This window comes from Telopea speciosissima, chromosome 7 (genome assembly GCF_018873765.1).
Source record: "Telopea speciosissima isolate NSW1024214 ecotype Mountain lineage chromosome 7, Tspe_v1, whole genome shotgun sequence".
Lineage (NCBI taxonomy): Eukaryota > Viridiplantae > Streptophyta > Magnoliopsida > Proteales > Proteaceae > Telopea > Telopea speciosissima.
Genome location: NC_057922.1, coordinates 27,894,555 through 27,955,502, shown reverse-complemented (window position 1 = coordinate 27,955,502; position 60,948 = coordinate 27,894,555). Strand labels below are relative to the sequence as shown.

The 60,948-nt window shown below is 37.8% G+C and overlaps 3 protein-coding genes, 1 long non-coding RNA gene and 1 other non-coding gene across 6 annotated transcripts in view; 2 read left to right on the top strand and 3 right to left on the bottom strand.

The window, feature by feature from the left end:
* Nucleotides 1-406: 406 nt before the first annotated feature.
* On the bottom strand, nucleotides 407-11,054 carry LOC122667339 (serine/threonine-protein kinase MHK-like). Of its 2 annotated transcripts, none has more exons than XM_043863598.1 (17): nucleotides 10,658-11,054; nucleotides 10,484-10,562; nucleotides 9,874-9,942; nucleotides 9,644-9,733; nucleotides 5,604-5,742; nucleotides 5,369-5,471; nucleotides 5,193-5,245; nucleotides 3,957-4,023; nucleotides 3,229-3,337; nucleotides 3,086-3,151; nucleotides 2,904-2,972; nucleotides 2,768-2,828; nucleotides 2,538-2,645; nucleotides 1,770-1,804; nucleotides 1,558-1,603; nucleotides 1,098-1,179; nucleotides 407-580 (listed from the first exon to the last, which is right to left on the bottom strand). In XM_043863598.1, the coding sequence occupies exons 1-17, from the start codon at nucleotides 10,663-10,665 to the stop codon at nucleotides 448-450; spliced, it is 1,317 nt and encodes a 438-aa protein (XP_043719533.1). In that variant the 5' UTR covers nucleotides 10,666-11,054; the 3' UTR covers nucleotides 407-447. The 2 variants fall into 2 exon arrangements, with proteins under 2 accessions (XP_043719533.1, XP_043719534.1); XM_043863599.1 differs by having other exon boundaries at nucleotides 2,538-2,642.
* Nucleotides 11,055-17,187: 6,133 nt separating this feature from the next.
* On the top strand, nucleotides 17,188-17,270 carry TRNAL-UAA. The gene has a single exon. It is a non-coding gene; the product is annotated as a tRNA-Leu (tRNA).
* Nucleotides 17,271-18,521: 1,251 nt separating this feature from the next.
* On the bottom strand, nucleotides 18,522-33,906 carry LOC122668928 (chloroplast envelope quinone oxidoreductase homolog). Its single transcript, XM_043865514.1, has 4 exons — nucleotides 33,784-33,906; nucleotides 26,595-26,736; nucleotides 20,358-20,449; nucleotides 18,522-19,293 (listed from the first exon to the last, which is right to left on the bottom strand). Exons 1-4 carry the CDS (start codon nucleotides 33,847-33,849, stop codon nucleotides 18,604-18,606), a joined length of 990 nt encoding a protein of 329 aa, XP_043721449.1. The 5' UTR covers nucleotides 33,850-33,906; the 3' UTR covers nucleotides 18,522-18,603.
* Nucleotides 33,907-49,915: 16,009 nt separating this feature from the next.
* Nucleotides 49,916-53,225, bottom strand: LOC122669728 (UV-B-induced protein At3g17800, chloroplastic-like). The gene is made up of 3 exons (XM_043866569.1): nucleotides 53,128-53,225; nucleotides 52,690-52,991; nucleotides 49,916-50,952 (listed from the first exon to the last, which is right to left on the bottom strand). Exons 1-3 carry the CDS (start codon nucleotides 53,215-53,217, stop codon nucleotides 50,142-50,144), a joined length of 1,203 nt encoding a protein of 400 aa, XP_043722504.1. The 5' UTR covers nucleotides 53,218-53,225; the 3' UTR covers nucleotides 49,916-50,141.
* A 1,365-nt stretch (nucleotides 53,226-54,590) lies between these two features.
* The window catches only part of LOC122667795, a 17,791-nt gene continuing 11,433 nt past the window's right edge, over nucleotides 54,591-60,948 (top strand). Inside the window, exons 1-2 of the long non-coding RNA XR_006333862.1 lie at nucleotides 54,591-54,603; nucleotides 57,076-57,077. This is a non-coding gene — a long non-coding RNA (uncharacterized LOC122667795). The remainder of the gene's footprint in view (nucleotides 54,604-57,075; nucleotides 57,078-60,948) is intronic.

The following is a 60,948-nucleotide window of genomic DNA, read 5'->3' as shown; positions in this document are numbered from 1 at the left end:
AGTGACTTTTATAAACTCCGTTAATGTTATGAAATTATAAATAGGTCATGTGATCTATGAAATTGGAAAATATCTTCAAAATTTTCATCGTACATATCAAACCCAAAAAATAATATTTACATCATCAGAGACATGAGGACTTAATTAATTTCTTAGTGAAACACAGTTATCCCCCCCCCCCCCCTCCCCCCCCTTCCCCCTTTTTTTTTTGGCATGGCCTCACAAAAAGCACTAAAGTAGTTCAGGGAACTCGGTGCTTGCAAGTTTCAACTCAAGACCTGTAACATGAGTTAGGTGCAGCATGTAACCCTTTTTCAGTGGTGTCGAGCTGAAAAGTTACATTGCTAGAACCTACGAAAGGAGCACTCACAGAAAATATTGTCGAACCATCTTCAACAATTTGAGTTTGAAAGAATGTTTAACCCAAACAACTTTTAGAGAACTTGCTTAAAGGTAGTGAACCTGCTGGAATGGTGAGGAGACAGCGACCAGTGGTGGCCGGTCTAGGATGTTAGGCTGCAGAGACGCCATTGTGAATCCTGTTGGCTGTGGAACCCCAATTGTTGGACAAGAAGCTTGACTGTAACCACAGAAAACAGAGATCATGTCATCACACATTGTAGGAATTAGGCCTCGTATACTACCATATTTCTAAAAGATTTGGCACCAAAATGGACAACTTAATCAGAGGGCCATCTTATGAACGAGCTATAACATTATTTAAAGTTTGTCACCACCAAAGTAATATAACTCAAAATGCAAATCAGCCAACTCCTCTCTTAGGAATGTATTTGGTTAGTTTCTAAGGCCATGTGGGGAAGGAAGAGGGAAGACCACAAAGAAGGGCATTCTGTTGCTCCACAGATTTCCCCTCCCCCTCTGGTTGCACCAAGTTTCAGCTCTTAATTAAAATGTTGAATAAAGGGGTATACAATCAAAGCAAGAGTTCATAATAAGTTCCATAGTATTAATATTCTGGGAAAGTAATTTCAAACAATCTTCATCATCCTAAGAGTCATACTCATGTAATATGTTCACGATAGCCAAGAACTGTGAACAGAACCAAAAAACATCCGAACAGATGGAGTGGTATTTACCTGCTAACCATGTATGATGGTAACGAAGACATCAAAGCTAGATCGTTCCCACTTTGATTCAGAGATAGCAAGGGCCACAACACTAAAGACAAAAAAAAAAAAAAACCCACAACAAATTAGCACAGCAAATTTTTTTGGAGGGGAGGGGGGGGGTTGTGTGTGAAACAAACAAGTTCCTAGAACTGGAATTTAACATTAGCCGCCTTTGCAGTTGGCTGAAAACATACTTAACCTTAAATATGGTAAATATTTTGAATTTCTTTTTTTAAGTTAGGGTGGGGGTGGGGGTGGGGGGGAGGGAAAGAGATAGCACTGGAGTAATAGCATAAAATACCATCTCAATTACTATAGTACATTTCGAGATTTGCTTTAGGGAATTGATGATATGGTATCCTAATACTGCTGGTTATGCAACAACTGTAAAGGAGCAAAAGTAGGGGGTCATGGATAGGAACATTACCTGACTTATCAGAATGATTCTGAAAACCAGAACAAAAAAGAATTTCCTGCATTCAAGAAGTTGTTATCTTCAGTATGTAGCAAAACAACTTCAGTTTTTGCTTCCGAATATATACAGTAGAGAAGATATTTGTGGTGAAAACAATATCTATATTCTATAGAAGTAAACCTACACCCAAGTAGGCATACAGCAATAAGCAACCACAGACTCACCTCCCTAGCATTTTTGGAGGTTTGATGAACGGCTTCTGCATGGAATGAACTGTAATCAGACAACATGAAATATTTTATAGGAAAACTAACATATTTAATATTGACATAGTACTCAAATGTAACTTCCAGCAGATAGCATCACGCTGGACTTGACAAATCAAAACACAAGGACCCATAATGAAGCACTATCAAAGATATTCAAGCACATGGTTACTCTACAGTTGGCATGTGTTAAAGTGCAAAATCTATTTTAAAGAAAAAAGTAAATGAAAGGCCAGGAAAAAAATGTACATCAGTCGGACTACTCAGAGCGTCCGAGCATAATATTGAACATTTAGCAGGCATGCCAAGAGGACGCATACCAAATTTCGGTGAATCTCACCAAATAGACCTGAAGGTTTAGACTATCCATATGATTGTACATATTTAGTTCTTACTATCTCTTTGAAGCAGAAGCTTTTCCCGCAATGATACAAAAAAGGAGTACGCAAAATCAGTATGTGTAGAATGATCCAATATAGAATGGGCTTCCCAGGTTTGGATCCTGGACAACTGTGTATTCACCATAAGGACTGTTCTATGTCAAAGCATACGGACAATAAGAGTTCCCTGATCCTATCATCTTCTGTAGATGCATACTATTATAAGTCTACTTTGAAATTCCTTATTCTGAAATTTTATGCTCATGCTTGATTCAAGGTCAACTCTGAACAAACACCCCAGTTTCCTATGTATCTGAAGCCAGATACTGATTAATTTGATCATTACCTAAGTTCGAGACACTGGGCTTCACTGCTAGGGTCAAGCCAAGGAAGCAATCATCTGGTTCAGTGCTGAAGTCCCACAGACTCAACTCAAGCTTTGGCTCTGATCCTACTGCGGTCCAAAAATAATAAAAAAGAAAATGGATAAATTAGTTCCGCTGAGCAAAGAACAATTTGAAAGCATACTGAATCATAGAAATGTAGGGATTCCTGATGAATTCAAAAGCAACTCACCCATGTGATTTGAATTTGGTTGAAAATGGTCCCGAAGCGGGTAAGGAACCCACATTCCCACCTATTCCAACAATACAAGTCAGGTAGAGCATTTGACATAAAGAATGCTGAGAACAAACTTGGAAAAGCATTTTACATGGAAAAATGGATGCTGAAGTGCTTGCTCTGCAGTCGGTCTCCTTTGTGGATCCCACGAGCATAGTTGCTATTGAAAATATGGTAAATATGCATTAGAATTTACCCAAATGTAAATGGTCAGAAAAAGAATCAACCATGACCATTAAACTAATTGAAGCAGACTGTATTGACAACACTCACCGTGATCAAATCAATTGCTTCCAAGCTAGCATTAGGAATGATATCTGAAAGGTTGGCAGGCTCAATCTACAGAAAAGGGAAGTTGTTAAAAGAGACAAAAAATACCATAGGAAGCTCCATAATCTATCGGAAAGAAACCTCACCTTGGAAAAACAAAAATTGATTAAGCGTGAAACATTCATCCCTTCAGGCAAAGTATTCCAATCTGGGGTACCGCGAACACAGCATATTTTGTAAAGCTGATCTGTTTCACTGCTCAATGAAGAAACAAGAAACCTAAACATCAAACTAAAAGTAAAAATATATGTTACTTAATCAATGGAAATTATCATAAAGGGACGACAACATACATTTACAGATCCTTGGCTCCATAATTTTATAAGGTGTTTAGGTATTTAAAACATTAAAGATGTTATTGTCTACCAGAAAGGGACTAACTAAATGCATCAATAATTAAGGAGATAATATTTTCTCCCTTCTAAAAAAATTCCCAAATCGGCAAGAGTGCCATCACAAACTGATCCAGACAGAACAGTATGCTGAGAAGCCAGACAACTCTGTTTGAACTGCTTTAGGTCAATAGCCAAAATAGCCTGGAATTCCTCCTCCTATTAATATCAATTTACTAAGCTTTATTCAGAGAGAGCCAAACTGACATGAAAGCTTGCCAGAGATGGGTTTCAAGACACTGCAGTGGCTAAGCTTCCTTCATCCATCGAATTCTATTTAGTATGGAATTTCATGTGATAAGTGCACGTGCAGCTGTCTGTGTTGAAGTATGCATGGGATGCAGGAGAGGAAGTCTTCAACCATCATTTTCTCTTTTTCGATCGGGAACTAGAAGTTCTAGACTTGGGTTGATTAATATTACCTTTCCCCAGGAAAAATAGGGCACAAGGTGAAAAGCTCAGCTAATATTGCGCCAATGGCCCACATGTCTGCAAAAAGTTGCAGTAGTTAGTCATCAAAAGGAAAGCAATCTTACAATAAATTGTCAGAATGAATTAGTGATAAAAGAAATCCAAATTAATTCATCCTACCAGCTTTATATATAAGCATTTGAGCACAGAAGTACTATTTTTCCTTGAGTTGACTAGGTGTAATTTTTTTTTATTTTTATGGGTGGATGACTGGGTGTAAATATTTATTAAGCTTTATATATCATGTCCCACCATTTCTACCAATTACATCTCTCAATTTCAATGATAAAAATCACCAAGAAAAAAAGATAGTCCTCCTTCCCTTTTTGGCTGTCCTGAACTCTTTGTCCATCTCAAAGATCAAGTTATGAGATTTCATGAAATTCACTGCTTTGACCCCTTGCATTGACTACTATAATTACACCCCAACTTGAAGAGAGAAAACTCATGGAAGGGCAATATTGACTAATGAGGGGGGCTTTAATCCTTCAACCACCCCTCAACATTACGCTTTTTCACGGGATGGTCATTGTTGAATGGAGGGAGTATCAAATAGAGCCAGTTATTGCAAACTAAATGTCTCTCTATACTGGGAGATGTTTACTGCATTTTGTTTGTGAATTGCACTACACATACTGTTTTGCTACTCTTTCATGATATATGTGTTGCAGAAGCCCCATTAATCAAAAGAAAGCCAGCCAAGACAAAGATTGCCTTGACTGCATCTCAATGTAGATGTGAGCAATTTGATGGTCTGGATTCTTAACCATATTCTTTCTCAACCATTTGGTTGCCTTACACAAACAGTGGAACAAGCATGGTCTAACAGGACCTAAATTTCATAGAAGCATGAATGTTAGAACAAATTGCAGAGAATTCATAGTTTCTGATATGAGGAATGGTATGGTTCTCAAACAACTCCAAAAAAATGATCATGCCGATGGTTATGTACTTAAGACAGGAATAAGGAGAGTTTTAAGCATGTGAATTTTGTGGAATAAAGAAATACTCTCAACTCCCAATAATATTTCTTTTCTAGCTAAAAATCTTTCCATAGCTTGCAAACTCTTTTTTTTAAAATAAATTTCCCTGATGAAAAGTAAAAAAAAAGAAAGCATCACTATTTCTTAAATGTCATGATAACTAAGCACCTTGTGCATTTCAGACACTTGAAAGAAAACGCTTACCAATCGCAGGAGTGTATGATGATGACTGCAACAAAACCTCTGGTGCCCGGTACCTTGCGTATGTATGCAACACATTTTAAAAGATGTTTAGTCACTAATTAAAACTGCAAAATTCATCTGAAATAGCAGTTGAGGACATAAAGCAGATTAAGGTGATGCAGTTGAATGGAACTCACCACCGTGTAGAAACATAATCAGTATATGGAGGCCTTGATGTAACTTCTCTTGCTAGTCCAAAATCAGCAATCTTTATAACATCACTTGTCACCAGCAGATTCTCTTGACAGAAGGAAAAATGTTTAATCAAATATCATTACAACGTACACAAAGTATCCTTTATAAATAAGTGAAATCAGATTTTCTGCATAAATCAAAGAATACAATAATGTATTATAGAAGGGATCTCAATACCAGGTTTTAGGTCCCGATGAAAATATCCATTTCTATGCATATATGCAAGCCCCTGTAACACTTGAGAAATAAGGCTCCGTACCTCTGCCTCTGAAAATGCACTTTCCCGGTCTCTCATGATTTGATATAGGTTATATTCCTGGATACATGAGAGACAATCAAGCATAGGTTAACTAAATCATGAATAAAATTGAATTTTTGTTTTATAAGCCATAAAATTATATTCATCCTCATCCATGCTGTTTTAGATATTTACATTTTGATGGTTTCCCTATCACTGATCCAGAAAACAAATAAATAGCATGTACAAGACACATCCACAACTGAAGAAATTAGTCCGTAATATGACAGTATCAGTCTCAGATGCTTCAAGGAAGCATTGTGCTGCATATTCTAATTCGCTCTCTCTTTACTAACAAGTTCAGAGGAGGGAGTTTAAGGAGTTTGATTTCTGTTGGATAATGCTTGTGGACATCCCAAGTTTGTTGTGAAACTGGAAGGAACACAGTTTGAGTCAAAAGAAGAAAAGACTGCGGGCTTTAATCCCAGTAGGAGCAACTCGTAGAATCTGGGAAGAAAGGAAAAACTGGGACTTTTATGCTTAGACTATGCCTTACATGGTGTCGAAACAGCCACATAAAATTTTTTTGCGCTTCAACATGGATAGTATCAGGGGTTAAAAATGAAGCTTAAGATCTTTTTTTTGGAAGTGAGAAGATTACAAACCACGTAAAACATATTAGGCCTTTCATAGTTTCAAGGAATCTTTTAACCAAAAAAAGAAAGGGATGGTATTGATGCAGGATCTCTGAGACATATTCCAGCAGGAACAGAAGCCTCGGTTAAGGAAGTCCTGAATAAACATTTACTAAGCATTTGGGTTTAACAATGTCTGCACTAGGCTTCAAGGGAACGGACAGAAAGGGAAGGGGTAGTTTGGCTACACACCCTATGTTGCTAGTGTATATCAAGTATTGTGTCCTTCCACCTATATAAGTTATTGTGCACATTGTTAAAATATTGATATCAAGTTATTCATATTAATTTACATACACTTTCATGAGCAATCAGAGCCTAATGAGGTTAACATGCATATGGGCCTAACAAAGCATATTCAACCTAATTTTCCGAGGGAAATGGATTGAATTTCAAAAAAGATGGAGGTTTGAGATTGGAAAACTCCAACAACCTTTCATAGTATGATTTGCATCTCATGTACTCAGAAAAAACTGCTCAGAAAAAAAAAATTCAGATGGTAAGTTTTTAGTGACATACATTTTTCTTGATGTTTTAACCCAAACATGTGTGCAAAGATCATCAAGACTTCTTCCAATTTTGTCATGGGATCTTAGATGAGTTTAAGAGGTTTGAATCTCCCAAAAGTTGTAAATTCGGGAACAAATTTGAAGCATTTAGCAATTATGACTCATATCCCCAATTTCGACCATTTTGACTTGAACTTTGGAATTTTAAAGGGGAAATTTCTACCACTCCCCGACACTTGCCCTATATTTTTGCTCGAACTCCCCTATCCCAAATTTGTTTTTTTATGATTCCCCTAGAAAAGCAGACTTCCTCCCCTTTCTCCCTTGGTAATTCAAAATCCAAATATTCCCCTGGTTCCCTCCCCTCTCCTCCCCTCCAGAAGCCCCTCCCACTGCACCTCTCCAACAACACCTCCCGTGCCTTCTGCATCTCTAAGTTCCCCTCCAGCTCGTGATCGGCGACCCCTTGCCCTCTTTTTTTTTGGACAAGGGGTTGCTGTGAGAGAGAGAGAGATATGAGATGGCAATTTCAGACCTACAGGGTGTCAACTGAGTTTGCATGTCATGGGGTGTATGACCATGAACAAAGGTGGAACAAGCGAATGCTTTGCAACTTGTTCTTCATTTCTGAATAAAGGAATTCGGTGGAGAGGTTTCTCACCTCTGAATTTTGTCAAAATCTCTCTCTTTTGAGCTGCTGCTCTGCAACTTGTTCTTCATTGCTGAAGATTGTTTTCTGCATGATCAAGACTGGTGGGATTGGTGTTTGACCCAATCGACACCTTGCGGTGTGAAGCCCGAGTGGTTCTTTTGAAGCTCTCCTTCAAGTTACTTGAAGATTTCTTTGAAGTTCTAGTTAAAGATCCAATTTTTATTCAAGTTTCATCCTCAAACAAGCTGCTGCCAAGAGTAATCTGCAACTACAGTAAGTTTGAGACATCCCCATTCCCATCCCCATCCTTCTTCTTCTAATCCTCCACAACCCCAACCCTAGCTTTCCCCCTTGTTATTTTCAAGTTTTCCATACCCTAAATTCCCCACAGACCTAACCAGCCATCAAAACTTCATCAAACTTCAACCACAACACCCCTGCCCATAAGGAGAACTCAATCTCCCTTGCTGCCCTTTCCAACCACTGAAACCCTAATTCCCCCCATTTCAAATCAATTCCCAAAAACCCTAAAACTCCCACAGACCAAACCCACCATCAAAACCACACCAAACTAGGACCGAATCTCCTTCTCACCCCTAGGGAAGCTCGATCCAAGCCCCATCCCTAAATTCACATCCTAAACCCTAGATTCCCCTCTTTTCTTCTTTTCCAAAACCCGAAACCCTAAACCTAAGATGCTGCCCATTCAAGTTTACACACTTCTACCCATCAAAACATCTCAGGATCTTCACTGATAGACTCCTCTACCTTGACTTGACATAACCCATACATCAAACCCTAACCCTAACCAAACTCTAACCCTAATTTCACCAAAAACCCTATTTTTGACCTAGCTGATTCACCTGTTCATAACAGATCTTGGGTGATTGGCTCCTAGTTGGTCTCCTACCAATCTAGGACTACATTACCATTGTTCCTCTTTGTTCTCAACACCTGTGTCATTGAGGGAGAGCTACGTTTGCCAAAGCAGTGCTTAAGTAATCAATTGGGTTGTTGCCTGGTAATACCCTTGTTGGGTTCACCTCGTTTGGTTTGCAAGTTTAGGTTCATGAGCATGATTCTCAGATCTGACTAAGTTTATGTCTTCTGAGGCACAAAAGATGCCTCCAAGGATCAGGTTTTGTTGAGATAAGTGGCGGAGAAGGAGAGTTGTGGTCCTCAACTGCGGGAGGTGTTTGAGAAAAAATGTGTTCCTGGCGATGAAAATGCGGTTGTCATCTATGCTACCACCTTGAGAGGAATCAAAAAATTTTCAAAAACTGCAACAGTGGCAGATCCGTAATAGAAACTCATCACATCCACCTGATTGAGTGTGACACTTCCATGGATTCTGGGTTTAGGGAGGAATTGAGGCACTTGATGGCAAAAGGGAGGTTAGGAGTACCTATAGTGTTCGTTAAAGGAATGTTGATTTAAGGAGCATATGAGGTGGTGAAAATGGAAGAAGAGGGGAAGTTGGGAAGGAGATGTGGGTGGGAGATGCAGAGGGCACGAGAGGGGGGCTGCCATAGAGGGGTTGTGGGAAGAAGAGGAGGGGAGGGGACCAGGGGCACTTTAGGGATTTTGAATGACCAGGGTAGAAAGACAGGTGAAAGTTTGCTTTTCAGGGGAAATCATAAAGAAGTTTGGGGTAGAGGAGTTTGAGTAAATATAGAATAGGAGAGTGATAGAAATTAACCAAATCGTATACGAAGGATTGGAACATTTCTATTATTTCAACCGAAATTCTGACATGTCACTCATTCCGCTTTGCTTATTTTTAGAATATATTGTATCTTTTGTATTTCTCATTTGATGTCATTTTGAGGTCCAGGGAAACAAAAATATTTCGCAAGTTTCGACAGACTTCGATTGAAGTTCTGAACCTTGCTTGCAGGCCCTTCTGTATGCCGATTATCATGTAAATAAGCTCATACTAAATACAATATTTTTCTATTGTACATTGCAGAAATTAAATTGAATTAGAATTTCAACCTTTGAAGTCTGTGTCAAACCTGGGATTGATCAAAACTAAGATAACACATGATCAGAGCATAGAACCAACAACTATGAACACATCCCACAGAGGAAGTTGAAAAAAAAATCCTTCGCTCAAACCTTACCATGTATTCAAAGATGAAGAAAAGGTCATGATTTTCCCAAACAATCTCCTTCAACTTGACAATATTTGGGTGATTCAATTTGCGGAGGGACTGCAAAAGCCAAAGTTATTCCTTAACATGATAACATGGGCAATGCCCTGTGCATGAGTAAAGTTTGTATTGCTTTGCTTTGAAAAAGATAAATGAATGTGATACATTTCAATCGAGAGAAGAGTAACTTATTATCATACCTTAACTTCGCGTAAACTCCTACACTCCTCCCAGAAGTAGAATTTTCTCTTCATTTTCTTTACAGCAACCTTCGACAAAGTGCATGTCATCAGTTGAAAAGTGAATTCATAGATTAAAAGTACAATTTATATTCTGCACAAAAGAATATTAAAGGGAAAGGTAGCAAAAAAGAAAACCACCAGCACATAAAACTAGGGATGTTTTGAGGTTTAGGAAATGCACTAAAATTAGCAGTTAGCAGTGAAAGAGTATGATATATTTCTTCATCTTTTATAGTCATGAATGTGTTTGTGAGTGTGTTAATGAATCACAGTCATGCAAGTGTTCAACAATGGAAGGGTGAAGAAATCTTCTATAAGTATATAATTATTAGTAATTGCCAACTATACATCCATTAAAGTTAAATCTAGTCCATATTTTCAAACATTTTCCTCTTTATGTAGGTGGATGGTTACATGTCAAGCAAAAAGTATAACAGTTCATCATGGAATGCAATCTGACTAAAGCCTCTTGTGCTTAAAAACATCCTATTAGAGATAGTTTTAATTTGAACTTCAATGTTGCATATAAACCATGATTTGTTTCTCCTTTGGGATGCCCAATACTTACAATTTCATTTGTCTCTAGATTGAGGGCCTTATATACAGTTCCACATGTCCCATCTCCAAGCTCTTTCATAAGTTTATATCTGAAACCCATTGAGAGCAATTTAGACTGTAAACCCACCAAAGACAAACTGCACAAAATCCAATTCAAAGAAATCTCAGGAAAATAACAATTCACCTTTCCATTATAGATCTGTATCCAGTGATAACTAGCAACGCGTCAGTGAACTTCTAGTGACCTCCAGACACAAGGGTCTACACTGGCAATGCAGTGCCTTTCTATTGATTTTAAGTAGAGATTACGGCTAAACTGTAACATGAAATATAAGATGTTCTGAAAAGCAAAATGTTCATAGTGTGAATGATTACACGTCACACAGAAGATCGACATGCTTAGGTGCAGCCTCAATATGTTGCCATAAACTGATATCATCTACAAGAAGACGGCGGTATCCACAACACATCCGGAAGAACTCTAGTAGAGGAAGTGTTCAATTTCATCCGCAGAAAATCCCAAACAGTGATGTATATCTGATCCATCTACTTTGAGGAGTGCCGACCTCTCAAAAAATTCGGATGACTGAGCTGTGAAGAGTGAGACAATGCGTAAATAAAACTCTAAAAATGAAAATTACAAAAACATAATGATCAAAACAGTCCTATGAAGACACCAACATTAACATGACACCTACCCAGTTAGAATTATCTTTTCCAGAACAGTAATAAGAAAACCGCTCAAAACGAAAGGTAAAACTATATCCAACCACCAAAAACTCCACCAATATTGGATTCCTTTATATTGGAACGTCCATTGCAAGAGAATTACGAAACATACCTCAACCATTAAGACCAGGAATTCTTGATTCTAACAATTATTACTTCACACTATCATAAAACAATTGATTCATTCTCTGAAACAGAATTTCCTCTAAAAGCCCAAAATTCTGAACGCGAGATCCTCAAAACAAACTAAAACATTTTACTTAAAAAACCAATCATTCTAACCAAATCGAATTCTTTCTCAATTTATCTACATTCAATGTATAATTACCAATTCAAAATAAAAAGGAAAAAAATCAACAGAAGCTAAAACCCACATAAAACCGTAAGCAGAAAGGGAACAAGAAGAAAACTCTGCCTGCATTCCGACTCGATGAAGAATCCCCGGACAAACTGGAACAAATCAAAACTCTTCCCACACAAAAAAATCCATATCTAATGAAACAGAAACAGATAGTATATTAAGCTCACCCCATCTACGCTGAGGAACGTGAATAGAATCAATAGATACAGCAAAACGATAAGGATCAGAGAAAATTGAAACAAATACGAATCTTCTGATTAGCAATGTAGATAAAGAATTATCATTTTGGTTAAATAACGAAACGCAGACGAGAATTAGATTTCTGCTGTCGCCATTATAGCAAATCCAAATTCCGCAGAAGAGATGAAGAAGAAGCCAACAAGAGAATATATAATAGAAAATTAAAATCTTCCAAAAGATAACGAATAAAAAGGTGTATGGGTCCCCCCCCCCCCCTACCCTTTGAAAATGCAATATTTTCCAGATCAAATTACTATAAACCCCTTTTTTCCAAAATGAAAATTACTATAACCCCCCTGAACAAGGTTATATCTAATTCTAACCAAATGATTAATATTATAATGACGGTATTACCCCAAATGACAAATGTAATATGCTTAAGAGTGTTCGTTTTGCTATTATGTTGTGGTTGGGGAGATAGGAACTCAGTGGTGTAAGCGTGATTTTGCAAATTTGGAGGGATGTTTTTGAAATTTACGACGCCACAGGGAGCGCGTGACGAGTGGTTGGTAATGATAATCGGGAGTCGGGATTCATGGTTTTAAATCTCGGAAGTCGGATCGTGATCGTTCTTGGCCCAAATCGAGTTGGATCTGACAGATTTACCTCTGTTTTTTCATAACAAATCGATTTATATTATCTTTTTACCCTTTATTCCTGCCAGTGGATCATCGGTATCGGATCGGTCGAGATTCAGGATCAGCCTCGGCCATACCAATCCGAACTAACCAATATTGGCCGATCTGATCCTAGATTACGAACCATGCTCGAGGGTGATATGTTAACATAGATTAGGTATCAACGTCGATGGAGGAACTCGATATGCATTGGTGGTGTAAGTATTTTTGTGGTGGGGCTGTAAAATGGTATGATCATACTCAACACGACTTGTCAATATAGAGAATAATACTGATATTGACATCAATATTGACAGGCCGTGTTGAGTATGATCAGACCATTTTACAGTCCCACCATAAAAATATCTATATAACACACATGATTGTACTAAAATTTAGGAAACACGTTCTCTATCCGGGGGGTGAGACATCTACACTAGCTGAGGGCCAATGTGAGCGTGTGGAAGCATCAATAGGGATGAGATTTTTGCTTTTCATCAGGGGGTACGGCGGTCATTTCGCCCCATATTGTGTTTAGCGCAGGGGCCACACTTCCGGAAAAAATCCTTTTCTCTTAAAATTTAAATGGGTTTACATGTACTACAATAATATAAAAAAGGGATTTTCTTTTTCGTCAATATGCCTAATGATGTATCTCGTCCATTTTTGGTAATTTTACTTACAAATTTGAATCATAGTTTGAGCAACTTTTCTTGCTTATTTTGGACTAAAATTTGGCCATTGAGATGAATGTGTAATCCTTTATCATTTCGACAAACCAATTTATTGTCGAGTGGGAAATAGTGAAGCGTTTCACTAGGCATAGTGACACGTATAAGGCGTCTTTAAAAAATGAATGTTTTTTGTTGTCACCAAAGTAAAGTGACAAATAATAACTATATTTTTTTTTTTATTATTAGTAGTTGTAACCTTATTTTGAATGCTCCTTTGTTCTATTCCCAAAAAATTTATTAAGGTAAGTATAAAATAGAGTTTTCAAAATAATTTAATAAAAAAAACCATTATTACATTATCAAACCTATTCATTGTTTTGCATTATAAGATTTACAATTGAAAAAAAAAAGTGTGTTATAGTACTTAAAGAGCAAAATAATAATAATAATAATATTAGTATTACATATTTTTTTTTACTAAATTCAGTTACAACAAATTTTTTTCCTTTAAAAATTATGAAAATTTGCACATTGTAAGAACATGATGTGTGTTTAATACGTTAACGTGTGAAAATTCAAGAACAAAAAATATGAGCATATATTCAATATGCAAGTAAAAGAAGATCGGCATATATTCAACATAATACTAGCTTATTAAAAGACTCTCAACTAGAATATACACAATATAATAACTAAATAGTTGAAAATGTATACTTTTTTTTTTTTTTTTAATGATAAAAGTCTTCCAATGGATGTAGGAACTAGGAAGTTGCCCATAATTCAATGTCCCAAATTGTCCCACACGCACGGTCAAGGGGGAATCCTTTGACCAATAAGTGTGGATGGTGCTGAGAGGGTATTTATTACACACGGGTTGAGGGGAATTATCGATTTTGTCCTATAAAAGGTCAGACATTAATAACCCTAGAATGTTGATTGACCTTTTGCCATAGGGTGAAGGAAAACTTGTCCTTAATTTGATTATCAACTTCAAATATATTTTGAGACAAATCGACAACAAAAAAAAAAAAATCATGTGTGAAAGAGCATCATGGGAAGAAAAAAAAAATTATTGTTGACATAAACATTTGTGTTTCAATATGCAAATTTTGTTATATATGATCTTGTCCTTTCATGGATTGGAGAAAACCATACCAAAAAATCACTTCAAAGAGGAATGATTTCAGTAAGAGAGAGAGAGAGAGAGAGAGAGAGAGAGAGTTTTGAGTCTTTTCACATGCGTGAAATTGTGTTAGAAAATTAAAAGGACCAAATTGAAGAGGCATGGATAGTGCATAGAATGTCTTAGGGGCACGCCTAATATGTCATTTGCCTCATGTTCCAAGCAAGCACAAGTGGATGATGATGGTGATGATGATGTTGATGATGATGATGATTTGCACATCTCATGGATGGGCTAAATGGGCTGCGGCCCATCAAATGATAAATTCAAGCTTCTCCAAATTAAGACAATACGTACTATGTTAGGAGCAGCTACTAATTAGGGCTAAACAACATCATATTACTCATTCCATGCGTATTAATGACTCACATTCAATAACAAATCCTAGTGGTCTCCATCACATATTGATATCTTTATTGCTTGCCAGTTAAGGGTACCTTCAAATCCTTTAAACCAACAAATGTTAGAAAGTAGTTTCCCTTCACCCATGGCCAATGAGGAATTTATTGACCGATGAGTTTCAGTGTGATCTGATGGGGATCGGGAACAATGGTGAGAGTATTATTAACTTCGTAAAATAGGGAGAATAATAATTACCCATAGGAATATAGGATGATGAGTGAATCCTACTTCATGGGTGGAGATAAACTTTTCCCTAAATGTTATATATTCCTTGCTAGATTAGCCGTAGGTAGCCCTAAAATGGTGGTTTTCATATTGTGAAACATCGAATTTTCTTAAGACCATAGTACAAACTTATTCTTATAACTTTAACAATTGTTACATGATGGTTTGGTTAAAGTTATATTTGATGAATATGTTGTCCACATCATTATATATGTATCGTTATAATTTTAGATGAATTAACATCTTTATGTATCATCATAAAGATTTAAAATTTTTGAATAATCTGAAAATTGATCAAATAATTAGTCAAACCTTTGAAAAAATCAATAACTCTGGAAAAAATCAAGAAAGAAAACTCATATATTGTAAACCATAGGATTGAAATAGGCCATCAAAGAGGGCCTTGGATCGTTTGGAGCAAGCATTTTTGGCCGGTGGATCAAACGGTTAGGACCCAATTCAGCCATCTGATCCAATGGTCCTTTAGGACACTACATATGTGGCATGCATCCACATGGTTTAAGGAATCAGTATTGGATCGGTCATATCGACAAATTGGATCATTGTTACAAAACTTTAGGAGATAAAATAATTTAAAAAATGGTATCAGAATCTTGGAGGTAAAAGCATCCGATTCGGCCCAATATTGTTGATACATATCGATATCGGTATCGATTTCAAGATCAACCGATACCTGATCCAATACCATAAATTAAATCCTTGGGCATGGGTAGAGAAGATAAAATACTATGGACCATTGTCAGTTCATTAATTTTGTTTTAATTAAGATTGGAATCCTCGTGATTAGGAAGACATTTGCAGTTTTGCACTTGAAGCATATTCTAAGATAATTCTCAAAGCATATTCTATCTATTTTTATTATTATATATACATTTTTTTTGGTGAAAGTTTATATATACATTGCCCACAGACACAAAAAGTTGGAAACCCAAAAAAGACCAATTACAGCTCTCCATTTGAAATGTATTCCAATCTTGTCCTCCCCGGGATACTAGGCCCCATTGGGGTCAGATAGGGACCCACAAGGAGCCTGTAGAAGGGGCACATTGGGGTCACATTTATTACTACTACTATTTCAAGAAAGGTGGGGACTAAAAAGGTAGAACTCGACCTTCTCTAAAATTAGTTTGGACTCAACTGTTCGGTTAATGCCACATTAATCTACTCTGTTCGAAGAAGGAATAAATCGGTGAAAAGCATCAAACGAGTTGAGTTTATGAAACAAGCTCAGATGATTGAAGTTTACGAAACGCCGTCTAGCGGAGTGGTTGATAAACAAACATCTCAACTAGACCTATCAAACCTGCGCCTTTAGCTGCTTATCACTAAACTAGAAGCTCATCGCCCTCCCAATTTGATAGAACCAAAGGGTTTACAAGATATTGGAGATAGGATTGAACTAACAATCCTTAACTTTGATCACTATTATGAAGTATCAGCGAAAACTGAATAGATAGATTAGATGGAGGTTGGGATTATCCATGGTTTTAGTGCACGGTATCGGAACAGGTATTGGCAACACGCAAAACCAATAAACCCCTGAAATTTCTTAAAAAGAGTTTTTTGATCATTTTATCTCTTGTTCGTACCGTGCTACCGATACGATATCGACACAGTATTGGTATCGGTGATTAGCAAAACCGATACGTATCGCCCGATACGGGCGATATGATACCAATACTTAGAACCATGGGATTATCTGATCCACCCGAACTGATCCCAATATTTTATTTTGTGTGTGTGTGTGTGTGTGTGTTTTAAGAAGAAAATTTTGGTCGAATCAGTCCTTGTAACTAAGTCTTTGTTAGTTGCCTTCTTTTGCCATGTATTAGATTAGATTAGACAAAAATTTTGCAGATTGGTAGACTCAAGGGTTACCTGCTCACATGTTAAGATTCAGTTTAAACAGAGTTTACAATGTAGCAAATTAAAATACCAAAAAAATGAGAAAAGATTCGATGGTGATCAAAGTATCGGTATGTGTACATGGACATACATGGGAATGCAGGCCAATGTCATGAGGATAAATAGTTGAAATTGAGTCCAAAATTTGACATGTAGTTTGTCTAGATGATTTCCTAGGCAGAATTACGTGTCCAAATAAGAGACATTCTTACCTTTTTTCTTAATTTTATTTTAAGCAAATAATTGATGCTTGAAAGTTGGAACCTTGGCCGTAGCCTACAGGCTTGTTAGTATGTAGTAGCTTGCATACCAAAAAGTTTTTGTTAAATAATACAATTGATTTTATACATCATACGAGCTGGTTTGCCCGAGAGGTTAAGGGGGAAGACTTAAGATCTTCTGCACATAAGTGCGCATGGGTTCGAACCCCATAGCCAGCATAATTAATTTGATTATTTTGGGACGGATGCTGTTTTGTTATAGTTTTATTTATTTTGGATAATTCGGTAAACCAAAATCCAATTTTGATTAATCTTATAATTTTCGCTAAAAATAATACACTACAGTAGAAACCATATAGTTAAATTGATTATTAAATTTGACATTTGGTCAATCAAAGGGATACCCAGAGCATCCTCCATTTGGCTGAAAATAATCGAACCTATTGGTCTCGGCTTTTTGCTTTTTGATAGATGGACATTTTGTGCTAACAGATGCAGGTCCCCGCTCATCCACAAATCAAATGGAAGCAAAACTCACTGGGGTTTTGGAAGGTTGGAAGGCAGCAACACAATATGGACTCTTACCTATACAAGGGTGGTGCACCACAAGAGATACTGTTTCTCTCCTAAATACACCGGGCAATGTTACTATTCCATGGATTTGTTTATCTGTTTTTTTAGAGCTAGTAGAAGTCACTTCTAATTTCTCACTAGCAAAGTTTCAAGTTCTATTATAATGACATTTTAGCTACCTCTTTAGGGAACTTGGCTATGCAAGCCACCAGAGACATTGATGCTACCCCATCCACCGTAAGGACTTCTTAATTTTATTTATATATATTTTCCTTTGCATAAAAAAAAAAAAAACCCAATGGTTTTTAAAACTCTCTTTCCAGAAAAGAGAGATAACACATGACAAACCTTTGTTTTGCAAAGCACTTTAAAAGGTTCTCTGCACAACCCATATAAGAATAGGGAGAAAAAAAGCCACTTGGTCGCGCCAAACACGCTACTTTTGTGCCACCCAGTCGTGCCAGACACGCTGCTTTTGCCCCCTGACACAAGCACGCAAAATGACCACTGCATCCCTCATCATTTCCGGGGTTCCAGGGGGTGCATCAATCATTTATGAAACCACTCAAAATTATTTCCAGCCAATGTCATCTATGTCAGAGCCTTTAGAGAGCAAACCAAACCAGTGAAAGTTTTCATATGATACAATGTTTTACTTGCCAGATCCTTCACACAGCATGCCAAACTGGGGAAAGCTTTTGATGTAATATATAATACATGCCTACATGTAATATTTGTAACTAGAAGAGACTAGAACCAATAGCTGCACATACAAGAGAAATGAGAGAGAAGAAGAGAAGAGAAAAGAAAGGAATGAGGAGGAGAAGAAAGCCACAAAGCAACTTCTATTATTAAGATGGAACTTACATGACAAAAATACTCCTACAGTACCATTATAACATCAACACAATATTCTCTATGTAACTCACTGAACAACCATAATTTAGTTAACCAACCCAAACATAATATTCACCTTAACTCAAGGCTCCACAATGATTTTTCCTGTAGCATGCCCATCCATGCTCTTTGCCCAGGCATCTTCAGCATTGCTCAGCGGGTGTTTCGAGTCCACCACGGTCTTCAGTTTCCCTTCTTTCACCAACCTAACCAGAAACTCCAGGTCCTCACGCTTGGGAATTAAAAGTAAAGGCACCAACTGCTTCTTGGAGAAGGTTAGCTTCTTTATTGCAAAGGTGAGCATGGCACTAGGACCAGGAGTGATATCTATCACCTTCCCACTCTCACATAAATTAGGCTCAAAAGTAGACCAAGGGACACCTGTTGAACAGTGGATTATTGCATCATACTTCTGACCTGATGGACTCTTCAAGGCTGCGCCATCTGGGGTTTTATAGTCGAGAACCTCATCTGCTCCTAAGCTCTTGACAAACTCAATATTCCGAGCTCCACAAGTTGCAGTAACATGTGTGTTCCCAAGCTTTGCCAGTTGAACAGCATAGTGACCCACACCACCTGATGCGGCAGTTATTAAAATGTTTGCTGGCTTCCCGCTGCTGTCAAGTTTGATACCAGCAGACTGGGTGAGAGCCTGAAGTGCAGTGAGGCCAGCTACAGGTAAGCCTGCTCCCTCAGCTGCTGATACTTCAGCAGGCCTATTGACAGTCAAACTCTCCTTTGCCACAGCAAACTCAGCAAGCCCACCTCCCGTCTGCCAGTTGAAAAGATTCACAAGAATTATCATATTTATGAAAAACATAAAGGGAATGTTACTCCTATTTGTTGTGAGCACCATCAGAGATTCTACTCTCTTCCATGTGGAACATGTCCTCTGCAAGAAAATTAGCTCTTAAGTGGACCTATTTTCCACATTTACTCCAAAAATACAATTTTTTTTACCTACTCATGAGCATAATGTGTGAAAAGGCCCGTACATCATATACTATTACATGGTAAAACGGTGAAGTATCGTTACAAGATCAGGACCCCAGCATTTTTTTTTGAGAAAATTACATGATTAGCTACTTTTGGGTTTTCATTTACAAAACTGTGCACCCTATGTTTGAGTTAACAAAAATAGACAAAAACAAGTTTAGTTTTACAAAACTAGACAAAACAGTGACTCTCCTTCCTTCCTCGGCAGTTCCCCTCTTAAAAAATCTCTGTTTTTTTCCTCTGTTACTTGGGGTAGCAGAGAATGGCGGTGGCTGGGACAATGGTAGGGTTGTAGGGAACGGAGGATGCCTAGGCGAGAAGACAATGATAGGGGTAAAAATGTCTCAAAAAGTAAGTGTGGGAGGGAGAGACACTATTTTGTCCAGTTTTGTAAACCTTAACTTGTTTTTGTCTATTTTTGTTAACTCAAACACAGGGTGGACAATTTTGTAAATGAAAACCCAAAAGTAGCTAATCATGTAATTTTCCCTTTTTTTTTTTGGGTATGACCAAAACATGTGCAAATAAGAGTACCATAAGCACGTGATCCGTTGTTTACTGCAGAAATCACCAAAACAAAGATAAGAGGGATCAAGGCCCACACCCTTCCCCCCTCCAGTATAGGACATTCCAAAAGATCTTGTTGTAACAAGTCTAATTTGAATCATTCTCAATGTTGGGGGTAGCGGTCATAGTTTGGACGCTGAACCTAAGTAATCACTTTCCTATTTCAGCTGATAATTCTGAAATGGTTGCATTAAATGCTGGATTTCCACCTGGTCAATAATTCCCTAAAAATGAATGAAGACTTTGTATAACCAAATGTTAGTGAATACTCACAGTATGGCTAAGCATAGCTACAACTTTGTCACCAGCTTTGAAGTTCTTGACACCAAAACCAACTTCTACCACCTCACCTGCTACATCAGTAGCTGTTTCATCAAGCAAGGATATCAGGACACAGTTTCTGATGCTGCTCATTTTGAGATTTCAGAATGTGAATGACAAGAAGTTAGAAAAAAAAAGGTAGTATGAGGTCTCAAAGAGAACTCTGAACACAAGCAACTTCTTCAGGACCACGAGTAACTAACAATGATAATAATATCTCTTTGCGCAGACAAACATGATTTACATGATTTAGGATCTGGTTCGACAAAAATGGGCTGAAGTAAAAATAATGATAATAGTAATAAGAAAGAAACACAAAGTATCTACTTATAGAGCTTGTTTCATATGGAGTAAAAAGAAGGAACATAAAGTTTTACAGTAGCACCCACTATTTTATGTCCAAAATCTGTAAAATAATGTACGGGAGGAAAATATTTCCCCCACTTATTTTAATCCCAGGCATTTTATGCCATAAAAAATGGAGCCTTAATTCAAACTATTTTCTTGTTTGCCAATTAAATAGTACTTCTCAGCCTAAATTGATATTTGGATTAAGTATCAGCTATAAGTTAAAATTTCCTTCTTTAGTTCATTAAGAAAATTCAAGCTCTAATTTGATATGATAACTGACGATAAACAATTCTCCCACATAATCCTGTCTTGCTGAGCTCTTCTAAGCTTGCTCCTGTTCTCGTATTTTACAGGCGTTAACAAGCAACTCCATTTCTAGAAATATGCCAAATTGCCAACTCATCAACTGCCAATCTTAACATATCACACTTCCCTCATTTTTCAAATATCATTTTCTTATTGTAGAATTTGGTGTATTCAAGGCCATTCAGAGGACACTAAGAACGTGTTTGGTTGTGTAAATCCCTGGATGTTGAATCAACAGAATCTTGATTCTCAACTTCATGTAGTGTTTGGTTGATTTAAGAGATGACATCTAGAGATACACAAAAATCTAGAGATCCACCATTTACACTAAAAATCGTGAATCTTCAGATTTCACCTCTTAAGGTGAAATCTGAAGATTCACCCCTTTCTATAAAAGCCTCGGCATCTGGAGATTCAAAAAAATCGAGATTTTCCAAGTTCATGGTAACCGTCGTCGCTGCTGCTCATCCTCGTCGCTGCTGCTCTTTCTTGTTGCCGCTGCTCCTCCTTTTCGCCGCTGCTCCTCCTCGTCGCCATCGTCATTGTTACCATTTGCAGCTCTGCTCCTCTCTCTCTCTGTCTCCTCTCTCTCTCTCGTTCTCTCTTTGTCTCTCTCTCTCTCTCTCTCTCTCTCGTTCTGCAAATAGCCAACATCAGTGTTTTAGGGTTTTGATTGTCTGAAATGTTCGAATTATAAATTCTCGTTTTTTTTTTCTTTCCCCTTTTCGGTTTAATTTTAGGGTTTTGATTGTCTGAAATGTTCGAATTGATCTTCAAGTAATAAACTGAAGATGTGTGATGGTGTGGTGTGCTGGAAATGATTCCAAAATTTGTGCAAGCCGTCTTTTAGCAGCTGAGAACACCACGATTACCAGCAACTGCATATCAGGCAGCACTAATTATAGAGTATGCAAAGCTCGATAGAAAATTGAATTGAGAACCTAATGACAGAAAATAACTTGGAATGGTTGCAGAGGTGAAGTAACCAAACAGTTATTCTTGTAGATTCAGGTTCAGAATCAGGGTAACCAAACAGAGAACTAAAGCAGGCATCCAGAAATTCTAAATCCACAGATACTCTGATCTATGGATGTTACATCTGAATGTTGAAGACATCCAGAAATTTATGCAACCAAACGCATCCTAAATGAGTCTGCAGATGTAGGTCAGATTCTCTCTAAATTAGCAGTATTGACAGTATGTTAGATGATTAGGCTGATGCACTACCGGATTCATGTTGGCTGAAATATTAATAACATCGATTATTAAAATGAAAAAAAATAATCATATGTTTTACTTAGCATGACCAATTGAACAGTTATTCCCTCTGTCCAGAGAAGTTGTCTCATGTACTAAAATGACAAGACAAACAGATGAAGTTGTTGCACGTACTAAATGACATAAAACCTAACCTAAGCATCAAGCAAATTATGGGAATTATCAGTTGTCTGTGCCTCAGCCAACAAAATGACCAGACAACCATGATAGGTTTCACTGAGTCTTCCACATCATAGGCCTAGTTACTAGCACCTGTATATCATGGCAAAAGTGAATCAGATATAGTTCAGCCACTGAATACAAATAAATGTGCAGCAAATATAAAGTCCTATTAGCACACGAGTTTGAAAAACCTTCAAGCTTTATAGCAAGAATCTTGCTAGAAATTCAATCACAGTGATTATATTGCAGGGGACAATAGCCCTTCTTGCAGATGATAGAACTTTTAGTTTTAGTCATCATCACAGACGCTTAATGTGCAATGTCACCTATTAAGATAAACATAGCTTTAATATTGAGATATAGCAGTGGCAAATAAACACACATTTCTGTTGTCATACTGATGTATTGCAAAAGAACAAGAAGGCCAGCAGCAAACCATGCCATCAAACTGGACCAAGAATGGATTAATAGGCTTAATTTGAGTGCTCAATGGGTTGTATGGGCCATAGGATTTATATTTTAGGGTGTAGTATAGTATTGGGCCAATTCTATAAGCACAAATATTAGGGATCGAGTATGGGATTAAGTAGTTAGTTTCTATTTTGTAATGTTCTTTTTTTTTTTTGGTAAGACTTTGTAATGTTCTAGAATAGCTTCTATTTTGAAGAGAGACTTGAGTTGTAAGGGGTTCTTCCTACCATACATAGGGATTTTCTATTTTGTTTGTTTCCATGAAATTATAAATAAATAGTGCACTATCATTGATTTGAGAAATAATTTAGCCTTGAACTTGTGAGTTCTATGAGAGATGGAGCATGATTTTGTGGATTCTGATGTAGATCGAAATACGAAGAAAAAAAGACCAAAACTCTGTTCACCTGAACAGTGTCACAGCCTATTTGCCTTGTGTGGGGATGCTTTTTAGAAGATTTTGTGGGCCCATCAAGTGGAGAAAGATTCTATCCTAATGATGCCATAGTTTAGTTTCTATTTTCAGTTTTAGAAAGTATATTTTATTTCATTGCAATAGAATCTTAGGTAGTTTCTAATTTCAGTTTTTTACTATTTATATTTTGTTCTCTAAAATAGAAGTTTCTATTCTGATGTATGGCAGCTAGATTTTACAAGTTTGCATTTTGGTTGTACGCTACTTGTTAGCAAATACTTTCTATATTGTATAATCCATTCTTCTATATAAATAAGGAGCAAGGCTGAATACAGGGGACGATTGAAGATTGAAGAAAATAGAGAGCTATGGCTTGAAGCTGTGAGAAGCACTGGCTGTGGGATGCAGCAATGGTGAGAGGCCATGGGTCAGAGACCCTAGACTGAGAGAGTTCCCTATCCCCCTTCCATATCCCCTTCTTCTTCCATACCTTTTTATGTTCTTCTTTCATATGTAATCAGAAAAGAGAAATAAAAAATTGGGTTTTTTTCAAATGCCCTCCTCAAAATGCCCATTTGTCCAAATGCGCCCCTACAACTTTACAAATTGCAAACTCCCCCCCTACTTTCAAAACACTGTAACAATTTGGTCCAATCCGTTAGTCTGAGATGTTAGTGGTTAGTTTCAGGGAATTTAATACCAAAATGCCCTTATGATAAAAACCAACCAAAATTAAAGAGTAAAGTGACCAAATTGCCCTCATCTTCCCCAAATAGTTTAGGTTTGAAACTGAAAATCGAAAAATTCCAGACCTCTCTGAAATCCATAAAAAGCAATCAAAATCACAATCCCCTTTCGCCCCTGCCGTAATTTGATGGTTTATGTTTATTGTACGAGAAGGAACCCAGTTCCACCAATCTGAGTTTCCTTCATATTACATCAATTTGTCAATGTTACCAGTGAACCCTAACACAACAGCAGAAGCCATGAAGCTGATTGATTGGCAACGAGAAGAGAAATGGGGAGCTTGACCTGAAGCCAAAGCCTCAACCGCATCTGGAGAGGGAGGGGAGTGGGGGGAGCAGATGCAGAAGTGAATTTACAAAATTTTCCCTTCTATTTCAATTCAAAAAATCAATTTAAGAGGGTAAGTAAAAAGATTGTGAACTGCTTCACTCTGACGCATAGGACCCCAAAACATATCCCATTTTCCAGAAATTCAACAGGTATAACGTCTTACAACGAACTGCCCCAATGGCAGTGTCCAATAGAATTTCTAAGTCCTTAAAATCCACACCCCAAGCTGGCCCAGGATCGTAAATCAAGAGTCCATCAAAATCAACTGGGTAAAAGATACATGAGTAGGGGTGAATTCATGACACAAGAAAACGCTGTTCTGTTGGGCAGCAAGAGCAGAGATGGGGTGCTGGCTTGGAAACCAAACATCTGTTCTTTACCAGTTTTTAGGTATGAATTAAGTTGTGAAGGTCACAATTTTTTTTTCAGAGCAGAAGGTAAAGAAAATTTTAGCAACTGGTTCTGATGGAGCACCATAGCACCAATAATGGCTCAGGGAAGTAGAATCCAACTGCTTTATAATGGTTACAAACTGGGACTCCATTTGATTTTGATTGCTTTTTATGGATTTCAGAGAGGTCTGGAATTTTTCGATTTTCAGTTTCAAACGTAAACTATTTGGGGAAGATGAGGGCAATTTGGTCACTTTACTCTTTAGTTTTGGTTGGTTTTTATCATAAGGACATTTTGGTCATTAGATTCCCTGAAACTAACCACTAATGTCCCAGACTAATGGATTGGACCAAAGTGTTACAGTGTTTTGAAAGTAGGGGGAAGTTTGCAATTTGTAAAGTTGTAGGGGTGCATTTGGACAAATGGGCATTTTGAGGGAGGCATTTGAAAAAAAACCTAAAAAAAATTCAATTATTCAATTTTGTTCTCCCTATTTAATTGATCCTGCTGCAATCGATCTCCCACTGGTTCTTCCCTGGTTGAGGTCGAGTTTGCATTGGATTCAAAACTGCTCTACTGTGGGATGCAGTAGGCAAAACCTTGGTGGAATGCCAAGACTGGAGTTGGTGGGATGGCCTTCTCTGCAGTAGGTGAGATACCTTACCTACATATCTTTCTTCCTTCTTTAAAATCTGAGGTACTGTTCCTTGCACCAAGGAGGATACTCGACTAGAGTACTGGCCCAACCTGACTCACCTATTGAGAGATATTAGAATTCTCCAGTTCTGTTTCTTAAGCCATGCGATTCTAGTCATTTCTGGGATCTCTATTTCACCCTTATGTGACTTAGGATTCCACATCACATAACTGGAGAAAAGGTGCTTTACATGTGAGTCATATGAACATTATCATCCTTCAGGCTCTCAAAATTCTAGATATTACGAGACAAGTGCATGCCTAAACATGAGAAAAGATCAGAGCTGCTATAAAAGGTATGGAAACAGAATAAGCATAAAACAAGTATGCCCTCTGCCACTTCAGAGATGCATCAACAATAAGGCTTCTTGGAATGGAGATTGCATGTTATTTTTCAAGGTTGATGTCTCAATGTAGGAGCACTGAATCAGAGATGAACTTTTATTAGCTAGAGGCCAGGGGAAGGGCAGAATTTTTAGTTAGGCATTAAATACTGAGTTTCCTATCAAATTTTTAATTGGCAAAATAAAAAAAAGTTCATTTATGTTCGTCTTCAGAACTTTTCATATACATTGTCTATCCCTGTCTACTGAATACTTGACATATGATAAGTTGCCAAGTGATTTTACAATTTTATTCTCCATACAAGTAAGGGTTCAATAGTTTCCACGGTATAACTTCAAATATAATTACGAAAGTCGTCTTTCATGATCAACTGAACTCTTGGAACTTGTGCCTTTCTACTTGACGTGGAACATGATTCTCTCACAATAGTGAATTTGCTAAGAAAAGTAAGCAGCTCCATGGCCTTTGTGATAATAGAAAACTATAGAAAGTTATGGATTGATGAATTAAACTTTTTTATTAAAATGGTCCTCTGCAAGACCTACTCTGTTACAATCTAATCAAGGAAATCAAAATCTGATTTGCATGACCAAGTGAATACAATATACTACAGTTGCAAAATTTTCAGTAATCTTTGTCATTGTAAAGCCTCAAGAAAATTCAGTATAGCACAAACAAACATCCTCTGGATTTACCTGGTATGTATGGGAATTTTCCAGGTAAAAGTAGTCGTAGCATGCCTTCTTGAATCTTCCAATCAATCGGATTTAGACTTCTTGCTTCCAGCTTCAGCAAGACTTCATCTTTCTTTGGAGCAGGAACTGGAACTTCCACATGCTATAAAAGGAGGAAACAAAAGTTACAAAGCATAAGCAAGTACCAAACTTGAAAAAAGTGTCCACACTCTGCTAAAGCAAGTCAGGTGGTATCAATCATGATTCATGAAATCTAAATGTGAACAATTGCATGAAAAGATAAAAGGAAACTAGAATGAATGAGGTCAGGGAAAATCTAAAGCTCAACATGACCAAAAATTTATTTGGGGGCAGGGTTGGAGAAACAAGACTACAGACAAGCAGCCTGTGTTTTCTTCACTCTAACCTTTCCACTGCTTAGTTTTCATAATTTAAAAAAAATTGTAATGGTCTGCAAACAAATATAAGAATTCAAAAGAAATGTATCAACGAAATTAGTAGGTAACACTCAGAGGTTGCTCTTCTTGGACAAAATCAAACTTACTTTCTGCTCATAGTCTCAGGAAACCTACCAAATGCCAAAAAAACGCATGCCAGTGTTTAGAGAACTTTTTAATATTAATAAATAAACACAAACCCTGATGCAGTACAAGGCCAACATATGAGGAGAAAGAACCAAAAGGGCCAGACCAATCAGGCTCCTATTTAGGCTCATTGCCTTAAGTTATAACCAGCCCACATTAGGCCATTACTTAAGCTATAGTCAGGCCCATACTTCAGCCCATATGTGGTTACAATTAAGCCCATATTGTGATCCATATTCTGGCCCAGTGTACCCCATGACAGCATTGTTTTGAGAAGATTTTGAAGATCATTTCCTAGAAGATCTTGTGTGAGCTCCAGCAATGATGGCATGCATTGAGTAAAGATCTTGATGCGGGAATACTCGCTTAGTAGTTTCCAATACCATAGTTTCTAATTTTGTAACCAGATACTTAGTAGTAAAGTTAATACTAAGAAATGACTTCTAATTTAGCTATTTTCTATTTTGAGTAATAGCTATTGGATCCTTTTTAGGATCATGGTTCAAAATTTCGCGATATATCACCAAAATTTTGAAATATTTCGGTAATTTCAACACTACCGAGACGAGATGGGCTTCCAAAATGAAAAATGTTCAAATTTCGGAATATTTTGGTATATTTCATCGAATATATTTCGTTAAACAATGTGTATTTAACAATTTATACATCAGGGTCCGACCGTATACTGTCAATCAAGGGTGCAAACCCAAAACGCCACTTTGAGTTCATTTTGTTGCAATATGAAGGTTTAAATGTGTTTATTTAGCTTAAATAAGGGTATATATAAAAAATCAGGCCTTAATATGGCCAAAAACCCACCGAGATGGAGCGCCGAAATATGGCAGAAAAAATACCATATTTTGGCGAAATTTCGATATATTTCGGATATCTCGACCAGCCCGAAATGGCAAGACGAGACGAGATTTTAAACCTTGCTTAGGAAAGGATTCTATTTTGGTTTTTTTCTTGGCAGCTAAGTAGCCCCCACGCAGGGAAAGTTACTAATTCTGTATTTCAGAAATTGCTTATTATAAATAAACAAGAAGTGGGGCTACAGAGTACAGCCCACAATTTTTGCTGCTCGTTCAATATTTCTTCTTCAGTACTGAAACTGAAAGCTCCTCTACTGAAACTTTATTCCTTGGCTGGAGGGTGGTGAATCCTGCCAGTGGTGGTGAGGCCCTGGTTGTATCTTCTATTCCTTTGTTCTTCTTCTTCATTCCTCTAATCTGGTGTCCTTTTCCATTACAGCAACTATCCATCTTAGCATGGGGTCCTTGGAGGTAATTTAAGACTCAGTCAGTGGTTTGAATCTAATCTTATTCTTTCATTAGTATTGTCTTAATCTCCAGTTCTAACCACTTGTATCCTGTCAAACTTATTCTTGAGTACAGCACCCTGAGATTCCAGCAAGGTCCCTATTTTGTTTTCAGACCAGTCTCTTTTTCCAACTCATCCAACCATCGGATGGACCTCACCTTTTGAGGGTTTATTCCCCCTTAAATAACCGTCATTCGACCTGAATTTGTGATCCATCTGAAATTTGGATCTGAGGTTATCACAGTTCTCCTCTACTTTCTATTTTTCTGTCTCCTTAGTTTCTAATTCTGTTCTGTGAATTTTCTACAGATCTGATCCATTGGATTATTCTCATCTTTGGAGACCTTATTCAGCAGGACATAAACCCTACTCAACTTGATTTCCAGCCCTATCCCATTGCTGGATATTAAGTTATTTGGCTATTTAGTTTCTGATTTGTTCTTCTCCCATCACTGTGACTCTGTTCTATGGGTTGTTGTCCATAAATCGGTCCTACAGGTTATTGGTCTTCATCAAATCCCCATCAAGAAAAGAGGGGGAAAAAGATGGGGAAAAGCATGGAGAGCAAGCAAGATAACATAAAAAGATACATCATCTTTCAGAAAATTATGATTTACATCAAAGCATATGTTGCCACCTATAGAACATAACTGTGAAGCACATGAATACTTGACAGCCCATATATCTGCCACCTGCCAGCTTATTTTGGAATTAAATTTTCTCTTAACCATGTATTGTCCATATCATCACATATCCCTATCACTCTGTTAAGATTCAGCTTGATCTGATTCTGTTAGGCAACTTCAAGGAAACTTTGGTTCAACTGTTGGCATACAAGGATATAATGTTAACATAATTGGCCATATGGGGGTGATGGAATCCAAAACTTGACGTATGTCGAAACCAAAGAAGGTGTTAAGTTGTCTCGGGTTGGTATTGTGGGTTAGTTAGTTTATTGTTTTTACTTAGTATTAGTGAGGGTGTTTTGGGTATTATTGTCTAAGTGTTGCTATGTCGGTTTGTACTTTGTATCTTTAATTATAAATACAATCTGGTAGCCCATGGTTGAGTATTCTCACAACTCAACCGTAGGTAGTTCTCTCTTCTCTCTTGGTTTCTTTTCCTCTTCTTCTCTCTCCTTTGTCTCCATTACTGCTGGTTTGATGCTTTGATATTGTCACATGGTATCAGAGCATTAGATCTACTGGTTCTCATCTTCTTTCCATATTGAGAGTCGTCTCTGGGATTCGCTTCTATGGTCCACAGCAACCAATGCTGTATCAGTATTTTGAGTGAAACCCTAGTTGCTAATGTAATGAAAAACAAGGGTTTCTTATTGGTATGAAGTTCCCCTCTCTCTTCCATTGCTAATGATCATCAAGGAATGCTGGCAGCACTCTGTTTTTTTTATGGAATTTGATACTTTTTGATTGGTTGATTACTCCCAATCTATCCATCATATCTCTCTATTTTTCCAAGGCATTAAAGCCTTCATTATATGTCATTCGACCTTGGCTGGAGGCTGATCAGAGTTTCGATTGTAAAGTAATTGGTTTTCTCTCTTGGCTGTGGTGTTTGATACCTACAATTTCAGGCAGCATCGATTTTTCTAATTACTTCTGATCAAGTTCCTGGATTTCCTTGCTTATTGAGTGCTTTTGAAAATCATCTCAGATAGGTCCTTTGTTCTCAAATTGGGCCTGATCTGAGCCCTGATTGGTTGTTGCATTGGGAAATCTCCTATCACCCTGTGGTACTCTGTTTTTGCTATTTCAGTGGCAGAATTACTTATCCAAGTATACTTCACTTTGGTTCTTCAACTTCAGTGTTGATTTAGGGCAGTATTGGCCCTCGGTTTGCCTCCTAACTTGTGCCTTGTTTGGTTCTTCAATTGTATTGTTGATTTAGGGCAGCATTGGCCCTTGGTTTATCTAATCTCAGGTGCATTCTATTGCTGGTTGTCCTTTTTGCATACTAATGGCAGAATCCAAGCCTTCTGTCGACAATGTTAATGTTCAAATAACTTCTATTAAGTTGAATGGTGCTTCCAATTACCTTCTTTGGGCACAAGCCGTGGAAGTCTACATCACAGCCAAACGGAAAATGTAGTACTTAACACTTAAACCTATGAAGTCAACTATTTTGAGACTTTTTTGCCTGTAGCTTGGTTGAATTCTGTGCAAGTCTAGATTTCTTTGGCTGCTAATCTTGAATGGCCTCTTTACCAGTTAGACATGAAGAATGTCTTCTTGTATGGTGATCTTCAGGAGGAGGTTTATATGGAGCAACATCCTCGTTATATTGCTCAGGGGGAGGACACTCAGAAAGTTTGTAGGCTGCACAAAGCCATCTATAGACTCAAACAGTCCCCACGAGCGTGGTTTGATAAGTTTAGCAAAGTTGTTGCTACATGTGGGTTTTCTCAATGTTACTCATATCAATTTGTTTTTGTTCGTCAACAGGACTCTAAAGTCATTATTCTGGTTGTCTATGTTGATGATATAATTGTTTTTGGTAATGAAATGGCTGGGATTGCACAGGTTAAGACTTATTTGCAGCAGCATTTTCAGATGAAAGATTTGGGTGCTCTCAGCCACTTTCTTGGTATTGAGGTTGTCCGTAGCTGTAAAGGCATCAGTTTGTCCCAACGAAAGTATGTCCTTGATCTTCTGAACGAGACAGGGATGTTAGGTTGTAAGCCTATAGATACTTCTATGGATCCTCATGTCAAACTTGGCGCATCAAATGACAAAGATTTACAGATAGGCATCAGTAACAAAGACTTGTTGGCAAGCTCATATATCTTACTGTGACCCGTCTTGATATCTCTTCTGTTGTTGGTGTGATCAGTCAGTTCATCCAGATACCTAAGTAAGTTCATTGGGAGGCAACCTGTTGAATATTGCGATACCTCAAAGGTGCTCCTGGGAAGGGACTTATTTATTTTCGTCATGGTTACACTTGTATTACTATTTATTCTGATGTTGATTGTGATAAGACACTAAACTACAGGATATTGTACCTTCTTTGGAGGGAATCTTGTTACATGACGTAGTAAGAAACAGACTATTGTTGCTCGTTCTAGTGTAGAAAAAGAGTATAGAGCTATGGCTCACATTCCCCTAGAGTTGATGAGGCTTCAATCCTTTTTCCAAGAATTTGGTTTCTTTACCAATGGAAAGGTTCTGTGACAACCAAGCGGTCATTTATATTGCTAACAATCTTGTTTTTCTTGAGAGGATGAAGCACATCGAAGTCGACTGTCATTTTGTTCGGGATGCATTAATGAAGAAGTTGGTCCCCGCTCCATTTGTTAATTCCCATAATCAGCTTAGGGATTTGTTTACCAAAGCCTTGTTCCGGAATGTTTTCTTTAGTGGTTGTTCCAAGCTGAGCATGGGTGATGTCTATGCTCCAGCTTGAGGGGGAGTGTTAAGTTGTCTCGGCTTGGTATCGTTGGTTAGTTAGTCTATTGTTTTTACTTAGTATTAGGGAGGGGTGTTTTGGGTATAATTGCCTAAGTGTTGCTATGTCAGTTTGTACTTTGGATCTTTAATTATAAGTACTATCTGGTAGCCCACGGTTGAGTATTCTGCTCACAACTCAACCGTGGGTAGTTCTCTCTTCTCTATCAGTTTCTCTTCCTCTTCTTCTCTCTCCTTTGTCTCCATTACTGCTGGTTTGATGCTTTAATATTGTCACAGAAGGTACTTTCCATCTAAGTGTCAGTTTGACCAACGAAATCTTCCATCCGGCTCCAAAGAGACAAACTGTCAAGATAAGTTTATATTGACTGGACCATTAATATGCCCTTTCACCATTGTACAAATAATGTATGTTAAATTCATCAGTGCTTTTCAAACATTCTATTTTAATTCAAGACGGTCTGGGAAACCGTCATGCATCCCGAGTGTTCCAAATGCCTGCCTCGAAGAAAAAAACACCAAAAGAATGTAAGATGGCTATCACGGACAGCCATCCAAGATGTCCCTTCCAAACACTGATATGGATAACATTGAACAATTTTAGCATAAAGAATTTCAAGATGTAAGTGATACAATGCATTTGTATATTCCTCAATCTCCAAAATTCACAATGTATCAGAGGTACATTATGTAAGTGTATTTTCAAATATCCCATAGCTCCCACTGTGGTCTACAAAATCTATTGGATGGAGCTTAAAAATTGAACATATTGAAGTGGGGAGGTGGGATTGTATCTATCAAGTATGCAACCCTAGGCCCCCTTCATACTACAAATACTATATTCAAAATCTTGAAAATTTCAGGGGGAAGGGGTAATTGGCCCCCTTCAGGCACAGCCACTGTGCATGGTTGTTTAAGCTTTCCTTGTCAGCTCCTAATCACTGGTTAAATCTTGATTTTCTTGAAGGAGCGGCAGCAGCAAAGAAAATGTGGTGTTACTAAGGTAGAGAAAAATGTGGCAGTTGCCTGACGAAGGAGAAAGTTGTCTAAAGCTTTAGGTTAATGGGAATTATTCTACTTTCCTTCTTGTTACTAGGTTAATTAGATAATTACTAAGAGTTTATCTTTGCACCAAAATATTGTCACTCCTTTATATATCTGCATGAAGGGGACTAGGGAGTGTGAAGATGATAGTAATGGTTTTCGAGTTTGGAGGATAAGTTAATTTTTGTTTTTGAATTTGGAAAAGGAAAACCAGTTTGGAGGAGGAAACTCATTCAAGCTAAGAAAACACTGTTTGAGCACCCACATATGACATAATCTTAACCAGTGTAGATTGGTGTTTTCTCCATTGTTTTGTTTTCCTTCACATTAGGAATTAGAAAATCTATGTCAAAAATTATACTATTCTTCAAAAGTGATCTGCTTATCCTTTCACACACACACACACACACTCTCCGATTTCTTCTACACTCCAATCATGGCGTTTACTAGTCTCTGGTTATTTTTCAAAATAAAAACCATAGCGATTACCAATTTCAGGTTCTTCAAAATTTCTCCATATTTTGCCCCATCTATTTATTCTTTCCCTCGTTTAATGCAGCCAAACAAAATGGGGAAATTAAAAAAGAGGCCATGTTACAGTTCGATCCAAGTTTCATTACAAGCCTTAAAATCATTCACTCTTATAACATTCCACACTTACGACTCTCTTACAACAAGGGGGATTACTCTACAAAATACCACTCCATGCAACTACAGATGGATTAGTCGTGAGAGAAACAGATTGAACCAAGAACAATATAAGGAAAAAAAAAAACAGAGGAATGAACAGAACGAAATCAAGAAAACGGAAATCACCTTTAAACCTGCAGCTCCACCACCAAAACCATCGAACTGCACGGCGTTCATGACCTTCCCGGCCATGGTTTTCTCAGAAGGGCAGAAAGTGAGAATGCAGATGCCACGACGACACTATATATGAAGTTTTTTTTTTTCGAACACATATATGAAGATTTCACCATGGAAGGCATGGCCTTTAAATCGTGCATGAACCGCCATTCGTCTGTTACTAACCCCGGGGTATTTTTGTCTTCTCCATACGGTGGGAAAAATTAATAGGACAGCTTTGCCTTCTCATGAATCATGACTCATGACGGCCCAAATATTTGCCATGTGGCAGATAAGGTGGGACCTAACTTTTGTGGATGGATAGATCATAGTTCCTATATGTGAATGCCTCTTCTTTTGTCAGTGCAGCATTAGAGTTTTAATTCGGCTCCTCTCCTGCGACCTCAGCGTCAAGGGAGGTATCCAACAACACCGGCATTGGTGTGTGGGGATGTGTGCCTGCATGGGTCCGGTGTGCATCTTGGCGTGCTCAACAGGCCAGCAGCCCAACACCATTGAATGCCTCCTTAAATACTTCTTTGGGCGTTGAGGTTGCAGGAGAGGAGTCTGATCCTTAGAGTTTTCTTTAATATTGGTGACGGGCTCCTCTCCAATTAGGAATCCGCCCAATGATTGCTCAATGAGGCTTTTGACAGTTGGGCTAGCTGACACATATTCCCAAACCCATGAGGTATTTGGCGACCTTCAGGAATGTGTGCTAGGCAGCCCAACTGTCAAATGCTTCATTCGGCACTCTCTGGTGGAAAATTATCTCTTGCAATTTCTTGTCCGATCCAATTCTTTAGTGCCTATAATAAGAGGGGATGGACCCCAACCACGCAGAGTGTTCGAGCAAGAGTGGAATGATTAGGAGCACTAGGGGAATTGAACGAATTACAAGGGAAAAAGATCCTTCCCTAGGTGACGGGCTCATTGAATAGGAGTTGGATCCTAAATATTGGGATTGGGGTTCAAGTATAAAGTGACTCATGTTGCTTTTTAATATTGTTTATACAGAACCCTGGAGGATCGAAAGCCTTCCTCCACAGCCTTATTATCTAGTCATGTGTCAAATCAAGTGGTGCCAAAATTGATTGACAAATACAACTTGAGGCCATCTAACTCATGTGTGATATTTTACCTAATATAGAGTTAACCATACGGTAAAACATAAATTTAAAATCAATTTGAAAATATGGCTGAAAATGGGAAAGCACAGGAAAAATGATTGAAAACAAATCACCTCGCGGTTCTTGCCATATGGAAAAAGTAGATGAACCATGTGTGAAGGCCTTCATTCTTAGGTGAGCTGTATAAAAGGAACTTTTTTTTTAACCCCTCTCAAGAAGACCATTTCATTTCAATACACAATCTAAAGGCATACAAAAGAGAAGGCATATCAGGTTCTCATATAAGAATCATTCCTATACGACCTCAGCCGCATAGAAGATGGAATTCCCTCGCTCTTTTGGATTCCATCTGTGCAGCTCATGCCATAAGAGAATGATTCTCGTACATGAATTTGACATGGCCTCTACAAAATACGGAACCCCCTCAACCTTTTCTTGTTTTTTTTTTTTTTTTTTTTTGTATTTTTTTTGTGGTAAGAAGATCATCCTCAACCTGATCATGGTTTGCTTGTTTAATGATTGAACCTATTTTAAGGCGAAGTGTCCCCATCTGATTTGATTTTTTATCAAAAGAAAAAAAAAGTTGTTTTGATTTGATTTGATTTGATTTGACTTGACTTGATCCATGTTTATTAGGTAAGAATCTTAATAATTAAGGAAATGAATGGTGATCCATGTTTATTAGGTAAAAATCTTAATAATTAAGGAAATGAATAGGCTTCAGATATTTATAAAGGGGAGGGTTTCGCACAACGCTAGTGTATACGAACCTCTAGTGTGTTCGAACCTCCATGCCACACTAATGGTAATATTGAGAATAGTCTCATCCACGTTTATTGTTTTTTGGGTAAACCAAAATTTATTCATAGGTGCGGGAAAAACCCAATATATCAGATTTACATAGATTCAATAACCAAGGAATGGAATAGGCTAGTCAATCTTACCTACAAGAGAGACAACCTTCCTCGGTTTATCAAGTTTTCTTTCAGTTTTATGCATTGTGCTTTTTTTTGTTTGATGTTAGGCGCACATGAGTGAATACCCTTTCTCTCTACCCAAAAATAAAAGAGAGGGACAACCTTGTGATTTCCAAGACAATGAGTCAGACTTTCGAGAATGGTTTCATCCACATGCGATCCTACTTAGTTAGGGCATGAGAGAGAAAATAATACAAAAACCCCATGTGAAAGGATGATACTACACTGACGTGCTGGGATACTTTTCCCCCAAAAAGAGTGGTCTTCCATAGTGAGAGAGTACATTGTTTACCCCCTCCTTTCCCCCTCTATGTTTGTTCAACCGCAAAGGCCCAAATCCAGGATTTTCTTCCATTTAGAGAGCCATAGAGACCGGTAAAGACCAGAGATAGAGAGCTACGTTTTGACACGGTTGTTTCCACTCCCCTTGATTAACTATATACCATTAATGATTTCCCTCTCACTTTTTTTAGGTGCTAAGTGGGCTCCCGAAACGGGGTCTCCCATGGTCTTTGCTCAAGGGCAACTCAATGCCCATTTTGCAATAGAGTGGCTACGGATATTTTGTCACCTATTAACAAAATAGAGAAGACTCAAAACTATGTTAAAATACCTCAGATTCATTAAAACGGCAACTGTATTGCACATAAATTTAAGGGATAAAGTTCTTTGCACTGGGGCTGTAGGGTGCGCCTAGACACATGGGGTGGATGAAATGACCGATCCGCCTCCCTAAATGACCCAAACTCTGCCCATGTCCCGTCCCATATGTCTGGGCATAGGCGCTCGGGGTTAGAGAATGTTGCCCCTAAATTTAAATAAAACCTGCATAATCTATCATCCTCAATAGGATAGAATTATGTCCTACAAGACATAATGAGAGTACAAAATCCTGTACTCCCATGTAGCCAATATGGCAATATGTTTGTTCTCCCACTAAACAGGATTAGTGGGGGAGGACAAAATTATGTCCTCCCAAGTGACAGCATAGAAGTCTAAAGATTAGAACCAGAACCGGTTCATAATTGAACTGCATCAAAAACCAGTTTGAACCCAAACCAAACCAAAAGCAAATAGTCAATGGCATTTTAATATGACAGTGGGTCAATGGGTCAAGTTGTTGGGTCAACTCTACCTGCAACACACGTTAGCAATCTATTACAACACGCACAATAGCATAACCTACATATGCGCACCCAAGTCAACCTAACTAGAGGCAATTACTATCACTCACTCAATGTCACCTGAGTCTGGCTTGGTACCTAATCACCACCCTATATGGAATCCTCTGCCCTCTTTGGATTCCATGTGGGTGGTGCTAGGTCCCAAGGACCGTCTTTGTACGAGGACCTGAGCCACACATAAGTCCTTTACACTCAACTTTTTTTTTTTTTCCTTTTTTTTGATACTCCCCTAAAAAGTGAGGTTCCACCTCTTCTTTTACCTTGATATTTTAAAATTCCTACATTGCTCTTCTGGCTAGGCTACGCCCTCTCTCCTAACCAGCTTGCCCCATCACCCGTCTGGTTCACCATCTCTTCCCCACCCCCTCACTGCAATTGTAGCCCTAAACCCTCCTCCGTAGCCTCCTCCTTCAACTCATCCCCAACCCGCCACTGCCTCTTGCACCATCTCCATAACTCCACCTCGCCCTCCCCTGTCACCCACCCACCCACTGCATCTGCATCCCAACCCATCCTTCACATGTGAATTCGAAAAATATGCGTGATAATGATAATTTGTTATATGTTTAATGACATAATGATAGGTCATTTCAAAGTCTTTTTGAAAACTTTTTTATGGCCCAACTTAAATAACTTTTGGAAAAAACGAAGAACAATTCAAAGGAGTCAAATTTCAAATGCACCTTAGCGGTGTCATTTAGACACTCTTATTAATTAATCTCATGAAAGGCAAAAGAGTGATGGACATAGGTATATATTTTTTATTTTCAATTCACACACGTCATACTGGATCTTTTGGCATCATGAACTCTATAAAATATGTGGCCCATTTAATTGAGATAAGACTCAGTTGTAGTTGTAGTTGTTGTTGAACTATGAAAAATCTTTACTTCTTGTTGTTGAACCATATAAAATCTTTACCAGAAAAAAAAAAAAATCCATAAAATAACGATGGAAAAAAGAATGCTGTCTAGTCACATGGCCGTTGGACTCAGACATTGTAATGTGTGGAATTTTCTTTTTGTTGCTTGTGAAATAAGAAATCTCATTCATGTTTATGCCCTTGTGCGCACTATCATTGACCCCATGCTGGTGTAGGAGTTTCACGATTAGACAACGATCTCTCACCCAAGGATAGTGAAATAAAACTTATTTCCCTAACAGCTAATAGGTTGCGCATAAGAGAGGAACAATCTCGTGAGGTTAGCATTTTCCTTAAAACCTTGCTTTACACGTCTTGAAAAGGCGAAAATTCCTTCTTCTTTTATTTTTTCTCTTATGAAGAAAAGATTTATTTATTTATTTTTTTTCATTTTCGTGTTGGAAAGAAAAATAAACACATTTTTACCAAATTGTCCCTCACACTCCATGCGTCTCTAAGCCAACCCTTTTACGCAATAAATCTCTTGTTTAATTACGCTACACCTCTTGTAAATGGTGTGATCGTGAGCCGGCCCCATGAAGTACCTTTGTCCTTCAAATATAATTATGCCAAGCTGGGCTTATTTAGAACCTGTTTAACCTAGCTAGCACCCCCCCCTCCTCTCCCGAGTCCAGCTCACGTTTACGTTTGTGAGCGTACGAGAATGGCTCCCAGTTATTCAGATGGAATCCATTTTGTGGGACCTACATGGATGGATTTCATTTGAACAGCTGAAAGCCGTTCTTGTACGCTCACATAAGTGAACGTGAGCCCAACTCTCCTCTCCTACGCCAATACAGATTTTGGGTTTTAATATTACTTTATTGCCTTTTTAGTATAACATTTTTTTTTTTATAATAACATAATGTGAAGTTATTTTTAAATTATCTTTGAAAATATTTTTCTATCTTTGAATTAAAAACTTTTGGGAGTAAAGACAATGGACAACAATCAATAAAAGATGTCAAGCTCTAAATGCACCCATAGAGGTGCCTTATATGTATATGATGGATTGAATTAAGGGTGTCAAAATCAAACAAAATTGATTAATAGATGGTTCAGTTTTGGTTTTAAAATTGAGACCGTTAATAGATGGTTCAGTTTTGATTTTAAAATTGAGATCGTTTAGTTAAATAGTTTAACCCGAATCAAATTATTAAAATCGAAACAGATTTTAGTAAAATGTAATGAAAATAATTAGGCATTAATGATAACCATAAATAATTATTAAATATATAATGATACAAATAAATAACTATTTAAAGAAAACATATAAGAATTCAATTCATACTTTCATTTCAATAAAAAAAAATTAAAAGACATGTAATGGAAAGTAGCGGGTTGAACTTTGCATAAAATAATAAAGGGAATTTCACGGACACCCCCTAAAAGTATCCAATATATCCGAAACTTACCATATTTTGTCAAAATAGCAAACTTCCCCCAAAAGTTAAGCAAATTGACACCCCCAAAGATAAAATGTCGATTTTACCCTTCTAAGTGTCACCCAAAGTAGAAAGTCGATTGTCGATTTTACCCTCTTAGTTATTTAAATAAAAAAAAAACACCCAGGGTACCTAACGTTTTGAGATTTGTAACACAGGTACCCATTCTTCATCTTCTTCTTCTTTTTTCTTCCCGTTGGAGCGCAAAGAACAGAACCATCTCCGGCAATTTCTTCCAATAAAGTCTTGCGATTTCTTCTTCGGCGACCATTACCAGCGGCATCTCCCTATCCCTTTCTTTCTCCATCTCCGAGTTATAGGTTCAGATTTGGATATAGTGAGTTACATCACAACAGGATTGGGTTTAGGGCTTGAGAAACTAGGGCTATTCGTGGGTCCATTCGGTGCTCTTGCTCTCTTGAATAAACCAATTGACTTGGTAAACTAGGACTGTGGGCACACCATTCTCTCTTCCAACGTTTTCGCTGGGCTGAAGGAGGAACACGCAAGAACAGGGACATCCAAGAATTAAAAGCCTTTGATAGAAGAAACATGTTTGTCCTGTATATTAATTAACCCCAAGCAAATCTGATAACATTCACCTGATCTACAACCAAGCAGCAATATGGATTAATTTTTACTCAGTGTACAACACATCCAGAAAAGAAGTACAATCAATGTCCAGGAGGGAGATTTTTCCCGGGTATAAATGACTTGTGTGATCAAAACAGAGTGGGAGGCACTTCCGGTATAGACTCTCATGAATGGCTCCCATTCCAGGAATCCACTTCTCTTCATTCAATGGATTGACATCAAGACGGTTTTGCAGTAATCGGATCCGATAAACGCCAACATTTGTTCGATTTATTGTAGAATAAAGGGGGGAAAGAAATTGAGAAAAATAAAAAACGTCATCTTGTCTCTCTTGCAATGCGCATCTGTTATGTATTTATATTTCTCATATCTTTGCCTCTTCGTTTCTTCGTTCTCTCTGTGTCGCTGGACGAAATCTATCTTCAAAAGCTTTTGCCTGCAAAAGTTAGGGCTTTCTTGTTTCAATTAATTTGTTGTTTGTTGTATTAAGGAAGGGAAAGCGGTGGGCTTTAGAGGTATGTCCGTTTCATCCTTTGATCTCGGTTGCCCTAGAAGTTGGGATCTGTTCGTTGTTCGGAATATTTGATCTTTCTCTGCTTTTCTTCGTTCTCAGATTGATCGTAACGGCTGTTGCGTTTCATTTCTTCGTTATTGATAAATTGGGTTGAACAATCCGTTCAGAAAGATTATTATCACCCATCACCTTGATCTCCTTCTCTGTTGGGGAGTGCACTTCTTCCAAACTAGTTGCATCGAAAACTTTCAGATCCTTGGCGTGATGCCTAAATGGTCTCATATTTGGTTTACTCATGCTTTTCTGCTAGTGTCAATAAACAGGAGAACCGGTAAGAATAGGGAAGATGATGGATTCCGATGTTGGATGCCGCCAGTGATGGATTAGGCTTTTCAAAATGCCGGTTCTCTGCCATAGATTGGTAAAAGAGGGTTTTACCCTTAAGGGGTATTATGGTACATTTAATCCTTCTAAGGGTAATTTGGCCATTATGAGAAAACTAACAGCAACTTAACCCCAAAAGCCTAACGGAGTGGACTAAGTTCATATTTCTTCATAAAATAAGGGTAGTCTATGCCTTTTTGACGAAATATGGCGAGTTTTGGATATATTGGATACTTTTAGGGGGTGTCCGTGAAATTTTCCCAAGAATAAATAAAAACCTTATAAAACCGTTAAAAATCGATTAAACCGAAACCGTTTGCTAAATGGTTCGATTTTGATTTCACCAAAAAAACTTGCTCCGAATTGCTTAACACCCTTATACGTTCTTTGACGTTGACTATAAACCATGTAGATTATGTGTGATTATATATATAAATATGAGCCCTATGTATAGATAGGGGGGGTTTGAAATGATTGCCCTGCCCCTCTTGAAAGATGGTAATGACTGTCTTGTTGATGCCTCCATGCGTGCATCCATTGGCCCCCCATGCACACACAGGGTCCACGCTCCCCAACAAAGAACTCTTCCCTTACATATAATATATATATCATATATAATTTTAAAGTCTGAAGTCGAAGACATGCTCCTACCAAAAAAAATAGCAGAAGTCGAAGACATACCATTGACTAAAAAGCATGTTGATCAAGTTGCCATTATTCTTTAGTATTTATTATTATGTTGTCCCCTAATGTCATATATGGAGAGGGTGGCATGCGACGCGTGAGTGCAATTTTCAACCAATAGGAGGGCAGAATGACGAATCATCCAATAGGGGGTGGACATTTATTGAGGAGAGAAGGAGTAAAACCCATGGGTGGGATGTGAGAGGGTGTACGTAAGAATATCCACATTGGCGTTGTATGCTTCCTTTTCCCATATTATATATGATAATTACATTAGGTAATAATGTATATGTAAATAAATATATAATCTAATGTTAATAGATTAAATGCAGGCTCGGCCGAGCTAGGCTAGGAATTGCCATCCCTAGTATCACCCACACCCAAAGCATAATCACTGCTCTCCAAGGAAAAGCAATTGAGAAACTAAGGCTGTGCTTGGTATGCATTCTTTGAATGCATTAATTCTAGATAGATTTCACATTCTTGGACAATAAACGCAGCTATTTTTATCATCCGAGAATGCAAAATTGACCTAGAATGCATTCCAAGAATGCATACCAAACACAGCCTAAGTGAAACTTGCATTCATAAACTCGAACAATTAATTGGTGTAGAGATTAGTTTAGTTTCTCCAACAATAAGAAGAAGAGATCTTTCTCGATCAAACCCTTTTCCCCTCATTCTTCGAGAATCAAAAAAGATCCTTTTCGAGTTTGAATTAGTTCTCATTCCATGAACTACTTCATCTATACTACTAATAAGAAGATAGAGAGATTGTTAATTCTACCAATTTATGGACAATGAAACAATGAATAACTTCTAACTATACAAACCACTAGTTTTATCTACAAATCATAAATTCTCCATAACATATCCAACAGCATTCCTGTAGTTGTTCCACAAATCCTTAACAATAGTCCCAATCATCTCCGACAAGCCTTCGAAAATCGCCTCCGGCAAATCCTTAGCTAACTGATCCAGTGACTCCCCTGTCTTCCTTATCACTTCTCCAACTACAGAGCTTGTAAGGCCAACTGAACTGGTAATGGCTTCTTTAAGAGAATCAAAAGCAGAAGAGATGCTTGATGAGATTGTATCTATTAGAAGCTCTGCAAGATACTCGATTATCCACCTGATTATCCCTAACATACCATTAATGGCTTGTGTTGGGAAGTTTAGCCCCTGAATCACCAAGACTAGAAGACGACTTATTGCACTAAATAACAAAGCAGATATCAAGTTCATTAATGAACTCAATGCGAAGAACACGAATTTTAGCAGAAAAACTACCATTTTTGATTTGGGTAGGTGGAGAGTGAAGTTCTTACAAAGGAATGAGAAGAGTTTCTTGGGATAAATAGCTTGAATTAAGCTCTTCAATTCAAACCGTGCAAGTCTCAATTTAGTATTTAATTATAGGCTTTAATTAGATTAGTTTATTTAGTTAAACCGTTTAAAAACTTATTAAAAGTCATCACCATTAAGAAGAATTATTTTGGTCTATTTTAGAGGTGTGGCGTCTTCTGAGAAGTATTCTTGATTCTTAAATCAAATCAAAATACAAATTGTAAAGATATTTCAATAATTAATATATGTCTCATCTATGATGAATACGTAATTAGTGAGGCTAGAATCTAGACCAGACTGGCCGGTCCGGTTAATCGGTTGTAGGCTGGTTTAATTTGACCTGTAAAATAGGGTTGTCTTGCTCTCTTTTCCTCCAATCAATTTAAAACCATAGACAAAATAATAATCTTCTTGGGTTAATCTTCTTTTTTGGCCTTGATTGGTTTGACTCGGGTCAGTTACTACTCTTCCGGTTCGACATTAATTTGTTGGGTCTAATGATCATTGATGAATTAAGCAAATTACAAGTGGCTCCCTCAAAGAGGGTGGGCCGTGGTACAACTGTAAGGTTGTTCCACTGGGATCAAGTGATCACAGATTCGAATATGGAAACAGTTTCTCTGAAAACAAGGGTAAGATTGTATACGGTGGGACTCGAGAGACTCTACACTGGATACGCTCTCTTTTACAAATGGCTCCCTTCAAGTTCTTTTAATCCATTTTTGGCTTGATGTGATAGGAGAGCTAAACGTAATGGAGATGCTCTTCAATGCCTGATCAGCTAGCATTAATAAATAAAATTCTGTGGTTCCCTCGAATAGGGTCATCTTTGCTGTTGGTAACTTGTTATCAAATGGTGTCACAAACCTTTGGATTACCAAACCTTAACAGATAAGTCAACAAAACTTCTTAGTTTAAACCCATCTTGAGTCTCTTTTAATTTGTTATATTTTGTCTTAAACCCATATTGAGTCTCTTTCCCTTTGTTATATATTGTCTCAACTAATTGTCATTAAATGGAGTTTATTTTTAATTCATTTTAAAAGGACAAATTTCATGGACACCCCCTCTAAATATTCAATATGTCACGGACTTGTCAAACTTGATCAAAATTGCAACCTTTCCCCTGACGTTAAGCAAGGTTACCATCCAAAGTTAAAATGTCAATTTTACCCTCTTAGTAATTTAAATAAAAAATTACTAAGATTCCATCATCTTCCCAAATCGAACTTCCTCATCACCACCACTTTCTCTCTAACCGCCACTGATTTCACACAGTACAGAAGCCCATAAACATGAAACTACGGCACGGTGAGCAGTAGCACCACCGGCGACGCTCTCGGCGATGCTCCGTCACCACTGATTTCACTCTATCCGAATGGACTTATTCAAGCACAAAGGTGAGAAAGGGCTTACTGTAGAAGATTATACTGCACCCAAAAATGGCACAAATTTGCAGTAAAAGGTATACTTTTTCCCCCAATTTTATAAGGGACCCCAAACACATTATCTAGAATATTCCGTACTGCCAACCTAATTACCAAGGAAAAAGTAATGTCTCTGCAGAGAATGTATCAAATGCCATTTCCGTTCCAAGTAGCAGTTGAAGCATTACGACAATAATATGATAATAACTTATTTTGCTTCAAATCAGATCCACCATGAACCGTCTACATTACATTATAATAGCCTACATTTCCAACAATTATTTAATGAAACAGAATTTCAGTGATTGGAATCAAGGCCCGCCAAGAGAGTAGCATCGTTGGTGAGCAGTAGCACCGCCGACGACACTTCTGTACTTTGTGAAATCAATGGCGGTAGGAGAGACAGTGGTGGTGATGAGGAAGTTCGATTTGGGGAAGATGAGGAGGGCGATTGAGAAGTTTAAGATCACACATATGGCGGTCGCACCACTCGTACTGATTGCTATGGTTAGAGACAACATTGTGAAGAACGGCTGTAATATGAGCGAAGAAGATGAAGATAATGATTTGTGTTTGGGGTTTTAACCTTAAGGATATTATGGGAAGTTCACATGTGGTAAGGGTAATTTCATCATTATAAAAGAGTTAACAACAACTTAACTAACAGAGTGGACTAAGTTGAAATATAATCATAAAATAAGGGCAGTCTGTGATATTTTTTCAAAATTTGGGGTGTCTGTGACATATTGAATACTTAGAGGGGGTGTCCATGAAATTTGCCCATTTTAAAAAGGGTCCTTTTGGGTGTCACTATGCTTAGTGAAGTATAACGCTGAATAATAGCCCCAAGGAGGCCATGGGATCGACTCTCTTGGTCACATTATTGCCATTAAATTAATCCCCTTCCTCCTCCCCCCTCCCCCTTAGGCCTTAGTAGGGAAAAGGATTTCCTTCGGCCATGGTGGAAGTTGGAGCATCTAGCCCCGCTAAACGATAGGAAAAACAAGGGTGGGGTTGTCATTTCACATGGTGGGGCTGGACGCTCAAGCTCTCGCCACAACTAGACAAGAGCCAAGTCCCGTAGTAGTGAGGTTTTGTCAGCAAAAAAATAACGCTTCATCATTTGTCTCCTAGTGACACATGAGTTATAAGTCTGAGTGATATAAGACCCTACATACATCTTAATAGCAAAATTTTAGTCCAAAATAAGCAAGGAAAGTTGTTTAAACTCTGATTTCAAAGTTTTAGTAAAATACTAAAAGTATCAAATTGTTATCAAATGGAGATGAACATAAAATATAAAATGACATCTTTTGTAATTTAGCTATGTCGTCTTCTCATTTTAACAATGAGATGCTTAATTAGTCCTATATCACATGGACTAATTCATATACATTCTAAATAGTGAAGTGTTTCACTTCACTAGGCATAATGACGGGAAAGAAAACCTTTTTCAAAGTCAGAATATTTGCTGAGTCCATCTTGCGATTATGAAAGCGATTAATCAACCATTAGGAAATTTATAAAAAAAACTACACCTTACAATATTAGTTGGGAAGCTGACCAAACATTTAGTGGGGCCCAATTGGGGGTTACAAAGACAATAGTTGACTTGATTTGTAGATCTTAGCCGTTCAATCTAATCATACTTTCTGATGATCATGTTCCGGTTTTAAGTTTGGATGTTCTTTTCAAGTGCATTCCTCTCTTATATTGTTTAGATGAACATAGCTAATTTGGACTTGGGAACACTCTCTCTCATTTATTTATTTTTAATCTTCTAGTGTATATCTTCTCAAGTCTCAGCTCCTTGGTCTCTTTCTATTATTGTTGACTAGAGGGAAGCAAAAAAAATTCTGACAAAAACGATGCAAAAATAAATTAAAATTAATTAAGATAGAAAGATAGAGTGGATGCAATTGGGAGGGCTTGTTAGAAAAATAACAAGATGGGCAGAAACATAAGACTTATTTCTTTGTATGACAGTTTGTATGTCAACGAAATATCCTTGTAGAAGTTGGAGAGTGGATTGATAGCACAAATATCATCCTTTTGTATCATTTGAATCAATTGAGTTGAATCGTATTGAATGTCCCGAATATGTGTAGACCGGGCTGACTTTATGTTCTCACCTCTAAGATAAAACAACTCCAGTCACAGATGGCACCACTCCAAGTTTGATTACAAGTAGGCAGTATTCGAAGGTAATACTCACTAGTTCATTGATACAAATTCTCTACGATAGAAAAGAAAACAAAATATAAGATTGTTTCAAAATAATGTTCGAGAAATAGGCAAGACTTCTTCTCTTTATATAGGAGAAGAAGAGATACTATTAAGAGATGTTTTCAAAAGATTTGCCCCCTAAAACATGTCTTTTCCCACAAGTCTTGTATGTTAGCTATTCAAACAAGACTTTCAATAGGCACACTCATTGGCTATTTAGGTGTCTATTATGAAAGGACTCAACCCTCTAACAAACCTTTTATAAAATAAAAAAATATTTTGAATCTTTAATTTTAAAATCATTTAAAATTTCAATAGGGCTTCATTGTCTTTTAAGTGTCACCGTGGTTTGAGGAATAGGGATACGATCATTCATTGGCTATTTAGGTATCTATTAGGAAAGGACTCAATCCTCTAATACCTTTTATAAAATAAAATAATATTTTTAATTTTTAATTTTAAAATCGTTTAAAATTCCAACAGGGCTTCATTGTCTTTAAGTGTCACCATCGTTTGAAGAATAGGGATACGATCAACATAATTGATTTATTTGAATCGGAATCTGATAGCCTTAAGTCCGATCCACCTTGCTTCGAATCTCCCTTGTCCTTTTTTAGTGAAGCAAGGTACTTATGGCAATTCCTTGTCCAGTACTCAGGCTTGTTGTAGTAGAAACAATTTTCCTTTACAGTTTTGGTCTTCTTCTTCTTTTGTACCCCTCCTTCTTTGACTAGTGAGGCCTTGGTTTCAAAATTTTCCTTCTTACTCTTAGAGGAAAGAGAACTCTTTTTTGTGACGAGAGCTTGTGGCTTTAACATTTGGTTTTATTAGTTATTTGATGAAATTCAAAATTGACACATTTTCCTTTGGGCATGTCTTTTCCCATTTCAAGTTGTTTTCAAAAGGTGTGTCTATTGAGACTATTTTAAGAGGGTGTCTTAGGACAATTTGGATCCTCTACTGCCGCCAGCCCATCTTGCTTGTGTGAGGAAGAGACTATTTTGAGAGGGTGTCTTGAGACAATTTGGTTCCTCTACTGCCGCCAGCCCATCTTTCCTGTGTGCTTCCTCACACAGGCAAGGCGCAATGATTGCCCTACCCACTGCCTAAGCAAGGCGCTCGGGCATTGGGTAGGGAGGTCATTGCACCCTACCTGTGTGAGGAAGCACACCAGTAGGTCAGGCAAGCGGCAATAGAGGATCAAAATCCGTCTTGAGGAGGTACCACTCCTATATTTATAGGGGTTGTCCCCTCTTGTGTTGAACTTCTTTTTGCTTTTGTGTAAAAGCCATATGTGGCCTCTTTTACTCTCAAAGCTACTTGTCTCTTGTTTAACCTTTTATGAGTTTCAATTTGTTGAGTGTTGAGTAGTACCTTGTCTACCAATATGGTCCTCAAGTCAAGTGCAAGAACTCTTGTGTGGGCTTGTAAAAGCTATTGTATCTTGGGAGCTTGATTTGCAGGTAAATCTGGTTTGCACTTATAAGGGACAAATACAATCTTAGGAGAGTGACATATTGGCACGCCTCAGTCTTGTTTGTTTCTACTGTAGATGTTCGTAATCATGATCCGAAGACCGACTCTCTTAAGTATGACATTGTTTGAAGAATTGCTTGCAAGAACATACATCTTACTTTATCCTTATAGTAGTGGTTATTTCCTACAAAGCTATTGCCTAGTTCTTCTTAAATGTGCCTTTTGCTTCAGTAAACATATTTGTCAACTCAGATACGTTGCCTTTCTCCACCTTATTCATGTGGAAGTTCATAATGAATGAACTATAGACATCCGACAGTGAAGCATAGATAATTTCAGTTCTGAACTATAGATTCGACAAAGTACCGAAAGATTCATGTTCTTGGAAGTACTTATCCATTTCATCATATGATTCATGATTGTGGTTCCTTAGACATCTTTGCTGAAAAACAATGCTAAGGAGATTTTCTGACAAGCAAGACGATCTTGCTTGTCAAAGGTTTCTTCAATGTGTTTCATCACCTCCTTCGTAGTTTCAAAGTAAACACATGAGCTTTGCAGACTTTGTCAATAGAACTAAGAATATAATTGATCGTTAAAGCATCCTTCTCTTTGAAAGTCTCTCAAGCCTTATAATCTTCATCATCAGTAGTGTAAGGTACGGGATGCAAGGGAAGTGAGCACAAAGTGAATCTTTTTTATTCTTAGGATGAGTAAAAGCTTTCGCTTCCACTCAAATTATTTGGTTTTGGTCAATCTATTGTTAATCAACAATGAGCTAAGGCAATGTTGTTCGTCATGATGGAAGAAGTAGGTCAAACTACAACTAACCAAAAATAATAATACTAACCATTTGATTCTATGATAAGGAACCTGTACAACATAATTCAATGGTCCCACATATTTCTGGAATCCCTCTCAATTAGAAATGAATACCGGAATCTACTAAGCCCTTGACATGGACAACTTAGCCTGTCGGAGTTCATTGCACACGTCCTTTGCTATCAAAACTTCATATAAAGAAATGACCTCTGATATATTTTAGCCACTTAGCCTGTCGAAGTTTGTTGAACACTCAAGTTGAATACTTACTTATCCCCTAAAAGCACACATGCAAGGGCATGGCCTACCCACGATGTCCACATCTTAAGTTTAAGTGCACACGCCAACTCACACCCACCCACACACATTGATTGTTCAGGCCTGGCCATCAATGTGCTGGATAATGCTGATCTCAAGAGGAAAATTATCTCCTCCAGTTCCCTACCCGGCCCAGTTCCCTAGTTCCTCTAATAGGGGGTGGTGGATCCCACCCAGGTAGAGTGTTCGGGCAAGGGTAAGGTGGTCATTCCAGCCCCCCACCCCCCCCCCCCCCCGAATTTTTATTACCTCAAGTACACCAAAAAGGTATTTCTGACGGTGCACCTTGAAGTGATTTTGTTTAAAACATTCCCGAAGTGCATGTGCACCGTCAAATGTACCTTTTTGGTGCACTTGAGGTTATACTGTACTTGAGGGGCTAAAGGTCCCCACCTTCCCCCCCCCCCCCTCCCCCCTCCCTTTTGTTAGAGGAACTGGGGAACTGGACCGGGCAAAGAACCGGAGGAGATAAAGATCCAATCCCAAAAACCTCAAAGAGACTGCTAATATCAATTCAAGGATAAAAGATTCACTAATTGCTGCCAACGGCCATCTAATGAAGGTTTTCCTGAGGCAAATTCTTTTCCCAAATAAACATTTATTTGCATGTACGTTGCTACAACCCTAAAAACCCTAAACAAATACAGATTCATCACTTGAGCAAAATGATCATAAAGGGACAATGAAGGCATCCAAGTGGTTCCTCACTAAATTTTAGTGGCATTGCTCTGTATATGCATTTGACTGTAAGTTGGCTGAGAGGCATACACCTTGAAGCCAGCAGCTCAAGAAATTTATTTCAATAATTTTATATTGGGTATTCCAGTCACCTGCAAGCACCACCTCAGTTCCTAAATTTATGAAACTGTTCTCTTTGATCAATTCTCCTTGAGCCTATACACACTGTCAACATATCCTTCCACCTCCCAAAGGAATGAACCAAAAGCGACAGCTTCCAATGCTAACCTCTTGAGGCTAGCAAAGGTAACTTCGATCACCTCATCACTCTCAAGGGCACCCATCCCATCCCCAAAAAGTGCACAGCTTTGCTTCTTGATTAGATTCACTGTCTCTTGAGATCTTAATTTTCCACATCTGTGCAACATCTCTGTGTCAAACCCCGTGACATAACTACACAGCTTCTCCTGCTTCCTAGAAAGCTTCCCTGACACTTGACACAATGAGGTGGCCCAAGTATTAGTTGAGGAGTGGCTGAGAGCATTAAGGCTCTCCAATCCATGGTGGTGGAACTCTGAATGTGGAACTTGGATCCCATGGCCATGAGAAGGGTCATGGTTGGTCAGAGCTAGACGCTGATCCAGGTTGTGTCTCAAGCATGCAGACTTCAAGAAATATCCATACATAATGGAGGCAGCATAGACTTGGCCAAGCTGAAGTCTTTGCGACTGGGTTGTCCTAATGACCCAATTTTCAGTGACATTAGGTTTCCCTCTCCCACCAAGGATGGTGGCAACATGTTCCCTTACCATCTTCAGGACTTCAACGCTGTAAATGGACTCGAGCTCCTTGTCCTTTGATGGCCATCCCTCTAATCTCCCATGATTGATGCATCTAGAGAGCCTTGGAACCATAGTGACTTGGATCTCAGAGAATTTGTGAACAATAAGCATGTACATGACATCTTCAACAATAACTTGGCACTCGTTCTCTTTCAATTCAGCAATCCTCCTGGTGTCCAAAATAATAACATTAGTGCACCAATATGACTAAGGAAGATTTACTTGGGAGGATAAGATATCAGAAGATCAGACAGCTCCGAATCATTATCAAAAAAAATATTTTAGCACAAAACTGCAGCAGTAAATTAAAAAAATTTTGCATAATGGATCACAATGAATAGCAGTTCCAGCAAGACGGCTACATTGTATAAGTTTGAGACATCTACACACAGAGTATACATCTGATTAATTCAGAAAGATTAGTCCCACTTTTCCACAGAATCAAGAAACCTATGGTTGGAATTACTCATAAAAAGAATTTGCTGTAGGTCAAGTTATGTTTTAACAAAAGGCATAAACAACCATTTAAAATCAGAAAACAATAGCATAAGGTAGCTACAGACAATGCTAATGATTACCACAACACAAATGATTTAAAGTTGATCCTCAAACAAAATGTTTTAACCTCCATCTTCACTGTGTAGGAGGTCAACTTTTCTTCTCCTCTTATTACTATTTCAAATCAGTCAAAAAAAAAAGGGGGGGGGGGGGGCTTTGTTGGAACAATACCATATTCTTTGGTGCAGTACACACCATGAATAAATAGCAACTAATAGAAAGTTTTAACTTACCTCCTAGCTGCATTTGTACCTGTTTTTAACCAATTTACCACTCAGACCATCACATGGACTGGTTCAAAAACAGTTTCAGAGACAGCTCTTGAACTTTCCCAAAATCTATACCAAAGATTATAGGAAACCACCATCACTAGAGTATACAGAAACTATATAACATAGTTGTCATGGCGTCTAGCTAGGCGATCCAAGGCATTGGAGGGGAGCTGGACGCAAGGCGACCAAGGCGACACTAGTTTTCTCTAAATTCCTACTCAACCTAGAATTTACATGTTACATGTTTTATGAGATTAAACAATCCAACCGTTAGAATCATCTCGAGTTTTGACCTAATGTTGTTGAACATACTTCATGAACTCGATTTCAATTTCAGCATATTCTGACCCTGTTGATTTTGAATTATTACAGTTTTCTCATTCTTTTCCCTTTTCTCCATTGAAGTTTTGATTCATGCTTGAATTGATTCTGGAATTCTGCATTATGTTTTATTCTTATTACCTATAATTAATACAGAGTTGAATGTTTGGTCTTAACCTAATTTCTGTTTACCGAAATTACCTGGTTAATGACAAATTTACCCCTGATCTAGGTTACTATTTTAGTTGTTGATTTCTTGTCAGTTTCATTTCTATTTCAGAATTTGTTAACTCATATTTCGGACCTGATTTGGTATAAGTCGATTTCTCCTATTGCTGTTTTGAAATTCTGTTTTCTGACTTAAATACCCTTAGTCCTATTTTTTATCCTGAATTATACTTTGATTTAAAATCTTGCTTTGGGTACTGTTTTGAGTCTTTCAAATTATAGTACTATATTTCTTAGTCAATTAGTACAATCCAAAATTATCACAAGTAATTTAACTTGATAAACTAACTGATAATTAGCACAAGTTGAAGAAGGATTTGAAGATCAGAGGACATAGGAAATTAAAATTGGGTTTTGCTTTTCCATTTATCCTAACAGATATCACTAAAATGAAGCCCCCATGAGCAGTTGGGTTTTAGGTGAAAATTAGAGCAAACTGTTAAACTAAAAGTCAAACCATCGAAACGAACTTTATCGATTGAATGATTCAATTGCAGAAGGGAAAGAAAAGAAAGGATTGAACTTACTTGTGAAGACAGGATTCTAGAGAACCCTCACTGTGTTGCTTGCGGGCAATGGCTCCATCCCTCTCTAAAGCTAACTCACTCAATTGCTCGGTCACGGCAAGATCGAAAAGGAACCGCTGGTTCTGCAATACAATGCTGAGGAATTTCCCAGCAGAAGACTTGGGCTCAAGGGGCCAATCTACTACACTTCTATATCCACAATGACTTGATTCCGCACTTGCTGCTGCAATCGACACTTTTCGAATCGATCTCCTATCATTCCATTTCCCAATCCGTCCCTCAAAACCCAATTTAATCCATCTCTATAAGAACACCCAAAAAAAAAAACAAAAAACATAAGATTTCATTAACACAAGACTAAATAATAGATTACATTTCAAAACAGAGAACAGATCAAAGATTGCGAGAAGGGTCCGAGGAAGGGAGCCTGTAGAATACCTTGGAATTCCCTTCAGACTTTAACGCAGAGGGTAAAGCTTTGATAATGGGGATTCTTCTGTAGGATACACAACAATCCATCAATAACATTTGAGTTATAGAAACCAACACCTTATTCAAAATCCAGAGCAAGCGAGCTGAGAATTTAAAAGAGAACGAGAAAGAGAGAGTAAAATGGATTAGAATCCAAAAATGTATATAAAAACTTTCTAGCTTTCTAAGAAATGCATTTTCGTATGACTCCCTCCCTCCCTCTCTCTCTCTCTCTCTCTCTCTCTCTCTTGTCTGATCGAGAAAGAGAAAGGCCATGAGTATTGGTCCTTGAGAAAGAACTATGAATTTTATTATTTTTTTGTGAGACTTCTAGAAATATGAATTGTAGTTGTGATGGAATGGACGTGGCGGTGGCCAACCGCCAACCACATTAAATTAAAGCAAAAGATTCTCTGAGCCTTTTTTATTTTAAAGACGTGGCGGTGGGCTGGTGGCCAAACTCTGTTTCTATTATTGTCTTTTGGATAAATTACAGATCACCCTTGGTTTTCAATGGAAATTCAGATCACCCCTTGGTTTTTGAAAAAACTTAAATCACCCCTTGGTTTAGATCCCAAAATGCCAAATTAGTCCCTGACGTTAATTTTATACTATTAAGTGATGATGTTATCCAATTAAATAAATTTAAATTCCTAAATTACCTTTGACTAGTGTTGATTTATGATTTTACCCTTGTAATTAAAAATCCCAAATTCTATCTTCTACCTCAGACCACTCTATTCCTCACCTGCAACTCAATCTCAAGCTGAACTTCACCGGAGAGAAGAAACCTGGGGATTGGGACGAATGTAGTGTAAGTACAGCTAGGTCGTTCCAACGAGGTGCTCTTCCAATGCCGGAGAAACAGACGCCAAGAGAGCAAGACATGGAGAAGTAGTCGTTACGGACGTTACAGTCGGCGAATCAAAACGAAGGTATGTGTTTACAAAAAAAAAAAAACAAAAAGAAAAAAAGCAGAGGAAGGTATGCAAATGCAGGGGAAGCAAATTTACAGGCGGCGAATCTGTCGGACTCTTCCGTCGTTAAAGCTCTATTGGAGCTCGATATTGATCCCGAGAACGGAATAGCAGCAGGACTCGTCGGATCCCCCTTCCCAATCCATCTCTTCCAATGATTTGAGAACAAAGAAGAAGTGATGGAGATGAATCTGAGACTAGTATAACATATCGAAATCAACACGAAACAGAGGTGAACAGAGAAGCTCTCTTTAGTCTTCCTCGTAAATCTCTGGAAAATTATAATGAAAGAAGAAGAAGAAAGAAAACAGAGAGAGAGAGAGAGAGAGAGAGAGAGAGAGAGAGAGAGAGAGAGAGAGAGAGATGGTTTCTGAATTAAATCCTCATACGCCTTTGGAAAATATCTACCCTGGGCCAAGTCCGGAGTCTGGATTTCTTAAACTTGAGGAAACTTCAAGAGATTATGGTCGATCTGCTAGATATTTTCTTGAGTACATATTGAAATGCCACTGATTCTTAATCAAATCACCTTGATGTCATGGGTTTCGACACACGTGTTGAGTGACAAAACGTTTTCTCTTTCGTCCCTTTTCTCAATGCTTTGCTTGATATTGAAACAAACCAACAATCGATATTTGTTGATAAACAAATGGTAGTCATGCTTTACCTAAACTTTTGCAAGATCCGACGAAGACGAGAAGGTGAAGCTCCTAATCCAATTCGAGACCCGGGTGTCACAGGGTTTCAACAGAGATTTGCAGAACCTCCTGACCCATCGCGCTTCTTCGTATTGTATGGACCATAGGGCTAGGGTGAAGCAAAGGCGGCAGCAGTGGTGGTGGTGCTGCCAGCGGAGTTGCAGGGAAGGGGTGGGGTATTTTAGGTTGAAGATGAAGGAAGGGTAGTATTGTAAATTGAATTCTAATGTTTTAGTACAAGGGTAAAATAGACCTTTCACACCAATAACTAACAGTAGACTAACACTGTTACTGTAGAAGGGGTAAATGATCTTCCTCTTAAAAGAGGGTACATAGTAATAATCCTTTACAACTAAATCAAATGAACTAAAACTCAAAGTAAAATTTCCTACAGCCAATGCCATGGCTTTATGTAATACCCTGATTTTAGACTAGGGTTAATTTGGTCTTTTTACCTAATACAGGATTGGCATAAGTTGAAGTGTAAGATCTTGGACTTGTTGGGATGTACACATGATGGTAAGTAGTGTACCCTAGTGTAACACCCTTAATTTGAATTATTCCTTGCCTAAGTGTAGAATTAAGGTTTTATTTATAACATATATAATTTGATTTGGAAAACAATTTATAACTAGTAACCTAGCCTAGTGCTTAGACATTTAATTCAATTTGATAGAGGTCTAAGGTTTTATTCTTTAGAGGTGCAATTTAATAATTTATTTTTTATAATTTTATAGGGCTTAAAAAGGGGCTTTCACGATTCTAGATTGGGAGGTAATCTTGGAGAAAGAAAGTCTTCATAAAATAAAATTCCAACAAAAAAAGGAATTTAGCTAAAATTAAACTACTTAATCTAAAATTTTAATTTAAAAATCTTAAGTCAAGATTCCTTTTAAAATATTTTCATTGGAGGAAAAGTAAAGAGATCTAGTTAGAGACTAAATAGGATTCTTCTCATCTCCTTCTCTTTTGTTAAGATTAAATTCCAATAACCAAATCTCAAACCCCTTTCCCTTTATCATAAATTTAAGAGAGAGAGAGAGAGGAAGAGAGGAAATTTTGTGGACTATAGAGAGGAAGAGAAGAAGAAGAATAGAAGAAGAAGAAGAAGGAAGGAGAAGAAGGAGATTCAGACTGTACACAACCAGCCACTTGATGTCCAATTTTGACCCTTTTCGGAGCCTAATTGAGAAAATCTTATTTCATTACAAAATGTAGCCTCATCTCTGATCTTTGTAATCTAACTTGAATCAGACCAAACAGAGATTTGACCAGAGAGATATCGCTGATTTACTGAAGGTAGGTCATTCTATCAAAAATTTGTGTTTCCCAAATTCGAGTTTGAGCAATACCTTGAAGTTGATTTCATCATTACTTTACTCATGAGAATCCATTAAAGTGGTTCTGAATTAGGAAGAGGTAGATCAACATCATTGAAGCATTGATTTGAGGTCACCTATAGAAAACCTAGTCGCTTCACACAAGGTGAATAGATCTTCAATCATTATTGTGAAACCTGCCCCTAACGGGCTGGAAATTTAATTGAAGGACAAGAACCCCAGACATGGCATTCAAGCATACTATGGAGTATCACTCTAGTGACTGAAATTAATGAAGAACCCCCGAGGATGTCCTCCTATATACCTGTCAGAAGATGGATTGTTGATCCTTGCAGTTGCACTGCCCACAGCATAATGTACTGTATGGACCCTAGGTATTCTCTCTCCACTCCATGAATGTTGGTCCTACACCTGAAAATAGGTGCAAAAGGCCCTAGGTGAGGTGTAGGTGTAAGGCCCCAACCCTGGGCCAAACCCCTGTGCAGGCCCAAAGTGAAACAGCCTTGCTATATGCTCTGGGTGATGCACTGGGCGATGCACACATCACCCAAAGACATCACCCAGAGTGGGAAAAAGTAGTATTTTAATCCACAGATGTGTGGGGACCACCCATACTAGCCATGGGCACCCTCCATAGGTTGAAAGGAGTCTGGGGGACCACCTCATACCCTTGGACCTCTGTGGACCCCACCTGAGTGCCCAGAATGACTGAGAATCAGTCTAAAAACACATTCTTGAAATGGGCCTAAGCAGGCAAACAGGCCTTAGTAGAGGGTTGGCCTATAAATAGAGGACCCCAGCCTTGTTTTAAAACCTATTTCACTGTTGAAACCATGGGAGATAAAGAAAGAGAGAAAAGAGAGAAAAGAGAGAAAGAGAAGGAAGGAGAAGAAGAAGGAGAAGTGAGAGGGAAGCTTACCCTTTGTGCATCAGCTCAGTCTAGCAGCCATCCTTGCTCATTCTAGGTATAAAGCTACACCTGCTATGCTGCTTTGCTGTTGTTCTCTGTTTATCTTCATGGATCTCTGTGCCTAGGTTGCTTTGTTGGTCATGGTTTGCCCAAAACACTAAGGGGCTGCCATGTATTGCCTCAGATCCAACATGCAAACATGATGCATGGAAGATCTGAGCTTTTAAATGATGTTTTGCTACTGTCATACATGCTTGGTCAGAGAATCCTCTTTCTTTAAATTAAATTAAGAATGTAAATTGGTTTGATTTTGGTTTATCTATAGTTATAAACATTGATGTCAGGATTTTTATTGGTCTCGAATTCTCGATTGATACGAATACCAATACGTATCAGTCGTACTCTATTGTAAGGGTGTCAAAACCTTTACCTAATTGGTCCGACCCAACCCGCTTCATCCTGATCCAGAACCAATCGAGGCTTTAATCGGTTTGGCTTCGTTTTACGGGTTAGAGCACACATCGATTTTGGCTCAGGTCGGACTAAATCGATAGGCCACCAATTGACCCGCTCGATAGGATTGAACCCAAACTGAATACTAAATCCAACCCCCAAACCCTAAAAGCTCTACCTAATCTTTACCCAAAACCCGCCTATACTCGGACTTCAAACCAAATTGAACAGAACCCGAGTCCAATCCGAACCGAAATCGAAAAGTTCTTATTGATTTGGTTTCAATTTCCCTGAAACCCACAACAAAACTGAAAAAACCAAACCAAATCCCCCGATTGATACCCTTACAATTTTGTATCGGATGGTTTTGTGCTCAATTTCAATAAAGATTCATTTTTGAAAAAACAATCCAAATACTCTTGGTGGAGATTAACTAATCAAACACCCCTTACGAAGGCCACGTGGCAATCCCTGGAGGGCAGCAAACACCCCCTTTTCAGCGCCACACTTTCCACTTTTTATCCAAACATCAGTGGGAAATGGAGTTGGTTGTTTCAAAGATTAAGATGTCAAGATCCCCTTGGTCCAATCAAGAGTCAAGGATATATATTCTTCTCTCATTTTCTTTTTCATTTAATTAGCATAACATAGTTTAGAATAATTAGATTTACATACTAAATTAAGCTAGTATAAATTAGTATAATAAAATAGCAAAAAGTAGAAAAAATCAAAGTAAATTAGTTAGAATTGTATATTAGCTTAAAGTAGGGTAAATTAATTAGTATCATCATACAATTCATGTTAAATTAAAATAGATTAAACTAGCATAATTAATTAGGATAATGTTGATAGATTAGATTAATTAGTTAATTAGTGTAACATAGATGTAGTTTAGATTAACTAGTTAAAAATAGAGTAATTAGATTAATTAGTTTTAGTTAAGTCTATCTTAACTCAATTAGGTCTTTTGTATTAATTTAAATTTCTTTATTAAAATAATTGCTTAGTTTAATTGGTATAACCTAGTAGTGTAGACTACATTAATTTAATTGCTTAAGTTAGAGTAAATTACTATAGATTCATATAATGTAGTTCACTTACTGGAAAAGTGTGTTAGTTAATAGGATTAATGTAGATCTTGGGAGTTGAAGTTGATGTAGAAGACGAAACCGAAGTGATTGCGAAGGGTCGACATGATGTACTCGGCAGAGCAACGTCCCAAATTGGTCGTGGGAGGTGGAGTAGATTTATTGGGAGGCAAAGGACCAAACCAAGTCAAAGATTTGTTTAATCTCTCTTGAATCTCTTGAATCCTAAGAACCCTCAAAGGTTGTGTTAGCTAAACTCCTTGGGATTCAATCTATTATTAAGCTACACCTTGAAGCGGAAGAAATTTTCTGGATGCAAAATTTCAGTCATCTCTATATCCTACAGGGTGATAGAAATATCAAATTCTATCACTCAATCGCAACGAGTAACTTACATTCCTACACATCCCGTTCCTAGTGGATGTTGATGGGGGAAAAGATCTTCTAATCTCTATGATTGTTTCTCAATTTGCCTCTTATTTCCATGATATGTTCACAACATTTAATCCTCTAGGCCCCCATTTTGTAGAAAGCTTATTCATTCCATTGATATTATCTACGGACATCACTGACCTTATAAGCATACCTAGTGAGGAAGACATTAAATTTTCTTTGTTCAGTTTGGATGCCTTCAAAGCTCCAGGGATTGATGGTTTTCTAACCATATTTTACCAACATGGCTGGAATACGATTAAATCTAACATTTGTAACTTTGTTAAAGAATTTTTCACATCCACCTTTTTGCTTCTTGGGGTAACTCATAATCTCCTCACCTGAATTCTTAAAAAATGAAAATGCCTCTTCAGTAGAAGATTTCAATCGATCAATCTGTGCAATGTATCTTACAAAATTATTATTAAATTACTCGCAAACATACTAAAATATTTTTTAAAATAATTTCATTTCCCTATGCCAATCTTATTAGATTATAGAGCCCACCGAGTTGGAAACCAGTATTGCACAGTACCTGTTACAATGGTAGAACTCACAAGGAAAAATGGCAGAATGGTTAACAACAGAAAGCAAAGGGTGATCTCAGGCTCTACCTGTGTTATTGTTTTTGTTGATGAAATCTCCAACTCACATAACCATGTTTTATATAGAGTCTATAGAGCCGTTGTGGAGAGAACAACGACTCTTTCCATAACGCGGAACCGCCCTGATCTTCCCCTAAAATCTCTCCCCACATCCCTTCTATTACGACATTTTACAACGGGATATTCCGTTGGGTGAGGCCAACGTGGCCAATAACCAACATCTCCCACTTGGCCATGTTGGCCGAATGCACATTCTTAATTCCCATTTCCAGGAACTTCCGTTGTAAAACTTTCATTTCCATTCCCATTTCCAGGAACAATAAAAATTAATCTTATTCTCATGACAGGGAGCATTCAGTTCCTTTTCCAAACTCAGACTGTTCTAAGTCCCACATATATTTCAAACATTTGAGTTCAAATTCTAGACTTAGATTGTTCTAAGTCCCATCAAATTCACATGCTTAATATAAGCTTCCGCACGAATTCCATTTGTGAGGGAATCTACAACCATATCGCTCCTAGGTATATAGGTTACTTTGATTTCACAATTTTCTCTATATCATGTATATAGTGATACTGAATTTCTATATGTTTTTCCTTCGAGCTGTTTGCACCACTGTGTATCAAGCTTATGGCTGCTTGATTATCACAGAATATTTTCACTTTCATTTACAAGATCCAACCGTAATTCCATTAAGAACCTTCTAATCCAGACTACATGAGTACTTGCCATACTACAAGCAATTATACTCGGCTTCCTGTGTGTGCCTAGCAATACACCCTTGTTTCTTGTTACCTCAAGAAATTGATGCACCTCCATATACAAACACATGACCAGAGGTGGATTTACAGTCATCTCTGTCCCCTCCAAAGTCAGCTTCAGAGTATCTAATGACCTCAAGTTTTTTCGCTTGAAAACATAATTTCAAGTGTTTAGGTCCTTTGATGTATTTCATAATCTTCTTCACTGCTTCTCAATGGGCAGAATCGAGATTACTTTGGTATCTACTTACTAATCCGATTGGATAGGCCAAATTCGATCGTGTACATAATATGGCATACATCAAACTACCTATTCTCTGAGCATAAGGTACATTTAACTTTTCTTGTTCTTCTTGAGGGCATTGGCTTTTCGACAAAGCCTTTCCCAATACAATTGAAGTTAATGAGGGATTGCTATTTTGCATCCCGAATCTTTTCAATATAGAACTCAAGTATTTTTTCTGACTCAAATACAACATACGTTGTGTTCTATATCTAAAGATTTGAATTCCTAGAATATAGG

What these genes read in the sequence shown, in the direction of transcription:
- LOC122667339 (XM_043863598.1), bottom strand. An exon ending in GGAGTTTACGCGAAGTTAAG is followed by an intron (nt 9,734 to 9,873) that starts GTATGATAATAA and finishes TGGCTTTTGCAG; the next exon opens with TCCCTCCGCAAATTGAATCA. An exon ending in GCCCAGTGTCTCGAACTTAG is followed by an intron (nt 1,805 to 2,537) that starts GTAATGATCAAA and finishes CATTCCATGCAG; the next exon opens with AAGCCGTTCATCAAACCTCC.
- LOC122668928 (XM_043865514.1), bottom strand. Translation starts at nt 33,849, where the DNA reads ATGGCCGGGAAGGTCATGAACGCCGTGCAGTTCGATGGTTTTGGTGGT. An exon ending in AAAATTCCCATACATACCAG is followed by an intron (nt 20,450 to 26,594) that starts GTAAATCCAGAG and finishes TTGATGAAACAG; the next exon opens with CTACTGATGTAGCAGGTGAG. An exon ending in TAGCTATGCTTAGCCATACT is followed by an intron (nt 19,294 to 20,357) that starts GTGAGTATTCAC and finishes TTCAACTGGCAG; the next exon opens with ACGGGAGGTGGGCTTGCTGA.
- LOC122669728 (XM_043866569.1), bottom strand. Translation starts at nt 53,217, where the DNA reads ATGTTATTGATGGATTGTTGTGTATCCTACAGAAGAATCCCCATTATC. An exon ending in AGTCTGAAGGGAATTCCAAG is followed by an intron (nt 52,992 to 53,127) that starts GTATTCTACAGG and finishes GTGTTCTTATAG; the next exon opens with AGATGGATTAAATTGGGTTT. An exon ending in CTAGAATCCTGTCTTCACAA is followed by an intron (nt 50,953 to 52,689) that starts GTAAGTTCAATC and finishes TTTGGACACCAG; the next exon opens with GAGGATTGCTGAATTGAAAG.